Source organism: Argopecten irradians, chromosome 6 (assembly GCF_041381155.1).
Source record: "Argopecten irradians isolate NY chromosome 6, Ai_NY, whole genome shotgun sequence".
In the NCBI taxonomy this organism is placed as follows: Eukaryota; Metazoa; Mollusca; class Bivalvia; order Pectinida; family Pectinidae; genus Argopecten; species Argopecten irradians.
This window is the reverse complement of record NC_091139.1, coordinates 11,817,622-11,889,710: the sequence shown is the minus strand read 5'-3', so window position 1 is coordinate 11,889,710 and position 72,089 is coordinate 11,817,622. Positions and strand designations below refer to the sequence as shown.

At 34.1% G+C, this 72,089-nt stretch overlaps 4 protein-coding genes across 7 annotated transcripts in view; all 4 read right to left on the bottom strand.

Annotated features, from left to right (window-relative positions):
- LOC138326216 (collagen alpha-1(II) chain-like) overlaps positions 1–7,347 on the bottom strand; it is a 9,490-nt gene extending 2,143 nt beyond the window's left edge. Inside the window, exons 1-4 of the mRNA XM_069272343.1 lie at positions 7,156–7,347; positions 6,206–6,304; positions 4,205–4,840; positions 3,224–3,322 (exon numbers count right to left, since the gene is read on the bottom strand). Coding sequence (XP_069128444.1) covers positions 3,224–3,322; positions 4,205–4,840; positions 6,206–6,304; positions 7,156–7,300 — 979 coding nt within the window. The 5' untranslated portion in view covers positions 7,301–7,347. The remainder of the gene's footprint in view (positions 1–3,223; positions 3,323–4,204; positions 4,841–6,205; positions 6,305–7,155) is intronic.
- An 8,960-nt stretch (positions 7,348–16,307) lies between these two features.
- On the bottom strand, positions 16,308–20,460 carry LOC138325002 (hippocalcin-like protein 1). Of its 2 annotated transcripts, none has more exons than XM_069270317.1 (3): positions 20,352–20,460; positions 17,643–18,048; positions 16,308–17,063 (listed from the first exon to the last, which is right to left on the bottom strand). In XM_069270317.1, exons 2-3 carry the CDS (start codon positions 18,021–18,023, stop codon positions 16,872–16,874), a joined length of 573 nt encoding a protein of 190 aa, XP_069126418.1. In that variant the 5' UTR covers positions 18,024–18,048; positions 20,352–20,460; the 3' UTR covers positions 16,308–16,871. The 2 variants fall into 2 exon arrangements, with proteins under 2 accessions (XP_069126418.1, XP_069126420.1); XM_069270319.1 differs by lacking the exon at positions 20,352–20,460 and adding an exon at positions 19,126–19,206.
- Positions 20,461–24,317: 3,857 nt separating this feature from the next.
- Positions 24,318–29,642, bottom strand: LOC138325001 (neurocalcin-like). 2 transcript variants are annotated; one of them, XM_069270316.1, is made up of 3 exons: positions 29,469–29,642; positions 28,034–28,412; positions 24,318–25,863 (listed from the first exon to the last, which is right to left on the bottom strand). In XM_069270316.1, exons 2-3 carry the CDS (start codon positions 28,391–28,393, stop codon positions 25,690–25,692), a joined length of 534 nt encoding a protein of 177 aa, XP_069126417.1. In that variant the 5' UTR covers positions 28,394–28,412; positions 29,469–29,642; the 3' UTR covers positions 24,318–25,689. The 2 variants fall into 2 exon arrangements, with proteins under 2 accessions (XP_069126417.1, XP_069126416.1); XM_069270315.1 differs by having other exon boundaries at positions 29,417–29,638.
- Positions 29,643–32,335: 2,693 nt separating this feature from the next.
- LOC138324999 (putative ferric-chelate reductase 1 homolog) lies at positions 32,336–59,558 on the bottom strand. 2 transcript variants are annotated; one of them, XM_069270313.1, is made up of 13 exons: positions 59,269–59,558; positions 48,233–48,320; positions 47,568–47,753; positions 45,478–45,582; positions 45,206–45,356; positions 43,788–43,904; positions 43,007–43,122; positions 42,426–42,512; positions 41,432–41,506; positions 40,873–40,972; positions 40,256–40,402; positions 35,069–35,139; positions 32,336–34,641 (listed from the first exon to the last, which is right to left on the bottom strand). In XM_069270313.1, the coding sequence occupies exons 2-13, from the start codon at positions 48,287–48,289 to the stop codon at positions 34,549–34,551; spliced, it is 1,305 nt and encodes a 434-aa protein (XP_069126414.1). In that variant the 5' UTR covers positions 48,290–48,320; positions 59,269–59,558; the 3' UTR covers positions 32,336–34,548. The 2 variants fall into 2 exon arrangements, with proteins under 2 accessions (XP_069126414.1, XP_069126415.1); XM_069270314.1 differs by lacking the exon at positions 59,269–59,558 and adding an exon at positions 53,202–53,301.
- Positions 59,559–72,089: the final 12,531 nt, after the last annotated feature.

The window sequence follows — 72,089 nt, the reverse complement described above, 5'->3', positions numbered from 1 at the left end:
GTACATGTACGTTGACAACGTGTATAAACTACAAAGGTAGCCGTGTGTTTAGAAGTTGAAGGTGTTCTGACGTCCATCCAATAAATTTCTACATTTGATACACGACGAAACCAATATTGCCAGATATATATATATATATATGGCAGTAAATTGTTGTTTATTTATTTTATAACCTTGCACTTCTTTATATGACCATACTATGGTCACCAGACAGTGAATACAATAAGTCAATCTAATAAATAAAGCAAACCTAAGGTTTAGAAGTATACCATATCTATGAAGATTTACTAATATTGTTGTAATTATCCGCATCGTGTTTATATATATATCTCAGTCTGATGTCAAGCTTTAGGGCCATTACTATATACTAGTACCTTCACTTCTATACTGATTATAAAGTCGAGAAAAATATTTAATTGTATCACTGCTAAATGTCTGTAGTTTAGTCCAACGGCAAATTAACAACCTCAAACATGTATTATATATGTAGGATATAAAAATCTCAAACATCTATTGTGTATATAGGAGAGTAAAACCTCTATACATTTATTATGTATGTAGGAGATTAAAACCTCGATACATTTATTATATATGTAGGAGAGTAAAACCTCAAACATTTATTATGTATGTAGGAGATTAAAACCTCGATACATTTATTATATATGTAGGAGAGTAAAATCTCAAACATTTATTATGTATGTAGGAGAGTAAAACCTCAAACATTTATTATGTATGTAGGAGAGTAAAACCTCAAACATTTATTATGTATGTAGGAGAGTAAAACCTCAATAGTAGGAGAGTAAAACCTCAAATATTTATCATGTATGTAGGAGAGTAAAACCTCAATTACATTTATTATGTATGTAGGAGAGTAAAACCTCAAATATTTATTATGTATGTAGGAGAGTAAAACCTCTATACATTTATTATGTATGTAGGAGAGTAAAACCTCCAAACATTTATTATGTATGTAAGAGAGTAAAACATCAAACATTTATTATGTATGTAGGAGATTAAAACCTCGATACATTTATTATATATGTAGGAGAGTAAAACCCCCAAACATTTATTATGTATGTAGGAGAGTAAAACATCAAACATTTATTATGTATGTAGGAGATTAAAACCTCGATACATTTATTATATATGTAGGAGAGTAAAACCTCCAAACATTTATTATGTATGTAGGAGAGTAAAACATCAAACATTTATTATGTATGTAGGAGAGTAAAACCTCAAACATTTATTATGTATGTAGGAGAGTAAAACCTCAAACATTTATTATGTATGTAGGAGAGTAAAACCTCTAAACATTTATTATGTATGTAGGAGAGTAAAACCTCAAACATTTATTATGTATGTAGGAGAGTAAAACCTCGAAACATTTATTATGTATGTAGGAGAGTAAAACCTCAAACATTTATTATGTATGTAGGAGATTAAAACCTCGATACATTTATTATATATGTAGGAGAGTAAAACCTCAAACATTTATTATGTATGTAGGAGAGTAAAACCTCAAACATTTATTATGTATGTAGGAGAGTAAAACCTCAAACATTTATTATGTATGTAGGAGAGTAAAACCTCGATACATTTATTATATATGTAGGAGAGTAAAATCTCAAATATTTATTATGTATGTAGGAGAGTAAAACCTCTATACATTTATTATGTATGTAGGAGAGTAAAACCTCCAAACATTTATTATGTATGTAGGAGAGTAAAACCTCAAACATTTATTATGTATGTAGGAGAGTAAAACCTCAAACATTTATTATGTATGTAGGAGAGTAAAACATCAATCATTTATTATGTATGTAGGAGATTAAAACCTCGATACATTTATTATATATGTAGGAGAGTAAAACCTCCAAACATTTATTATGTATGTAGGAGAGTAAAACATCAATCATTTATTATGTATGTAGGAGATTAAAACCTCGATACATTTATTATATATGTAGGAGAGTAAAACCCCCAAACATTTATTATGTATGTAGGAGAGTAAAACATCAAACATTTATTATGTATGTAGGAGAGTAAAACCTCAAACATTTATTATGTATGTAGGAGAGTAAAACCTCAAACATTTATTATGTATGTAGGAGAGTAAAACCTCAAACATTTATTATGTATGTAGGAGAGTAAAACCTCAAACATTTATTATGTATGTAGGAGAGTAAAACCTCAAACATTTATTATGTATGTAGGAGAGTAAAACCTCAAACATTTATTATGTATGTAGGAGAGTAAAACCTTAAACATTTATTTTAAGACCTATTGTTCACAATTACAGATCATGTTGTAACTTCCTGTCAACAATTCCCTATTACATTCACCAAAACATTACCTAACGAATAACTAACACATCCACAAACTGTCAGTCAAGGACAACATATGGTAATGTAGTCGTGCAGACATTTCCAAACGTTTACGTCGAAAAATAAATGAGTTTCAGAAAAGTTAATATTGTAGGGTGCTTCTAAGTCACATTATCAAATTATTGAATTATGAATAATGAAATTGAAACGTTACGTTGACATATGATGATTTATTTATGGTAAGAGTTTCTGTTCACCAACCTCTTTCCAAATGCGATTAATTTCTGGGTATTTCATCGGCAATTATCTAAAACTCGAAAATCAACTGCATATATAACTCTGAAACGCAAAACTAAATTACACTGCATAACAACGCATTTGGCATGCGAAATGAATTCGCTCTAGAAATGATTTGGTCTACTGTATTCAGTGCCTTAAAGATGCTCCACCGCTGACGAATGGTATTTTTTCTTTATCAAAAACAGGAGCAGGAGCAGTTACTTACTTTACATCATTACCACAATTGAAAAGTTTGAGGTCCTAATATTAATTAAAAATTAAAATATTCAAAATAATTATTTGCGTCACGAAAAATATCCATTGCACTATGCCCTATATGAAATTAAGTACTGATTGTGCATGTACCAAACGCAAAATAAATTATTTTATATGCATTCTTTGTTACTTAGACACATATAAACACGATTTAAACACCAATTATTGTTCAAATGATGGGTATCATTTATGCTCTGTCGGCGGTGGAGCATCTACAATATATCCATTGTCACCACCAGGTATTTGTTTGGTAATTTGACTTGACCGAAACCTACAAGTGTATGATGGATGTGTTCGATGAAGACCTACTCTCCAGGAACCAATGAATTCTGTTCAAGACTTACCAACAAATCCGCATTTTGTTCTTTTTGAATTTGAATCAATCATTTCTCTCTGTCGAAATGTTCTATTGTGGACAGCGTCCCCGATAGCCGATGCAATCCCTTAAGGTATTGACAAAGACATTGCAAGTGTCTATAACGAAACGAACTTTTTTGTTTGAATATGTACTGTATGTGAACGCGGACATTTACCGAAGGGTGAATTTACGCTAATTACGCGAAGGTCGCTTGGTCGCGGAAATTCCCCCCGAACGTAATATTTCTAGATGTAAGGACTTTATTTTTGAAGTCAGAAAGTGTATCTATCACGAAAATAACAACACCGCGAAAGTTTTATGCATGGAAGTCGCGAAAATGAGCACTCGCGAACATATCTACGTTTACAGTAATGTTCACCCTCCAGTCGTTAGAATTAAAGTGGATAAAGTTCATTTCGTATATTTGCAAATTTAAATAGGCAAAGAAAAACGATTACGTTGATTTCGAGATACCAAAAGGAAGTTGGTAAAGCACTATAAATATCAATTAGTTCTACTTTACCGTGGTTGTGATGTCATATATATGGACATGATATGTTGACGTCACAATCACCGGAAGTTGATACTAATTGTATTCGGCCCACGTTGTTTTAGTATCTCTATATTCCCGTATTGAAAACATTTTGGACGCAGCTGAGATGGAGAGAAATGTGAAGACGTGCCATGGCTATGTCAATACTTTAATTCACACCAAGCGTGGTGTAATTACAGGTACTTAAAATACAAAGATAACGAAAAGGCTACAATTATTTTGTGTTTATAATTTAATTTGTCATTCATAATCACATGTAGATTTGACACAATGTATTCTTCTTACAGAGCTTTACTGAGAATTGAAGAGAGAAGTAGGACTATTGTCGTTATACAAAACTCCTTGTGATGGAATAAAACACATAATGAAACGATGAAATTGGAATTATTATTTTTTATTATTTTTATTCAATTTAATTGCCTTTATAAGGAGCAGGTGCTGGTGCTGATTTGTAGACTTGTGCTGGTGCAGCATAATATTTATTAGGGGCTGGTGCCCTGTATGCGTATACTGCTCTGCCAACAGCGCCAGTGTGGCCCCGTGGGCCGGGTACTCCTGCTGCCCCTGGGGCACCACGTTGTCCTGGGTATCCCTGACGTCCTTGTGGCCCTGGTGGACCGTCCTGTCCCTGTGGACCTTGTGGACCTTGTGGGCCAGTTGGTCCCATTTGTCCAGTTGCACCAGTCTCGCCAACCGCTCCCGGTGCGCCCTGGTCTCCCTTCTCTCCTTGAGCGCCTGGAGCTCCTGGTGGACCAGCTGGGCCGTCGTATCCCTGGTGACCCTGTGGGCCTGGTGGTCCATCATCACCTGGCATTCCTGGGAATCCCTGCTCGCCAGTGGCTCCTTGAAGTCCCTGGTCTCCCCGTGGGCCGGCTGGTCCAACAGGTCCTGGTGCGCCTACATCACCTGTGAATCCCTGAGGTCCATGTGGTCCGTCAACGCCGGGAGCTCCGGCTACACCTTGTTCGCCTTTGTCTCCCTGTTCTCCAGGGGCACCAGTCGCTCCTTGTGGACCAGCTGGGCCGGGGGCGCCGGGTGATCCGGGTGCACCTAGAAACAAATGGAAAGATTTTTTTATACTAAAACCATGTTCGTCTGGTAAAAAACACTCATAATTCATCCAAATACATTTTCTTTAAAAACCTAGTGTTCAACATGTAAATATTGCAGCAATACAATTTCTCGATAATGGAATATAATTTCAAAGGTAACCTGCAGTTTCAATCATATCTAGTCTGTGTTTTAACTTGACAGGTTTAGTGTATAACATTTTGATTTCCCTCTCCTAAAGACAAATACATTAAATACATGAAATTTATAATTTGGAAAACATCGATTACAAATAGATTGATCTCAAATATAATAATTCGGTTAAATTATCTGAACAAAACGTGCAACAAAAGGAAAGACCTAAAAAGTATTTATATTTTTTATGTTTGAGTCATTTTTGCGTTATGTTAATGGTCCGGGAGAAGGAAAAAAAACGTATGAATTATTGCGAGAAAATAGAATTGATCATTCTGCCTTCTAAGATCTATTCATATAATATAACTAAAATATTCTTTCAAACTTTTAATCAAAACTGTTCAGATGAACTTTTACTTTTCATGTTAATGTGGTTCCTATATCAATATTTTATATGGTGATGACGTAACATCCGTAATTTAATAGTATTATTAACTTGTATGTAAACTAAACACTGTACATATCTTAAACAATCAAAATTTTAATTGTAAAACAAATCCTTACGAAGGAAATATATATTAAAATGTCACAGATGTAGATAGAAATACGGAAATATTAGAAAAACTAAATATGGATACGTATTGTGAAAATACAGAGGGTGGTAGTAGAGAGATTAGCAATGGTCATGGATGAGTGACAGACATAAATTCATCACCGTAGTATTCATAATGACAGACCTAATATCAAAGTCTAATTTTGAAACCATAACATATATATAGCTCATGAAATAGAAACACATTAACAGTATTTAATTAATTGAAAACAATATTGATAGATTAGAAAATAAGCACTGCCGCAATTTATAATTGTACACCATTAACTTTGGAGAGTGGTTTAGAAATGATTCATTCATATGAAAAAAAATATAAACTTTGTATGAATAATTAGAAGCAGATAACCTTTATTTAGAATTAATGAAACTGAGATTAAAAACGTTTTATATTACATGAATCGAAAAATGAATTGAAAGATATAAAACGACTTATACTAAAATGTCCATACATTAAACAAAAATAATAATTTGACAATAGATTATAGATATGAATCACTCTTTAAAATTGAACAATTCATTACAATTAATAATTTCAATAGCTCATTAAAAACCTTCATTTTTTAAATTCTAACTTCGATACTAATAAGTAGAAAATTTCTGTTTGTTGTAAGACTTACCGGGTGCTCCCATTGGTCCTGCTGGGCCTCTGGCCGCGGCGTAATAGTAATTACCGCTCCTCTTCCTTCGGTGAGGCGACTCCATAACTTCATCGTCGTCTACAGCAAAGAAAAGTGAAGCATTGGTGGACGAGCCGAAAATCACGCACAGGTAGGCAAAACTCTTGTCTTGGATACCTGCTCTTTTAATTAAAACATCGCACACTTAATTTAAACACCGGTTCCCTCCCTCTATTTGCCTCAATGATACCGTACTTATTATACCGCAGTATTTTGGCAGAGAACCGGTTTGCGACTAGTATTTCTGTAGAATACCATTCTATGTTTTCAGATGATCCAGATAGATGGTGTTCTGTTTTGTATGGGAATACATCATACACACAGAGAGATAACTTCATCGCACAATTTATTAGGAAATATCATTGCGCCTTTTTGCCACGATGGAAAATGAACTACATGTCAAAGTTTCTTCCTTAATTAGATCCTATTAACAAAATCTGTTTCAGCTACCCCTTAGTATGACTCTGAGTATATCAGCAAACGATACATTGGTAGAAATAGTTTAATTTGCGCAAAATCATAAGTATTTCGGAAATATTTAGATACAATAACTGGAAGACATTAAAAAAACATCCACATCAACTTTTAAAATGGTCTTGTCTTTTATAAAATTTACTTTCATTTGAAATCGGTGATATCTTTAAACATGTCGATATGGGGAATATCGACCATCAATCATTGCTCTCTAGTCTTCGCATTGTGTTCCAGTATTCGCAAAGTAATTCACAATACTACATCAACAGGTGATTTTCTTTCTTACTTGTATCATATTGTTTAGTTAATAGGATTTAATTATTGTGCGAAATTATATTTATATGAAGCTAAAAAGAGCTTAATTCAAACAGTACAAGTTTATAAACAAATCAAATAAACAAATAGGAAAAACTCACCCCCAGGGATAATGCCCGCCACTAGGTTCTGTATCCTTGTTTCTAATTCCTGAATCTTGCTCTCCAATTCAGCATAGTCCGCTGCACTTGGCGCCACATACGTGGCAGCTAGGCCCAGAGCGAAAAGGAGAAAACAAGCGTTCATGGTTACGGTTTGACTAGTGACTGAGTGCCGAGTGTCCAGCCTCACACCTTTTATACCCCTTGGTAATTAACAGACGGGACGTTCTCCTATCAGACTGGTCTAGATACTTATAAGAAACGCTGTTGTGGCATTCTTTTAGGTCCGTTTCCAAATTTACCCTTACCTTTGAAAGTCTGTTTAGCTTCAGTGATATCCATAGCTACCATTAAAGTGTATGTGGTTATTTTGTTGATTAAAAAGAAAAAAGTTATTCTCCTGTCTCAAAGCAATATATATTTTAGATAAATACAATTTTATTTGCTGTGCATTGTAAGGACATTATTTCGCTGGCTTTATGTAGGAATTTTAGCAGGGTAAACTAACTAAGTAGATATATCAACTAATCATTGTATTTGAAGCTGAACTCCATCAGAAGTTGACCTATGACCCATTGTAACACTATCATGTGTAACTGTATACGATTCATGTTTTAAATTTGCACTATATGTTCCACATCTGTATGTCTTATTAAATTAAAAACGTTTTTGTTCAGTGTATCTTTTCTTCATATCAAAGACCGTTTGGAAACGTTCCTAATGTTGGTTTTGATGTATCTTACTGACATAGTTTAAAGGAGAGTTGAGTGTCACAATATCTTGCTATAATTTATTATCTTTAGGATAGTGTAATTGCTTTCATCAGATCCAGTTTATAATACACGTTTGAATTCTGTTTATTTCTGCGTCAATGCCGCTATATAGATGTATCATTAAGTTGAATAAGTTTATTACCTGCCATGTTGATGCTTGTACAAAGTTGCCTCACACTACTAAATTACACCTGATGTTATTATATTTGTGGGCGGTTATCAAGTTACTGGTTTATACGGCAGTAATCATCAACATGAGGGTCTATGTTATGTTCAATATTGTTTCCTACGCTATGTAGTAATATTTTATTTTCATGTAAAATAGTTCTTTCATCACAGAACTTCTTCATGCAATTGTCTTATAATTTTATGGTTGAACTCGGTGGGAAGTATGGAACATTATTTTTCAGTTTTAAAATATGTACCCTTAAAATATTCCCTGTTTGATGATTATGAACACATCTGACCACTATCCGCTGTTTATTCGTTAGACATAACAGCATAAAAGAAAGGCGTATCTACATGTATTATTACTGTAATTACTATACTTATATATCTGACGAAATATGGTTTTCGCTGTTACTATTATTATAGCAAGATAAGAAATAAAATCATTATCAAAAAGAACATCTAAGTTCGATAAAAAGCATGTGCATATCTCACAACAACAAAAAAAACCACCCGAAAACAGAAATTTAATGCAACAGTGCCATATGATACTGAAAGTACGGAGTACATTAGGGGAATATGACCGAGGTAGTCGAAATTGATGTTAATTGTAGATAGTTATCTAAGACATTCATATATATATTACTGCCACAGAGGAAGTCGTTAATGTAAATACAAAAATGTTATCTGATTGTTTAAATCATGATTATATACAATTACAAAGTGTTTAATACGTAAAGCCACTTTCTTGTTTAGAGAAAGTTTACATTTGATGACATTTTGATATTTCTAATTGGTTGAGGCTAATGTATATTTCAGACTGAGTACAATCTATATGTATGTATCTACAAAGTGGTTCTGCTCGTTGCGATTTTGCCTGTTACCACAGTTGGATTCGGGGTGGGGGTGGGGGTGATGGCCATTTCATCGTGGGCATGTTATTGTAAACCCCTCCTCAACTCCTATAAACTAAAGTCCTCATATTCAGTATAAAATACTATCAATGCTATCTAAACCCTGAATCATTTTAGTGTCATTTAGATGTCTGTTTGAAACGGTGTTGTTTTATTAGTTCAACGTGCCAATATTGTTGGTGAAGGAAAGCCCGAGTACCGGAGAAAAACTACCGGCAAGCGGTAAGTACCTGGCAACTACAGCATTTTCATTTTATTCTTTTCAGATATTGTATTTGATTAATTAAATAAATAAAACAAACATGTTCAATGTACATAGCAAAACATGCATCTAAACTCATCTTGTTATCGCAAATCGTGAACTTTATGTTTTGAATACATTTATATATATATATTACGTATTGATTTTAGTATAGATTAGTGTTCACAGGAAAAAAATCACAGGTGTTTTATAACAACAGAATATATTAAAGCACCTCTTTATCTTGATTTTTTTTCACCTTTAAACATGGCCCATTTGGAACTTGTTCTTCAACATTTTGAATAAAAACCTATTTTCTCGTTACAAATTCATTTAACAGATGAACATACGAAAAATAATACAACTGTATATTTGTTCACAAATACGATACTATCATACAAAAACATTATACATAATATGAAATAGTAATATTTATAAGATATATTTATTCCGAATTTTGTTGTCGACTGTTGTAAACGAAATTACATTAAATGTTCTGACTGTATGCACCATTAACATCTAATGCTGCAGGACTGGCAGTTATCTGTTATGACGTAAGGAAACAGACTGATAGAGACCTAACCACAGAGTAAGGTAAACTCATCACGTGGCCTTGCTGACCGCTATTGACCCTCGACGGAGGAAATTGCTGCCAGGCCAGAAGCGCTGAATACACAAATTCACTTGCCTCAGATGTCTAATGCCCTTGTTCAGCAGTGTCTACCTAACATATTATATGAAGTACCGTTTAAACCACATATAAAATGGATGCTTGATTTTCCAAATATTCAAAATATGCTGAACCACAGTGATAAATACGTGTAAAGACAAAATGAACCGGAATATAAAAAAGTAATTTACTCATTTGATAACTTATGGTCAAAATATTGGCCATATGTGTACAAAATGCTAATTGCATCGAAATTTCAGTTTAAAAAATATAAAGACAATTATAAAGAAAATTTTCCAATAAAATGTGCTGATTACTACGTGTCCATGCTTTGTGCACAACAAAGACAAACATAAAGTATCGGCGAATCTCTTAAGAAGTATCAAACATAGGTCATAAAGGAACGTTTTCGTGTTTGGCTCATTTCGACTTTCCCAGTAGTGGGCGTTCCCAATACGCACAAATGCTTACAATTTGGCAGTAGGGAATTTAATGATTTAATTTACCTACCACACGGTAGTCTAACTATTCTATAAAGCTTTGTAGTTTTGTGTTATGTAACTACTATGAATGATGACGTCAATAAAAGACGTCTAAAACAAAAAGAATTGAATAGTAAAAACATGTATTTGGGAGATTGGCAACTCCGCTTTATTACGATAGGAAGGGTTCCTTGTATCCACAAAGGTTTTTATATGCTACTAATTAAAACTTATAATCATATGATTATACTCTGCTATGTAATTAACGATCAGAATTTCAGATGGTGTAGTCACAATTTTTGAAAAAAAAAATCTCGGTTGATATGTTATAAAAGAAAATGAATTAAGGGATTTGAATGTATGATTCTCAAAAATAAAACCCATGTGAATTATTTGTGTTCCTGTCATGTTACGTCATAGTGGATAACCTCGAAGACTAGTTTTGGTCGTAGCACGCTGTAGCATATATGTCTGGGTGATAAAAATTCAATAGACAGATATTTGTTAATGATTTTCTAGCTTAATTTACATAGTAATATATTTGCCAGCTTGGATACACTGTCAGAAGTGGCTAGGTCTGGAATTCTTTGACTAATCAGGCGATTAATCCGATAGACAAGGTATCTGGAGTGGTAAAAACCGGAAGCCTACTTCGTCACGGGAGAGTGACTGCACGTGTAGCATCCCTGACATATAGGGCCCGCATATCTCTTCCGAATACACAACAAAGGAACAGCGAGAGGTTGGCAAACGAATTTATACGCATGACTTAATTTGATGTGATAAAGATTTGAGATAGCCTGTTGTACTTAGCAATGGTACCAGAACCATTAATGAAACCTAACAAGCTTTGTTAGCTTATTTGCAATGAACAGAACCAAGAATGTTGACAATACTTTATTGTTTTGTGTGTGTTTTATAAAATATATGTCACCCATATTAAATGCTTTTTTAATATGATAAACATGATCTATTTCTATTTGTGAATAGATTTGCAATAAGCTGAAAAATCCAAGACAGCTGTACAAGTGGTAAAAATTGCTGTGGACAATCTACACAATCCCTTAGGAGTACCAGTAAGATGACCAATAAAAACACTATACTGCTATCATCAAATAATTGGGAATTTGCCCACGAACCAATTTTATTAAAATTAAATGTTATATGTAGCAACATACATGTAAATGCAAACCCTCTATATACATTTAAAACAATTCAAAAAGTCCCAGGGGCCTATGCTATAGCCAAATTAAAGTTGCCCAGTAGAGGAGAATGACAGGGTTCCCTTTTTGATCCAAAAACGTATCAAAATAATGTTTTATGTCATCAAACTGTATTATTTTCCGAAGAGTATAAATAATTACATATTATGATCACAAATATGTAGGCAAAATATAACAAATAAAAATTTGGCTACGTTTTCAAGACAGTAATGTTGAAATTTATGGTGTTATTTTCGGCCATGTCATTTATTAACAATGGTGATTCATCCACTTCCAGTATGAGTGCACCAAATTTTTTTTCTAAAAAGTTGGCTCATTACCTGAAGTAAACGTAGTGAAAATTTCAGAAAAATTGTAGACCGGTAAATTTGTCGTATAAAGGTCAATATTACACCATGGTTGCACCATGGCCATTTTCAATCATAAAATTGAGAAAACAAAGAAAGAAATTTCTTAATTTTATCTAATACTCATTAGTTACATTAAATGTCAAGTAATATATGATAACCTATATATTGTTATTGTTATTAATATATAATGTTGTTGTTTCTAAAAATATTGTGCTTTCAAAGTGTTGGCAATGGCATTAAATTACACCATTTCAAGTTTTTGTGTTAAACAAAAAACAAAAACAAAACAAGAAAGAATGATTTGTGATTTTTTCGTTCAAAGTTGTATTAATTTAACTACATTTATTACTTCCTAGCAGTTTACGATTTTGATTGTTCAGAACATTTTGTGATCAATTAACTGAAGTTTGATTATGAGTTTTTTAATTTTATTAGAATTTTCATTAATTCCATAAAGGTTAACTAAGATTTTTTTTCAGTTTAAAAACTAACAGCATATTTTATGCTTAATGAAACAATCAAAAGTGTTTGTGGTCCGCAGTTTTGTTTATCATAATTAGCTTTGTGTATCGTAAACACATCATACTTGCAATCAAAATGGCTTAAGATTTATCATTTAAGGTATTAAATTTTGATTTTTATAAGAAATTTGGTTATCACCATATGAATTATACCTGTCAGGGGGGGGGGGCAAATTTTATATGTGAGACAAACTTAGTAACATAAAGTATATGCAATATACTGCATCTAAATGATTTCCAGTTTGATCAGACACTCTCATTTTCTGTTTGACGGTTGCTCCATTATTTAATATCATATCCGCCAATTAACATTTTTAGAGATGCCTTTGTTCATAAGGATTACTTCAGAATTACTTATAAAATTCATACAATTTTAAGACCAAATTCGGTTTATATAGTATGGAATAAAACGGTTTCATCGCCACACGCTCTTTACCATGTACAATTATTCTATGATCGAAGCCTTTCTTTTGTGTCTAATATTCAGTTAAGCTTTTTCATTTTCTTATCATCAAATGATACTAACATGGAATTCAAATATGATTATTGACAATAAAGATATAATCAAGTTTTGATGATATACTTATAGATAACGTGCTTTTTTATTATTAAAACTGCTACATTCAGTTAGTTATTTTGCATGATTAAAGAAATCTTTGACATGAATGTCTCTAAATCTGAATTGATACCTGAATGAGTTTCCCGACCAAATTAAACTTAAAATCTAAATCATCATAAAATGTAAAAGTGATGAGATTTAGATTTTTGTTAGCATGAATCAACAGAAATGTTAATCTATGAGAAGTGATAGCCCTGCAAATGATTTAACTACTGTAGGTTTGTAACATGACCCATGTAACCTGGTAACTCTTCCCTCTCAAACCACACCGTTACAGAATCGCATTTTAATCACTCTCTTCACTATAAATATGCTCTATAATTACAAAATAAATCATTAGAACAGGACATATTAGTGAAGTTACTTCAAATGCCAAACCGCTTATATATCATTATGGTCTTAAAACACCCAAATGTTTTGAAATATGTGAAACTTAATTTTTTCTACAAAGTATCACTAAATAAATCAATTTGAAATCATATCAAGCGTTACAGATGAGTATTTGATTACATATTAATGTTGACACCGTTAGATTAGTGATTAATGATCCAAAATAAGTATATTCATACCATCATGTATCGTTACTGAAAATAGACCTTGCAATATTATAGCCTTTCAACGACAAATTTACCGTTTACACCCAAAATTTAACATTTTTGTCTGAACTCTTTAGAAAATAATACAGTTTGACGACCTTAAACATTATTTTGATACCTTTTTGGATCAAAAAGGGAACCCTGTCACACACCTCTACTGGGCAACTTTAATTTTACCATAGCACAGGCCCCTGGGACCTTTTAAGTTTTTTTAACGTATTTCGAGGGTTTGTATTTATGTTGCTCCATATGACATTTAATTTTAATAAAATTGGTTCGTGGGCAAATTTCCATTGTTCGTGAAAGAGGTCCTTTGCTACAAAATATCAAATACACATCAAAAATGGCCGGATAAAATTTGAATCCGTTAGGTGATCTCTCTTACTATGTCAGGCATTCTATAGAAATGTCTCACTTTGCGTCATAGGATGTGTATAGGTATGTTGCCTGCTGCCCTATTCCGATTGTCATTTAACATGATGTTGAACAACTATATCTTAAAAATCAAATCACAGACGCAGATTGGATAAAGTTACCACCTTAATGTAGAAATTTAATAATAAATTTTTTTTTCTTAAATGTTTGTCCCACTTTATTTGCCACTCCTGTTACTGTTGTATTTGCATGGACTTCACATTCTGGATTGATGGACTATATAACTTTACTATTATCCGGCCAATTTCAAACAATGCACTAAATTCAGTTATTAATTGAGGTTGAATCAAACAAAAGCTTTAATGAAAGTCTTAAATGCGACAAGAAAATAAAAACGGTACGTAAAAATGGATATAACATTTTGCTATGCCTCAATTTGACATAAACTTTAAGACAACGCGTTTTGTAATGAGAATAGAAAGTCACTGGTATTTGTTTTTGAGAGAGAACTTTATCTTGTTACAGACATTTGATATTTATTTAAGACAATGAGACCACTTTTTTAGTGGGGACGAAACATTTGATGTACGTGTAAAATGTCTGACATTTAAAATAAAAATACTTAATTTGATTACCATGCAGTGGTTCGATTTAGTCAATAAAATTGTCGATATTTTGAACACGAGCCCTAACTAGTTTTAGTTAAGATCAAAGAAAGTAGCCTTAAAGTTAGGATTATTCCTACTCACGCGTGGAGTCCCAGCAAAGCTTACATGTAATGTTTTTGTCTAGAAATAATTTATTATGCTAAAAATACTAATTAGGTCACAAGTCGTTCTGGTAGTTCTAGAATAAATTAAGTTAAGCAGTCGCATTTATGCTACATGGAAGACAGATAATGTTCATGCAGACGAGAAGATGACGATAGGAACATGGGTGTTTACCAAACGTTGTTATTGTCTAATGTTTGTGTTTTAGGTTGTACTAGGTTGTACGTAACATGAGGCCAAAAAATACATCTGTTTAAGGTTACATTGTAAAAAATTAGGGTCTGTAGGTAGGGATTTTTTCTATATATATATATTTATTGTCAAGTTCAGATGCAATAGCGAGCTGTTTACTAAACAGATTTATGGCTCCTACTTATCAATAAAGGATGAAGAATTAGTGTCTTTAACTCTTGACTCTCTATTTAGCAATGAATAAATGGAAATTTGACTAAGTCCTAGAGTAAAACTATAAATAGAGTAAAACTATTAGTATGAGTATCCTTTTAGGTACAGAAAAAAATGATAGACGGGGTAAAAAATTAGGGTCGGTCGGGTACCTTGATAGACTTTTTTTTATTTATTTGGCCAAAGCACATTAAACTGAACAATGATAGACAATTGTAACAGTAAAAGTAATATACTTATAAAGAGAGATGCTAACCTTCAAGGATTTAAAACTTTTTTGAAAAATATTGCACACATTTTGTACCTATTGTAAAGTATTTCAGAAGAAAAAAGTTTGTGTCTCTCTTGCTTGCTGCTTGGTATTTGTCTTCAGTCTGATGTTGGGTCTTGCTTGTTATTAGGTTCTGGCTATTGGCTTTTGTACGTTGTTACCTTTTGTCTGTCTGTTGATTATATCTTTGTTTTTCTGCTCTTGGCTTTAGACTGATACTTATTTATTGACAACTTTTCACTTTCTCTACCTATTCCTCTGGCCGTCATTAAATCTGCCTCCTCGTTCCATTTACTGTCGCATTATCTGTCTGTTTTTCCATTTTGTCAGTTGTTTCTGTATGTGATTGACCTTTTCTTCTGGTCCTTATATCAACTATCGTCTTGTAGATGTAAATCATCATATCACCAATATCTATACATGACGAGTGTTCAACCATGCTATGGATACATCATTTTAGTATACTATATAACGCGTAGTATCTATTTTCAAATCATCTTGTTATATCGATATCCTAAAAGTTGGACGTAAGTATTATTCAAAGGCAGCGTTAATATGCATAGCTTCTGTTTTGTTAAAATACATGTACATTACAGAACTCCTCGTTATGATAAAAGCCAAGATATTAGCTACTATAAGTCAACCTGTCTTCAAGACTACGCACACTTGTAATATATTCCTCCGCACAATAAACTCGTGCGATCCGACACTTCAGATCAACACATATGAGTGGTATTGTTTATATATTGTTTCTCTTGGAGCACGACACCCTGATAACGCTTCGATGTTGTTTATTTATTTATTAAACAACAAATATCTGTTCTCCATCAAAACAAAACAAAAAGCATCACAGTAGCACACATCCTTAGACAAGAAGTATGCAATTGGTGGAAATCATTAAAGCATATCTGATTGTGAAGGCATAAAACAAAACTTAAAAATCAATTAGATAAGAAATGTCCACAGACGGTAAAATGGCTATATCGCATCTAGCTGACACAATACACAACTAATTTTAGGGTTGTTAATCCATTTCAATCCGGCGTTTTGAAATTCCGAAGCATAGATAATCGCAATAAAGTTTTTATTTTATTTTCTTCTGTTGCAGCACAAGAATAACCATTTCACTTATATTTCGTTATTTAAAAATAGTGGTCTAGGTAGGGCCTCATCAGGGAAACAATAAAAAGATGCATGCATGTAATCTCAGTCAATTATTTCAATACTATGCAAAAATATGAAACTTAATGAAAGTGATGATAGATACTTCAGAAAGGGTCTGAGCTTAATTGTAACATATTAAGGATATGTTAATCTGCCTTCGCTTCCGTTCGGAACTCACAGAGGGTCAGGGTTTAACTGTAACATATTAAGGACAAGTGGATCTGCCTTCGCTCCCGTTCGGAACTCCTCCCAGGTTATTGAGCCGTCGCCGTTTTCGTCTATTTCGCCGAAAAGCTTGGTTGTCATCATTTCCGGTGTAGCGACATCTGGCGGCTTTACAATTGTTGGTGTCATTCGGTAAACTGACTGAAAATAATCATATGTGAAATTTATTAAAATATAGACAATACTAGAAAAACTCAGTCAATATATTGAATAGGGTCAGAATGAACATTATATAAATCAAGTATATATACAGTATTCACAACATTTCTTTCAGAATGTTGATTATTAACATTATGTAATTATCTAATTAAACGTACGCTTCAGAATGTTGTACAATTCAGGATAAATCAATGAACGTCGAGAATGTATCAGCATTTCAATGTTTTTAATGAAAACATCTTTTATAGTAAGGACTCTATTATGCCGCCTTTTTTCGGCGCTGCTATCGTAAATAATATAATGAAAATGTGATAAGATTTATACACCATCCACACTATGGATTCCAATTTGATCTGTATGTCACTATCCATAGGAAAGTATTTGTGTGACTATCTGTTTATCATCCATATGCATTGCATCGATATAATATCACTTGTAGGCAATGCTTCATTACAATTCTTAATGGTCACAATATTTCATTGTCATATAATACATTGCTTAATGTAAATTAATACATTACATACCGTAATACGTTATTGTCATACAATACATACAACATACCGTCATCATATCTAGCATTTCTTCCCTTGAAATAGTCCCATCACCATCCATGTCGTACATGGTGAATGCCCACTTCAATTTTTGGTCAATATCATCGGCAGATGTCACACTAAGACCGATCAAAAACTCTCTGAAGTCTACTTTTCCATCCCCATTGGTGTCAAACGTTCTAAAGACGTGCCCAGCAAATTGCCCCGCGTCTGCGCCGTACATCCTAGAGTAGACATCTTTGAATTCCTGAACAGTTAGATGGCTACCTTTTTTACTTTGCTGATATTCTTTATGCCAGTCTCTGATTTCATCTTTAGAAAAATTAGAGAGTTTTTCCAGTTGTCGAATTTCGGCTTTGGACAACCCTTTGTGAGACGAATTATTACCCATCGGTCAAGTGTGGTATTGATGACGTCTGTGGAAGAAAAGTCATCTTAAGTTAGTTTTCCTAAAACTTGATCTAAACCTCTATATTCAGTGAGACAAACAGTCAGTTTGTGATGGCGTAAACCATGGTACATCATTAGCTGTCAGAAGTATAAACTAGTCCGTTTTCGACAGCGCAAAAGAGAGAATTTTAATTAGAAGCCATTGTGTGTTGGTACGATACAATCCTTAATAAGGAGAATAAAATACAGATATGTGTGTGGAATCAATCACCAATGTTAGTTAACTTAGGGCTTATGTTTGTCAGTCATCAACTGATATGGTATTGTTCCGATAGGATAATAAGAGTCGTGCACGAGTTAAGCATATTGTGTTCTACATTATTGTAATAGCGTATGTGTATAATTCAAAGAAGAGATGTTACACACAATCGATGATTTCGATTAATGTTTTATTATTTGTATTAAGATAAACAAACCTGTTATGTTTGATATGTGTTTTTTTTCAATTTGAGAACACATGTAATCTGTCGACATGGAGAAACCCAGAGTGTGAAGAATATTCCGTATGGCGACATAACTAAACTAGCTCATCTAAACGTTTACATCTAAAGGGTGATTAGCTTTATCACATGATCAATACAATTTTCATTTTTTGTTTGCTACATCTTCTCTAAAGTTGGTGAGTGGGCAAAGAATTGAATAAAATAGTATAGTTGTGTTAGACTAGCTTCAACAGATATAATTTTATTTTGATTTTTACCCTATTTACCCTCTGATAAAATGGACCCAGAAATGCAATGTAAACAGTTTGAATGCAATTCTCATGACAAGTCGCCGGCATTACGAGTTATAAACATCCAATGAGTCTGTGGTGCCTCTAGGTCAAATGTTGAATGACAAAATTACAAGTCAGATATCTTTGATTTCATTACCAATAAAATGAACGGGCGACACTAACTTGTGTTGAAGAAATTATTATTGAGTTTCGCTGACACACATTCGGTTCCGTAAATAGTTTCTTAGAGTAAACAAAATGTTGATTTTACAAAATCAAATATCCATTTAAACATTATTAGTTATAGAATTGCCAGGACCATGCTTACCTGCTTTAATATCGATGATGTCAAAACGTTAATTCCTTCCGTATGATCTCTGCTAACCTTGGAGTGATATTTACTATATACATATATGTACTATTATATATGCTACACCTGGTAGGTACTAGACAAAACGTATAGCATTCACCATCAATAATTCATTATAAGCAAAGCTGTACAACTCATTGTCAGAAAACGAGGACATTTGGTAGCTTCGTACCCATATTACAATATCATTTCTTAATTTTACTACCGTTGGAAATGAATATTTGTGCTTTGTTAGGGAAGAATGTTCCGGTAAAAGGAAGACAAACTAGAAATTGGAAAATATTTATCTCACAATTATCTAAAATCGTTGTGTGCAGTTCAAGCTAAGCTAAAACTTGTTCCATCTCACCTAGTTCTCTATCCTCGCCCGGATAAATTATCAAACAGTTATTGATCACTCTAACTAGATATACACATTTGTATGGTTTTACCTGTGTCATCATTTAGCAGTATGGCATATTTACAGCGCTTCATTGTTTCCAGGAATAGGATGATGTTTTTCCAAAGTATCTATATACATGTAACACTATCTCAGTACAATGACGTGACAATATTTTAGTCATGGACGATAAAGTCTCACGTATTTCAATACTAACGCAGGCGCTTAAAGATGCTCCACCGCTGTCAAGTGGTATTTTTTCACTATTAAAAACAGGAGCAGACGATTTAGTATTTTTCTTCAGTTACAAAAGTTACTTACTTGAGACCATTTCCACCATTGAAAAGTTTGAGCTTCTAATTTTACTTCACGTTAAAAATATAAAAAATAATTAATTGCATCCCGAAAAAATTCCGTGCCACTATATCCTATATGGAATGAAGTACTGATTGCGCATGCACCAAAGACGAAGTAAATTATTTTATATCATTTTTTGTGTTAATTATATATATATATATATATACGATTAAACACCAATTATAGACGATTAAACACCAATTATTGTTCAAATGATGAATATCATTTATGCTCTGTCGGCGGTGGAGCATCTTTAATATATAATATCTATACGTTTATAGACATGTTAAAAGTAAATCATTTCATATATACTAAGATGTACCATTTAATTTTGATTTAGAATGATACAAATAAGTTCAAACCATCTGCAATTAGTTATTTCATTGATGCATGATTTATACTGAATATTTTCTGCATTTTGTGTAAGGATAAAAAATGGTATACCTACCTCTGACGCAAAAACGTTCTTCTGATAAAAATATCAACCGCATGTATGTCTTCTGTATTATTTTAGCTGGCGATCAGTACAAGGTTTATATAGACATATTGTCGGTGAACGTTCGCCTGGACAAAGGTCAATTTACTGGTAAACAAAAAATCACGAGGTCAAACGGACTTAAACCAGTTTGGTGAGGTGAATCCTTAATGTTAAATATTTGTCTTTGGTATTTCAACACTAAGCCTGTTTTATGTTAAACTGTAAACATCCTATATTTATCATAGTAGTAGTGAGCTGATTAGTGTAATATTGTAATATGGTGTATTAGGCTGAAAATACAGAACGGGATTTAATTGTGAAATACATTATTTTATGACATATAATTTTGGGATATGTTTGTGAATGTGTGGTTTTTATGACACAAAAGCTTAATTGAGGGATTTTAAGAAACTTACCATAATCATTTATGAATCCATTATAACGCTATTTTCAATAGATATTATAATAAGATATTTGCGCTCAATTTTCAAACCGCTAATCACTTTTCATTGTTAAAGGATGAAGAAGATAATAATGAGCTTTACGTTGCCTGAAATCAACCAACTCGAAACATGAGTTTTCAAAAGATATATCGCCCTCTTAAATAAGTGGTACGATATGGTTAATAAATGTATTACTGGTATTAATATTGCGAGTTACCTTTGCACAATACATATTTGTAATAAACGCAAAGATCATAATTTATACAATAAATGAAACATTACTCAAAATATAAATATATTAAGAGAGCGTGCGGCGATGAGTACATGTGCACGCAGTTCGAATGTTAATGTTGTATAAGCCGCAGGTATGTTTTGTGGCTTTGCGATGGTTCGAGGTCTGAATTTGACACGAGTCATCAAAGTGTCATCGTTGTTCACATGCGTTTCTAAAATTACTTCATTATCAAAAAAATATCGGATACACTATGTAAAGGTAAGATTTGAATGTTTGTACTTCGTTGGTATATTATCAGTAATATGTACCCGATCGTAAGAGGAATAGCATTTTTAGTAAGATTTGTAGACGGGTACGATATGTCATAACGGCATCTGAAAGCGACCGTATACGTACTATAGTAGCGTTGAGTAGAGTAAATTCCCTTTACCAGTGTAATGTTCATTATGGTAAATTTACGATTGTTTTTAACTACATAAAAAAACTAGAATCCACAACAAATCAATCTGCTTTATTCAAAATATATAGGGATTACCATCACCGAACTTCTGACACTTCATTTACACAAAGTAGGGCGTCTGAGTCTTAGTATTATTGTACAAGCCATTTAAATGATAAAACCATGCGATTAAGGAATCGATCAAAGATTATACGTCACCAGCGGGTGATTTAATTGCTTCACCATCAGTGCCCAGTTTCATGAACACTCCTTAAATTTAAGGAATCCTTTAACTTAAAATTCTCCATAGGAAAGCATTACGGATTTTAAGGAAGGCTCCTTAACTTAAAATTTTCCCTTAACTTCTGTAATGCATTCCTATGGAAAATTTTAGTTAAGGAATTCTTTAAAAAGTTAAGGAATGTTCATGAAACTGTGTCAAGTTAGAGTACATAATACCGCGAGTGAAACTTAGTTAACAGAATATAAGTTATATTATTGGTTAGTTAACAGTATTCTAATTTACATTGACGCTATTAACGGCCTTTCTGAAACCAAAGACTTCAATGTTTCTTAAAACCAAAATAATATAAGAAAAATGATGTCGATGGTCTAAAAGTAGTTATAACACTAAACAAATGCATTTTTCTGCGTAATCTGTGCTAACCGTCTCTATAAAATAATCAATCTGGTTTTACAATGCATTTTAAAAATCAAAAGCCGTTTGGGAAAGGTAGTGGGCTTTTCAATACCAGTTATATCTGTCAGATTATGAAATATACATTTAAGTACACTGTATGCATTAATGTACAAATTATAAATATACTGTATGCATTATTGTAAAAATATAAGTATGAATGGAATGCTACATGATTGCGAGATGGAAAACGTGATGATTAGTGCTAACAGTTTTAGTAATGTGACAATTAAGACATATCAATATTACAGTGACTGGTAAAACTTTAATGTTCTGACAGAAAAAATTTTCACGAGCGCTGACTTAATTTAGAACAATTTTCAGTTGAACGAAAACAACAGACGATATAAGGCGACATGCTTCCCCAAACAAAACTTCTCTCAAAGTTAAAGTCTAGACGGTAACCTTTATGTCTGAATATACCACAAACAGCGGATAATATTCAGGTCAGGTATGATGATAATTTGATGCTAATCAGAGAAATGGTTCCTCGTTTATTACATGCGGTTAACGTTTATAGCCAAACACTAATTCATTTCATCAACAGCTTCCAGTACCCAAATCAAATAATTTTCAATATTTATGGTAGCAGTTAATCTGAAAACAATAAGAAATATTGCATGATTGTCTCACGTGACAAACTAACCAAGAACAATTAATCCTACCTGACATTACCAATTACACTATCTACATATAGTCGATAGATCTAAAATAGCAACAATATCACGCATATCTTTACGCTCATTGTATCAAAGAAACGCTTTGTTTTGTCATACACGTTAAGATATACAAAACTGATCAATACAAAAAACCCAAAAAAACAGCAATCATTACAATGAAAGCATTGTAAAACGCCACACAAAATGATAAAACAAAGACAGATTGTTATAATCGCTAGCTGATATGCAATTGCACCTCATTAAGGAATTCTACTTCCGTGTTATTTATATTGAAATAAATTGTCACTAGTGCAAAGAATGAACACTTGTCTGACTTAGAGGCCCACTACCTTTCCGAAACGGTTTTTGATTTTTAAAATGGGAATGTAAAACGAGATTGACAATTTTGTAGAGTTGCAAAACGTTAATACTGCGCTTATTATTACCTCCTAAACAATTTAATTAAACTACATAAAATGTTAATTTCCATAACGCGGGTCGTCTTATGTTCCCCCCGTCGTTCTAAATACCGCGCGGTAGTTGGCTCTCACTGCGGCAGACGGTAAAACAGCGAAATGACTCTCAATTGTTATCATATATCACGCAGGAAATCTTGCATATGTTTGGTGTTGTAACCTCATCTTAGGCCATCGGTATATATTTTCTGAGGTTATTAATGTTTTTTAAGAAATCTTTATATTTTGTTCCGGAAAGGTAGTGGGCCTTTAATAGGAATACACTAGTATTCAAACCGGCCTATGCCACATTTGATAGTTTCTGGTACATTGTATATTAATTTCGATTGCCTTCCTAGAGTAAACAAGTTTTGGACAATCTATGTTACTATCTAATGTTTTATATAGTTCTTTACATTCCTATTAAAATTGAAATAAGATATTGACAGAAATCGATTGAACAAAATATGTTTGTAAAAAATGACTAAATCTCAATATTAGATACATGTGTATTATTCAATTATTCATGAAAACAAAATCTTTGAAAGCTAATGTAAAGATCCGTGACAATTTGTGTACCTGATGAAATGGTACCTGAAAACATGGTATCTTCTGTTTTCAAAAACTTTCCTGTGGTTATTCCCCTTTTATCAACAAAATAATTGTACAAGAAAAAAATTATATGTGGATAGAAATAATTACAAATTTTTACCTTCCTGGGCGTACAAATCTTACTATAAAAAGGAAAAAAACAATCGCAGCATATTCGTCATGATGACTAGAACAATATAATCTTAATGACTGAGTATTTAATTAACACTCATACGAGTTAAGGTCGATGGTGTTATCTCAACTGACCTGTTTTAATATCAGATCTGCTTCGTATTTATCACAAGTGACCGTTTGTCTATCTAAGTCAAATTAACATATGGAAACACAAATAAATAATGATCCGATAAAATTACGGCATTGCGGACACTATAACATACACACATACAAAACACAAACGGGAATATAAATCCGATAAAATTACGGCATTGCGGACACTATAACATACACACATACAAAACACAAACGGGGAATGACACTGGGAATTATTGTAGATAATTTTCCATCAGTAAATTCTGCAAAACGTCACCTAAGACTCAAATTATGTATACCATTCCAGCAATACACACAGTTTGCGATTTGTTTATCAATCTGACAATCTAACACACATACATATATAGACTTATAGGTAATTTTAGTTTGTGATAACATCGATACATATTAAACCTGTTAGTTAAAGTAGTGGGTGTCATATGATATCCAGAAGTTAACTGGTTAGTAATGAGGAAAATCAAACATAACATGGCAAATTTCAAGTGTATGATAGTGTTGTGATATATTATGACATATATACCGCCAAACTAGATATATCGCCAAAATCTAGGGAAACAGACGGTGGCGATATAGTAATAACAAATTGCCAATTCCATTACTATTGTTAATGACATACACCATGTCTGGTAATGTATATCAAATTGTCAATCTCATCACAATTGTTAATGGTATACACCATATCAGGTAATGTATAACCAATTGTCAATCTTTTCTTAATGTACTATCACAAAGAATTTTGTGATAAATTTTAAAGTGCTTTGAACTTGCGTTAATAGTTGCTAAATTTTAACATCAATTATCAGTTAATACTATTGTGTGTAATTTGACATTCCTAAGGTTATATTCTTGATCATATTTACGTTTGTGACATTTGAGATAAAACCCCATATGTGTGATAACTGTGTATATCCTCTGGCAATTTACTTTGATACCTTTTCTGAAAGATTTTAAGTTCCATTCTATTACGTAACCGGATTAATGTCACGGCCATCCTAATTGCCTAAAGGACACTGACCACGGTTGATTAATCTGCCAATGAGCGATATCTGTCAATCATAATTCTGTAATTTTATTGTATGTACATTATTTAAGCATGAAATATTTTATTTGTAAAGCAGTTAGGTCTCCGACTTTGTACGGAACACAACGGCTATATTCTGGACATTCCAGAATAGCCATCCGTCAAGTTATCATCATTAAATTCCAAAGTTCAACTTCAACATTTTCTTACGTCATCTTTACTTCTTGACAAAACGTGCGGAACTTTCCGTATGTTAGTACTCTCACACTGTTCTAAAACATAAAGGGAAAATGAAACGTCCCATGATAAGCCCATAAGAGTGTTGCAACGTGTATATTTCGGCGACAAACTTCCTTTTGCACTATCACTGCTATCAACTCGTCTTACGATTTCGCATTTGCTGTTTTCTCTTTGCTGCTTTTTCTTTCACCGGTATGCTGATGCACACACATATGTTTAATATGTCATTGCATCATACTATGTACTCCCTGGAGGTTTGGGGAAAAGAAGATTTAGAATTTCCGAATTAGATCGTGCAGCTTCACTGAATTCCTCAAACGAGATCTCCTCGTCTCTGTTTTTGTCCATATATTCAAACAAGCGATCAGCGACCATAGTACCTTCATCCGTGTTATACATCCGCGAGTAAGCCTGCGTAGGAAAATAATGAAATCGGTTAACATTTACTAATGTTGTCTGTAAAGTCTTTAAAAAAAAACATTAAGGAAAATTAGTCAAAATACCATATATAATTAATCCAATGGGAAGAGATTCAAAATATCAAATGCAAGTAACACATTAGGAAAAGAGTCAAAATATCAAATATAATTGCTTCATTTCCATCTCTTCACCATGACATATTGTAGACGGAAATGGTGATGTTATATTAAATTCCCTGTAACTTTGATAGATCTCGTCACTGGGACCAACATCATGTGGTACCTTAACAGTTAAATAAAAACACAAATATGGACATACCGTACAACCTCATCCCTAGACACTGTACACGACGCAACCGAGATATTTTCATGACCTCATCCCTAGACAATGTAGCAGACTTACATGAGATATATGTATGACCTCATCCCTAGACATTGTACCAGACTCACCTGTGATATCTGTATGACCTCACTCCTGATATCTGTATGACCTCATCCTATTGTATGACCTCATCCTAGACATGTACAGACGCAACGAGATATTGTATGACCTCATCCCTAGACATTGTACAGACAGTGACTCCCACCCTGACATGTATATTATTGTACTACCTCATCCCTAGACAATGTACCAGACTCCCCTGTGATATCTGTATGACCTCATCCCTAGACATTGTATCACGACGCACCTGTGATATTTGTATGACCTCATCCCTAGACATTGTACCAGACTTACCCGAGATATTTGTATGACCTCATCCCTAGACATTGTACCAGACTCCTGTGATATCTGTATGACCCATCCCTAGACATTGTATCACGGATATTTGACACCCATCCCTAGACATTGTACCAGACTCACCTGTGATATTTGTATGACCTCATCCCTAGACATTGACCAGACTCACCGAGATATTTGTACCCTCATCCCTAGACATGTACCAGACTCACTGTGATATCTGTATGACCCCATCCCTAGACATTGTACCAGACTCACCTGTGATATCTGTATGACACCCATCCCTAGACATTGTACCAGACTCACCTGTGATATTTGTATGACCCCATCCCTAGACATTGTACCAGACCACAATATTGAGATATTGTACAGACTTCACCCTACATGAGATATTTGTATGACCTCATCCCTAGACATTGTACCAGACTCACCTGTGATATCTGTATGACACCCATCCCTAGACATTGTACCAGACTCACCTGAGATATTTGTATGACCTCATCCCTAGACATTGTACCAGACTCACCCGAGATATTTGTATGACCTCATCCCTAGACATTGTACCAGACTCACCTGTGATATCTGTATGACACCCATCCCTAGACATTGTACCAGACTCACCTGTGATATTTGTATGACACCCATCCCTAGACATTGTACCAGACTCACCTGAGATATTTGTATGACCTCATCCCTAGACATTGTACCAGACTCACCTGTGATATCTTAGACACCATCCTAACACTCACCTGTGATATCTGTACACCCCATCCCTAGACATTGTACAGACCACCTGTGATATCTGTATGACCCCCATCCTAGACAATGTACCAGACTCCCTGAATATTTGTATGACCCCCATCCCTAGACATTGTACCAGACACCCCTGACATATATGTATGTCCTCATCCCTAGACATTGTACCAGACTTACATGAGATATCTGTATGACCTCATCCCTGGACATTGTACCAGACTCACCTGAGATATGTGTATGACCTCATCCCTAGACATTGTACCAGACGCACCTGTGATATCTGTATGACCCCCATCCCTAGACTATGTACCAGACTCCCTGAGATATTGTATGACCCATCCACATTGAGACAGATTGTATGCCTCATCCTAGACATTGTACTTACATGAGATATATGTATGACCTCATCCCTGGACATTGTACCAGACTCACCCGAGATATATGTATGACCTCATCCCTGGACATTGTACCAGACTCACCTGAGATATGTGTATGACCTCATCCCTGGACATTGTACCAGACTCACCTGAGATATCTGTATGACCTCATCCCTAGACATTGTACAAGACTCACCTGAGGTATCTGTATGACCTCATCCATAGACATTGTATAAAACTTACATGAGATATATGTATGACCTCATATCTAGACATTGTACTAGACTCACCTGAGATATCTGTATGACCTCATCCCTAGAGATCGTACCCGACTTGTCAATATCGTACATTTCGAAGGCGAACTCTATTTTCTTGTTGACATCCTTGGCGTCACTCATTAGAAGGCCGATGATAAATTCTCTCATGTCCACCCTCCCGTTGTTGTCTGTATCAAATTTATTAAACATTATGTCAGCAAACTGAGAGGCGTCTCCCGGAAACACTTTGTTGTATACTTTCCTAAATTTCTCTCTTGATAAGAAACGACTTCGTCCACAGTTTTCCTTATATATCTTCTTTAGTTCTATAATTTCAGATTGTGACACTTGGAACTCTTTGGCTAGTCCTTCTGTACTGACGCTGTTTCCCATTACTTTGTGTCGTCTTTTGCTAAAATGACAGGTAAAACAAACATCAAACTTATTTACGTGAAATTTATTTTGATATGTTAAGCATTCTATAGTGTACCTACTGCTTTCTCATCGTAAGCCTTAGTAGCATCTGTCTATGTTTTTTAAATAACCTTTAAACACAGAAATTGGGTGATATAGACTGAAAATGATTAATTCTCCTTAAGGTTTCAAATGTATAATGTAAAAATATGACTATAACATTGAATGAATTATATAGATCTACACTCAAGATTTAAGATGCTCCACCGCCGACAGGGTATATATGATATTCATCATTTGAACAATTATTGGCGTTAAATCGTGAAAAATATGTCTAATTAACACAAAAAATTATATAAACTAATTTGTCTTGACTTTGGTGCATGAGCAGTCAGTACTTCATTCCATATAGCATATAGTGCCATCGAATTTTTTCGGGATGCAATTAATCATTTTTCATATTTTTAACTTAAGCAAAATCAGAAGCTCAAACTTTTCAATGGTGGTAATGGTGTAAAGTAAGTAACTTGTGTAACTGAAGAAAAATACTAAATGGTCTTTTGTTGTTTATGATAGTGACAAAATACCATTTGTCAGCGGTGGAGCATATTTAGATATATGAATGGGGTTAAATACGGAAAATGTAAGAATACGGTTACGATAATGAAGTAGGTAATAAGGTTGTCTGTTGTCATGAGGTAAATACGTTACATTGAAATAGCATTAATTATTCAACAGTAAGCATGCATTCTGTTTTGGTACGAAATTGACAATCGATACAGTATCTACCTATTGATATTATCAGTGTTCAGCAAATAAAACAAACTGTGGTATAATCATAGTGTGAAGGATGGCATTTCCTATCGAATATGATTTTTTCAATAAAGTAAAAAACTATAAACAGTTACAACATACAAATGTTTACGGGTTAATACTACTTCCTGGATGGCTTAACGACCACATAAAAATAACACGCTGACACAAAGTGGTCAATATTCTTACCGTAATACATAAGAATCGTTCACTTTAGAAACACACTGGAGATTGAACTCACACTGTTTGGATTCCTCCAGCCTCTTATTAACGTAATCCTGGTTATAACTACCTACAATCACCCTTCCTTTAATATTCCATGTAAATAACGGGCAACGTCACGTGATCAGAACAAAAGACAACAATTCGAGCGTCGATCGGCCTGTCTTTCTGTTCAATATCTATGGCATACAGAAATGGTATTCTGTAATGAAGCGAGTGCAATCAAGCCGAACTCGCAGCGTACATGTACTATTGCACATGGTAGGACACACAGCTCGTATTACAAAGATGTTTTGATACAAATTAAATCGTATAGTGACGGCTCGTGAAAAGGACTGATATTCTGACACGTTATTCGACTTAATAAAGCAAACAAAGTGTGTCTTAGATCAATAAATAATGTCAGATTTAGGTGATTTGAATATCAACTTCGATTGATATACATTGCACATCATCTATGGTTATTTCCGTGAGAGGTTCGAACTTATGTCCGATCCCATTTGTACTTTTATTTTGTAATTAGTTCAACCACAAATCTGTATTAGACACGTATCATCCTTTATCGCGTCTTTGAGACATTATTTTTAAACACGAGAAAAATATGCAGTCCGTCTTCAGAATTAGTGTTCAAAATTAATAATCTCGAAATGTAATTATCGTTGTATTCTTTTGTCATATGTAACTATAAATGAATTGTACAATTACTATTCCTTTTATTACATGACGAGATAATAGATTCTTTACACCAAAGTCTTGTCAAAATTACTCATTATCAATGTACATGTATTTTAAAGTAGTTTTGGCGCAGGTAATAGAGCTCTAGCTATTCCGAATAGAAAATATGTTGTTTTATTATTCCCCGTGGCTTTTATAATAATGTAACATATTGTAAAGTAGTTTTAGTTCTAGTCCGCACGAAGTACACGTACATGTATATGTTTTATAATCACAAATCGGGGCAGGTGACATTGAAGATGAAACCCACATTATTTCCAAGTGTACCGTTAACTCTACAGAGAGAACAATTTGCTTTCATAGACATAATGATGTAATTAACATCATATAAAAGATTTTGAAAATTTGATACGACTCTTGTCTTGTTATGATCTAAGACTTCTACAGGATTTAGGCCTCTTTGTTAAAAAGTCATTTGAACTGAGGAAAGCTAGTTTGATAAATGTTTAAGTTGTTGTTTTAATCTACTGTTTGTTATATATGTTTTACTATCGAACCTTTTTGTATGGATGTAAGAAAGCAATAAAGTTGAATATAATGAATATTTCCCCGTGGTGTACAAATAAAATGTATATGAATTACACTATAAAGTTTTAGCTTTAGTCCGTACGGTGTATGTTTTATCATTCCCCATAGAATATACGAGGGATGTTCGAAAAAATTGCTTTTTCTATCTTAGGACTTCACATTTGAATTAGCCCAAAATTGTTCATTTCGTGCCATTGAAGTACTCCCGTGGCTAGAAATGTTAAGTTTCAGCCGATGTATTCAATTCTTGATGTCGTCACGGTACGCTGATTTGGACACAGTAATAAGGTACTGATGAATGGCAGATCCAAGCGTCTGCCGGGACTGGTATTTCCGCCCAGCAAGGAATGCTTCCAATTTCGGAAACAAATAGAAATCACACAGGTCAAGGTCTGGTGAATACGGGAGTGAGGTAAAACAGTTGTGGAAGGTACAGTATGAGCGGGAGCATTGTCATGTAGAAGGGGGGGGGGTTTCAGATATCTTCAATGTTACATCTTTGTTGTACTTCCCGTTGATGCTTTTGTCCTTTTTCGTACTCAAAGAACATTTTGCAATCATTGGGCGTTTCATGGCCTAGATATCATTGCTAACCGTTCTGACGGCTAAAACTAATTTCCTGTGACGACATTGCCTAACTGTTTTTGTCAAACATTTGAAGCAGCTTTTTGGCCACTTTAACCCGTTGCCTCTTTTGCTCAACTCTTCCACAGTGTAGCAGAAATTTTCCGGACTTTCACATGCTTCTTTAATATAAGGTGAATCGTTGATAATGCTGTCCCCCTTCCCCCCAAGGATGTTTCTAGCCAAATTTGGTTACAATCCATGTAGAACTCTATGACTAGTAGCGATATAAAGGAAATGTTAGAAGGCGGACTGACAAAGAACGGACGACGGGCCATGACATAAGCTCACCGCCCTATTGGCCAGGTGTGCTAAAAATATGAAACTGTTGATTTTTAGTGCATTTCCACAAATCCGCATATTTTGCGTCAAATACAACAGTTTGGTCATTTTTTTCTCAAAACTATTCTTCGTTTCATGTTCAGTGTTCCTTAACATATATAATAGGAACATTTTGATAAACGCCATGTTTGATTTAATTTAGAACACACATTTGTATGGCAATTGCAATGTCAAAAAGGACTCGATGTTTATGCCTTTGTAAAGTCGAATTCAGTCAAGCAAACGTTCCTTGTACCAGTACCTACTACATTTGTATAAACATCAGTAAACATAATGACTTGGTTATTTGGTGACAGAAATATGTAGTAAACCCATTGGACTTATTTTTCCTGAAGTGAACATTTTATTTTTAGATATTTTGTCAAAATTTGCAAACTTTACACTATGGCAATAACTTATAAGTCAACAGCAACACCTAATGTTAGCCCTATTTTAATGCACTTTTTATCTTTTTTTATCACAATACACTTTTTCTCAACTCAGTTATGTAGACATTAAGATCATCACGAGTTTAAACAGGGGCTATGCTAACACCTTAACGTTCTAATTTAATAGTCTACAAGATTTAATGCTCATTTTCTGAGAAAGATACACTTGTCAGGCAGTTCCAACTGATGTGGGAATTACCATCTAATGATAAACAAAAGAAACTCCAAATAATTTTAAGACAAAAATGTATTTACTCACTACATAAAAGCATTACACTTAAAGAACTCCAATTACAATGCAAGGGGATGTATCCACATACAGTATACAATATTCTTGTTTCGTGGTCTATATTGCATGATCTTGACTGAGATCTACCGGAATACAATGAGTATTCAACATAAAACCTAGCAAACATATCAGGCAGTACTTATTACTCTCCAAATTATAAAATATCTTAAGACATTTCCCCCGTAAATAAATATACAGTACAGGTATGAAATTGAAAATAGATTGGAATCATCAAGACATGATCCATAATCATGATTACTCATGATCCTTTGAACAGACTTGGTAGATCGTCAACCCATCGTATAGCTCTGTGACTTTAATTCAGGTCATCCTCAAGGTTACTTTCTATTCAGTCTGGTAAGGTTAAAATACTGACCAAATACACTGAATTGTGTAAATACATAATAAACACAGATAAAATGGTAAGACATATTTGTAGATTATAACTTTACCCTAATATATAGACAGAAAACAGATATCAAAATAAGCCGATAGAAGGCTCACAAACAAATAAATAAAGAATGAAAAATAAATTTTTTAATAATATCATGTTGTCTCAGATCTTATTTTATATTTTAAAAAATATATAAATGCGTAGTTTTCACACATTAAAGAATACAGCTGTATTATACAAAGTAATTATTGTATCTTAAATTGATGTTGATACACTACAAAATTCTATACTGTAAATAGGCCTACATCATTCATAAATTCATGTGGTCTACCTTGTACAAAGATGATTAAAAACAAACTAACCTATCTTTTGTTCACCTATGGAAATTATATTCCAATAAACATTAAGCTAATAATAAAACAATTTTACATTTAATTTAGAACTTAAATTATAACTAGAAATAAATCACTGAACAATTTGACAGGCTTTTCAACTAAAAGGTATTCCAGTCAATTAGTTCATCGTATTAACAAACTTGGTAGCAATTTGCCTCAACATGCTAGGAGTCCAATTTCAGGTCTTATAGCGGCAATATTGTAGTTCAAGTAGGTCAAGGTCATTCATACAATAAATTTACTTTTAAGACTTCTATAATACTTTTTGAGTTATAGCCGTTTTTGTATTTTAGGTTGTACGTCATAGCGGCCATATTGGATTTTTTGACCTACTTTATTTTGTTCATGGAACAACATTAAGAATTACATATTACGTCAATGTGAAGCAAAATGTTTGGAAAAAAAGGAATAATGAAAAAAAATTTAAAAACAGTAACATTTTTACCATTTGGTGAAAAGCCCTAATAATTTTTCAATTTAAACTTAAGACAAATAAACTATTATATATATATCTAGGACTAATATATCTATATTGTATATCGAAAAATATCTTCAATGTGAACAGCATGATCTAGTGTGACGTACATAATACATCTAAATAAATGATTCACATTTAAAAAACATACTAAAAGAATCACATGCATAACTTATATGAGTAAGCAAACACTTATAACAAATCTTAATCAACAAATATATATTCTTGATTAATTTATTCTACTTATTATATAATAAATGAAATCAAATGGTGACCATATAGAAAAATAGAAAATGTATATAAACACTGAATCCATCAGTCAGTAGTAAGTCATAACCTTAATTTGAAGACTTCCGGTATAAATTCTCTTCAGAAAAGCCTTCATATATATATGTAAAAAAAACAATAATGTCTAGCTGAAATTTTGATATTTTATACGGTTCAGTTTTATTGTCTAGTAGGTAAGCGATATATAACAAATAAGATAAAATGCATGCAAACATTTTAATGGTTTGCATAACCATTACTTTGCTCCATTAGCAGTTATAGGCACCAATTGTAGCTCTAAAGACGACATCATTATCTGTCTAAAAGTCTTTTGAGCTACAATATTGCAGCTATCCAAAACCCTGCCTTCTTACACATTTTTGTTTTACCTTTAAGGTTAACTCATATTGACAAGACTAAAAGCTTTGTAAAAAAAAGAATAAAGCAATTTGTCTCCTTTCAGTCCAGCCAGTCAAGAGCTCTCCTGTTTGTAAAATTACGATCAGAAGATATGACATCATTTGAAGAACTTGTTGTCAACCCATTGTATTGATGACAAATATAATGGACATGAGTTGCCATGGAAGTGTACTGCACTGGTAAACGACACACTTGTAACATCCTAGGAAATCACCACAACCACGATGAGAGTAGCCGCGAAGCCCAGGAGCAACAGAACATGAACTGCGAGGATATATTTCTTCATACTGCCGTTCTACAGAGGAAAAATAATCACTATCAACATTTCATCATAATATCAGTCAAAAGTTATTCTACTGAGAAACAATAATCATTATTAACATTTCATCATAACATCAGTCTTAAGTTATTCTACTGAGAAACAATAATCATTATTAACATTTCATCATAACATCAGTCAACAGTTATTCTACTGAGAAACAATAATCACTATTAACATTTCATCATAATATCAGTCTTAAGTTATTCTACTGAGAAAGAATAATTGCATTAATACCATTCCATCATAACATCATTTTTAAGGGCTTTGTATAGAATTCTGTCACTTAGCAGAAAAGATGAAATTTCTCTTATTGATTTCCAGTAATAATCACTAGATATAATTAAAGCACATATCTGATTAAAAATAGAAAGACATAAAAAAAACATTAAATAACACTAACGTTTGATGAATCGGCAGGCTGCTGTTGGCCCGTATTAGACTTATCTTGAAGTTCATACATCTCTGATTTTTCTGAAAAAAAATACAAATAGATTTTACAAATGTATAAAGTCCAAGTGGAAATGTGGCTTGATGAAAAAAGATAATTTTATTTAAATCATATTCCAGAGATACAACAACATTCTGTACCTCAAAAATCAATTTCAGGATTAAATAACCTATTTATAATTCAATTGTGTAGTGTAGTTCTAATTAAAACATCTTGGTATTGCAGTTCAAATGGAATATTAAAATGATTCTAGATACCAATCAATATGATAAGAATTGATCTACCTGTAATACATTTAGATTAACAGTGTACAATGTATCAGATGCAAAACCATGCATTCCCCCATCATTTATTATGATTGTATCAATTATAAGTATTGATCTCGGCTATGACATAAGTGAATCCACATTATGCTAATTATTTTTATCAGACTACTGGAAAAATCAAATACAATCTAATGTAAGATTTCATTGATTTTCAAATAGCATTCTTTAGGTGCTATTCTCAAACTTGTTTTTCAGAGAGACCAATCATAAAGTTGGATTTAGTATGAATTAAACAAATTATTAAAGATGCTCCACCGCTGACAAATGGTAGTTTTTCACTATCAAAAACAGGATCAGACTATTTAGTATTTTTCTTCAGTTACAAAAGTTACTTACTTTACACCATTACCACCAATGGAAAGTTTGAGCTTCTAATTATACTTCAATATGAAAATATTAGAAATGATTAATTGCATCCCGAAAAAATTCTGTGGCACTATGTTCTATATAGAATGAAGTTCTGACTGCGCATGCACCAACAGCAAAATAAATTATTTTATATTATTTTTTGTGTTAATTAGACATAAATATGCACGATTAAACACCAATTGTTGTTAAAATTATGATTGTCATTTATGGTCTGTCGGCGGTGGAGCATCTTTAAGCATTAATCTATCTTTTTATCTATGGTCTATATATAGATACCAGAGCTAATTCATAAGGCATGTACACATGTGTTAACATTATAGTGATGTCATAATGGTCAGTCTTTCCATGGGTGTCCATACAGTCATATTGGCATATACAGTAAATGTTGGCGGACAATAATATCATAATAGTCACGCTCAGTGTACATCTGGATAACCATGCAGATCTCCAACAACATACATCCACCTCATGCACATGTACTCATCCGGACAACAAAAACTATTTGATTATCAATTATCTTCTTTAAGTTTGTGTAAAATAACAGAAACTGATAAGGAAAAAATCAAGAGTTGTTTCCCCTTAACCAAAAAATATGATGCATAACATTTGAGGATTACACAATAATGTAGATCAAGGATATTTCTATTAAAACTCTATAAAAAAGAGAGTTTTATTATTCTTTCATCATTACTACTACTAATCTTATATTATAAAGATAGTGGTTCATTAATTAACAGCATTCCAATTGCAAACTTCAACTGTCAAAACCCAAGACTGGCGACAGGATTCTGCCATGTTTTTATCCAATGAGTCCAAATCAATGATCCAGTAGCTAGTGTAGAATGACAACATAAAAACTGATGATAACCCTGTCTAAGACACAATCGTATTGTTTATAGATGAAAGGAGGAAACAATGACAGACTACAGGTAACTGATAATTAGCCAAAAATGATGAAGGTGAGCTCAAAAATATCAGTTGTCTTCTCTCAAACTATAATCTTTTACATATTCAGAAACATTATAATGATTGAAGTAATATGAAGATTATAAGGTCCAACAATCATATGACAGCCCATCACCCGAGTATTTAGTGCGATGACTAACAGCATGCTTTTATCATCCAAGCTATGACACATTTTATAGCTGAACTCATTGTGAAACCAACAATAACCAGCAATGAGGTTCTATATTAAAATTAACTCTCATTTAATATATAATGGTCATTTTTTGTAACTGACGAAATGTTTATGCTGAAAACAATTTTTATCAACTTTAGCATATTTAGCACAGTCATCAATGCCAAAATGACAGCACCCCAGGTAATTTATTCATCAAACTTAATATTATATCAGCATACATGTATGTATACTTAACATCGAGAGTCAAGTGATTATCAGAGTCTTACGTAATTTTTCTGACCATTGTCAGACAAGGCGTAATGTTTCAAAAGTGTCTCATTGTACTATTCCACTAACATTGTTGGATTAACCATGCATTGGTTTGATATGAGGACCTATGATTGACCTTTGAGTGACCTTTCATTGACGTTATCCATAGTTTTGCTTAAAGCTGACAATGCAAGTTAAAATTATTAACATGATTTTTTTTTAAATAAGTATACTCGTTTTTCCAAGAATCGTTTATGAGGCATTCCCCGGTTGAGGACAGCCATTTTTGTTTTACATTCCGACGACTCACCAACCCCTATATAAAGCGCGTGAATCGACACACGTGCGCTCATTCATGTACCTATACACCTAGCAGTCCACAGGTTATATCACCTACAAATAGGTAAACAAAACCCTCACCTGTAAAACTATATGGGACTTGTTTTAGCAAGAAAACATGTCAACTCCTCTAAGTTGTCATTTAGATGTTTCTCAAAATAAAATTCCAACGCAAGTGAATAGAAATCCAAAAATAATCCGTCCACATATCTTCACGTATATCATCGTACCGACGCACTCAACTGACCATATACACGTGACTATGTACCTGACCCGAACGAGCGACAACTATCAAGGACACACACGTGTCGTTGTACATGTACGTGTAAAACTAAATGTATATTGAAGTGTTTTAATAGTTCGTATTGGACATATGTTGGGATATAGCTGACAACACATTCATCTATTACTTCAATGAAATTATTGTCAGGTGAGTGCAGTGTTTATTTTCAATTTGACATTGTTATTTGCAATATCAGGGCATGTGTATCTGAGACAAGATATGCTTAGAATGATACACGTGTGTCAAGTGTCCCGTGCTTTATATAGGGGGTTGGCCAGTGAAGGTTACTAAGCAGAGCAAAAGAAAAATGGCTGCCACTTCCTTAGATACCACACTGTCATAACTAGGGGATGTCTCAGAAACAATTTTTGAAAAAAAAATATTTCGTTAATATTTTTTTTTAATTTCAACTGCATGTTTTTAACTTGCATTGTCAGCTTTAAGATGGACAACAAAAGGTAAGCTTTAATTCCCTCATAGAATATTTTTATAAACTGCTATTAAAAGTACAACATATAATATGTTTACCAGGGTACTACACATGTGACACTGAATGTAGGTCAATTTAACAAATGACATTCAGATCGTACACGATCTACTTACTACCCCTAGAATGAAGTCCAGCTCCTGAAAACAAAAACGTGCAAAACGAACTGATATGGTGTTGGTTTTTTGCTTAGTTTTTTATTTTATATATTACCAGATGAGCAAGTGACACATTCTGGCACAATTGCGTTTAATCTAGAAGCTGGATCATTAGATAGACATTAGATATTGGGGTCACCCTAGGATTTGCAGATTACTCTAGTCTCTACCAACTGCCATTAATTATATATAATACTACTTTAATCCAGGTCATGGAACTCCAATAAATTGACATGAGGTGTTGTACAATGACAAAAAAAATGTATTTACTTCCAACAGTAGACCACTCCTCTAGATTCATCTTATTTCACAAAGAAAGATCTTCACTAAAGTCTTATCGAAGAAAATAACTGTTTAATATTAGATAGAGAGTCTATACAAGTACATGTGAAATTTTAAAAAAAATCCATGCAGCACTTTCTGAGATATTGAGGTAATAAATGTCAACTATCAATATCAAAGATGACTGCCTGCCAGCCATTTTTATTGACAAATCAGTCCCAAAATGCAATACGCACAACCAGGTTCATAGGGAAACCTACACATGAAATGTGAGAGCGGCCCCTTCAGTACTTTCTGAGAAATAGCGGTAGCAAGACAGAACAGACAGATGAATGGCCGGACAGACAGAAGGATAGAATGATGACAGACCATAGATAAAAGACAATGGTGGGCTAAAAATGTGTGTGTAGTATTGATATGGTGGTGATGGTGTGGCGGGCTGGGGTATATGAAACATATGTGTTCCAACAGCATGACAATCCATGATCTCAAAGAAGATCACAGCATATATAAACTGAAGACAGTTGTCTTCCCCTGATACCATATAGAGTTAATGAACTAAATGCCAGTTTTCTCAAGGTCACCTTGCTATAAATCAGAAAATTAATTCTCCCACTGTGCTGGATCTTACCCAACGCTGCTCCCTTTGACATTTTCATGTACATGGTCCGAAATTTTGAGACTGTAAACATAATGTTCTCTTTATATTCTGGAATGGACTTGGAAATAGTGGTGACCATTTCAGTGAGGGACAGAGATCGATGTTCCCGACCAGCTGTCATTGACACATACTTCTCTCATTCAATGAGATCACATTATGTTAAGTTAAATCTGTGCTGGTTTAGATTGTAATTAGACAAGGTATGTGATTGCTTATTCAATCTGTACTCTATTCCATAAGTGCATTCACTGTAATTAGCACACACACACCCCTATCATCGCCTCTACGCTTTTCTGAAGAAGAGTTGAAATTGTATAAACGCAATCATATGGTGAATTTAACAATGTTTAACAACAAATGATGCATCTGATATCATCATTGTATCCTATATTACGTGAACTTGCAAGTCTTTTACATGTGAATTATGACTCACGACAAAATAATTCATCTCACAGGATGATAGGCATATATATGCATATATGAGTACTTTAAAAAAATTAAACTATGGCTGACATTTTTGTGCATTAACAAGCGCACCCCCAGGGTACTTATTACAGCATATATGGTAATTATAAAGATCTGACCTCTCTTCAATCTTGCTAGCAAACAAACTTGAGTGATGTCCATTGAATAAAATATATTAACTTGAATTGTTTCACAATTTTGTTAAATATTAAATAAATAATATCAAGTATTTATAAACAGCAGCAGAGCAAGAGCAGACTGCTATTTACGAATAAACACAGTATAATGTATAGTTCATTAGGATAATAATCAGGCTATTTTAATGTATACATGTATATGCATAGTTTAATGATATATTTATAGAAACATTACAACTTACTATTAGTTCCTCCCGAGCAGCAGTTATCGTAGATTTCCAGGAAGATCTCAAACAGGACCTGATATCCAGCGTATACAGCCAGTACAATTATCAGCCATGAAGGTGCTTTTGTGGCGGGTAACTCCACACCAATAAAAATGTTCATAACTGTAAAGAGTTCAAACAAAATAACATTGAGATAGTACAGAAAATATTAATCTTCTATCAGTGATAGCAATGATTAAAAAATACTTAATTCACCTGAAACCTAAAGACCATTACATTACAAGGAAATAATGAGAAACTATCAATTTAAAATTTGTTATATGTGCCATAACTGGGCAAAATTTTGACATGTTAGTTTTTCTTCTGTGATCTATTGAAAACGGTAAGGTTTGATGTATTAAGCTGCAAAAACCATTTAAATGGACAGACAAAAATTCTACCTGTAATCAGGTGTCCAATAGTTCCTACTCTCCTAGAGCTTCCTGTATATATAAAGCTTACCTGCAATCAGGTATCAAATAATTCCCACTGCCCTTGATCTAGAGCTTCCTGTGTATAGTATATAAAGCCTACCTGCAATCAGGTGTTCAATTGTTCCCACTGCCTTAGAGATTCCTGTATATAAAACTTACCTGCAATCAGGTGTCCAATAGTTCCCACTGCCCAATGAGCCCAGTTAAAAATGAATCTGTACTTGTCTCCTGGGTGTGGCCTAAACAGGGCCATAAGGGGCTGAAACAATTAGGTTAATTCAGGAGAGGTCAAAATGTGCTCTAACACAACAAACAAGTCCCAAACATAACAAACTGAACCAATAAAATCAAGCAAGTTTTAATGATTGAAACACTGTCTGATCTATGTGAACCCATATATCAAGCAGAAAAGTCCATAGAGCCCAGACAAGCTTTCACTTATACTGCATAGAGCCAAGACAAGCTTTTATTTAAACTGAGGTCTTCCAGTGAGATCCTTCTCTTTACATAATGTCTTCTTTCTATATATACCTTACTGCATCATTCACTCTACTTACATTCCTCACTTGGACACAATTGATAATTCATTTGTGATTTCAGTGATAAGTTAGCTAGTGAGTGGCCCTAGAAACAGGGTATACATTAGAAGGGGGAAGAAAGTCTAACTTAGAAGAAGATGTTAGATGAATAATTCATATTTGAGGAATCATTTACTCACATTTAGTATGACCACAGCTCCTACAACAATTCCAATGTACGGATGGGCTCTCTTCCAGTCTGATTGACCCACCAACTAAAATGGACCAATTACAAAAATCAAATACATTTCAAATTCAGAATCTAAGGTATTCAAATTATTATCCTAAAATCAACATTTACCGTGCAATGTACTGTTATATTTATTTGTTTTGACAATTAGAAATAACAGAAAAAGCCTTTAACTTCAAAATACAATTTAGGATAGTATTGAAATAACAATTTTGTTTTTGCTTTTGGTGTTTTCAAATAATTCTAATTCACTTATAATTATATTAGTGTATACAATAATTATAAAGCTTCTCTGTACCAATTGATTTACTAGGAACATCATCCTCGATACTCCAGGGGTTCCGATCACTTACGATCTCTACACCCCTGGAGTATCTCGTAGTAAAACTGGAGGCAACAGAACAGAACAGGTAATTTAGTCCTTTGATGTACATCAAAAGAGCCGTATAACGGTACACTGTGGTTGACTGTGTGGCTTTGAAGTTGGGCGTCGCTCTCTCTGTAGTCTTCAAAGGAAATCTTTGCAGGTCTGTGATTGGTTCAGATCTGTTCACCTGAGCTGCCTTCATTTTTACCATGACATAGTCCAGGGGTGTAGAGATCTTAAGTGATCGGAACCCCTGGAGTATCGAGGATGTAGGACCATGTGCTTTATGACAACTCTGATTGGTCTAAACAGGTGCAAATCACACCTTTCATTTATTCTACTTGCTAATACTTTTCACAGTTGTTGTACTCCATTAAAAAACATTCTAACCTACATAAACGTCATCTTTAACAGTCAAACATAGATGTAACCAAACCTCTGAAGACCAACAAAATCGTGTTGAACACAGTTCATTACACACACATCTTATATGAACCTTGACGAGGAATATGTCAATTACTATGTTATGACCATAATTGTTTGTTAGAAAGAAGTTTTACTGTATTTATCAACTTACATGACTCCATTGGCCTACATCAACAAAGATGACCACAATTCCGGCTATCACAGCTAAGGTAGCAAGGACCATCAGACTCCTATGTATCTGTAAAAATGTTTTCATGCTTCAGAAATGTTTTCTTTCACAAATTGAAAAGCTATTTTCTATTACATATAACAATTTTAACGTGAAATAAATACAACTACAAGCAAAAAACTACCTATAGTGTAATTTTTATATTTTATATTATATATTTTTGCAATTTTAAAAAAAAAATTAATATTTTTATAATTTTTTAAGTTAAGCATTTAGTAAAATCATTACACCGTTTAGCATAAAATATGTTTTAAATAATGCAGTTTAAAACTACCATATGTAAAGGTTTCCAAAGCATGCATCAGTAAGCATACTCACAACAAATATATCTTGTTATATATAGGTTGGCTTGTATTTTGACCACATTTAGTGTAAAGTTGAAAAGTTGATAATTGTGTTTGTAGACTGCTGTGTATATTACTGGCCATCCTTCCATTACATATCATTTGTTAAAAGTGTATTACATGTCAGGCATGTATTATCTACCTAATGAGTAACGTTACCTGGAACCAGTAAGCTTCTCCTAACATCTTCTTCTCAGACCAAACAGGCTTGTAAAATCGAGCCATTACTATCCCAATACTGGCCAGGAAGACCCAGGCAAAGATCATCAAAGACCCTGAAAAAAGTCATTGATAACCATCAATATACCATCATCTCGTAAATATATTAATGAAAAGAAAAACATAAAATTTAAAATAACTCTTAAATAATGATCTACATGGCCAAATATCATATATTAATAGAAGAACTTTTAGTATAGCCAATTATTCCCAAACAATTTACTTACCAAACAATTGTAACTGGGGGGGGGGGGGGGGGGGGGGGAGCACTTATTAATGAAACAAAATGTAAGTTGTCGACAAAAAAAGTCAGCAATATGTTAAATTTTATGTACTCATGGTACATTAATCTGTTACAGTTAACATGCATATGGCTTTTATCTTTTGAGATGTATTATTATGTCGTGAATGACATGTAAAAGACTCGCAAGTTCATGTAATATGGGATAGAATGCTGATGTCAGAGACTGTCTCAATGCTGATGTTAGAGACCGTCTCAAATACATGTACTATAATTTGTATATTGTATCTCATATGAAAAAGATTATCATATAATAGTAGGCTATTAACGACTTTCAAGCCTCGTAACCAAGGTAACATCAATGTGAAATGATCAAAGAAATATTCAGTATTTCATACCAAGAAGTTAAAGTCAGTGTACATGTAACATATCAAAACATTTATAATAGAAGATATCAATATGAGAGCAGTATTTTATTACCATGAAGTTTAAGCAGGACATTCACAGCCGACCCTGTCAGATCAATTGTTGACTGGAAATCAGCCTTCTGGGCTGACACCACTGGCAAGTTCGTCAAATCATGACGACCGAGGTTAACTTAAAAGTAAAATCATTAAAACATTTAATTCATGATCATAAACTCATAAACTTATCATAAAGCAATGCATAAAATATTTCATTTGGATCACACTTTTTCTGTTCTCTGGGTATAATTTAAAATAGTCCATTCATATAGTTAGTATTAATATTAACGTGGATTGATCCAAGTTATGTAATACTTATACGTCTGAAGTGGATCGATCCAAGTTGTGTGATACTTAAACTGTCTGAAGTGGATTGATCCAAGTTGTGTAATACTTATATGTCTGAAGTGGTTGATCAAAGTTGTGTAATACTTATATGTCTGAAGTGGTTGATCAAAGTTGTGTAATACTTATATGTCTGAAGTGGTTGATCGAAGTTGTGTAATACTTATATGTCTGAAGTGGTTGATCAAAGTTGTGTAATACTTATATGTCTGAAGTGGTTGATCAAAGTTGTGTAATACTTATATGTCTGAAGTGGATTGATCAAAGTTGTGTAATAATTATATGTCTGAAGTGGATTGATCAAAGTTGTGTAATACTTATATGTCTAAAGTGGTTGATCAAAGTTGTGTAATATTTATATGTCTAAAGTGGTTGATCAAAGTTGTCTAATACTTATATGCCTAAAGTGGTTGATCAAAGTTGTGTAATACTTATATGCCTAAAGTGGTTGATCAAAGTTGTGTAATACTTATATGTCTAAAGTGGTTGATCAAAGTTGTGTAATACTTATATGTCTAAAGTGGTTGATCAAAGTTGTCTAATACTTATATGCCTAAAGTGGTTGATCAAAGTTGTGTAATACTTATATGCCTAAAGTGGTTGATCAAAGTTGTGTAATACTTATATGTCTAAAGTGGTTGATCAAAGTTGTGTAATACTTATATGTCTAAAGTGGTTGATCAAAGTTGTGTAATACTTATATGTCTGAAGTGGTTGATCAAAGTTGTGTGATACTTATATGTGTGAAGTGGATTGATCAAAGTTGTGTAATACTTATATGTCTGAAGTGGTTGATCAAAGTTGTGTAATACTTATATGTCTGAAGTGGATTGATCAAAGTTGTGTAATACTTATATGTCTGAAGTGGATTGATCAAAGTTGTGTAATACTTATATGTCTGAAGTGGATTGATCAAAGTTGTGTAATACTTATATGTCTGAAGTGGTTGATCAAAGTTGTGTAATACTTATATGTCTGAAGTGGATTGATCAAAGTTGTGTAATACTTATATGTCTGAAGTGGATTGATCAAAGTTGTGTGATACTTAAACTGTCTGAAGTGGATTGATCAAAGTTGTGTAATACTTACTGCCTGAAGCAGGTCCTTTTGCCACTAGTATGTTATAGTCTGTATTCAGATCGAAGATTTGGGGATCAGATGACACAGTCTTTCGTGTAAAACTACAGGTAAACAAACCATTGGATACTGATCCTGATTCAGCACTCAGTCCAAGTTTATTCTACAAAATCACAAAGACTTCAATGAATCACCTAGACATGAATCATATAATTATTCCAGTTTACAAAAAATCCCTAAACATCAATCTTTATTTCAGTTTATTCTACAAACTTAATACTTACGTTAGTAATTGGCTGGTTAAATTTGCCTGATGCAGAGTTGAAGGAATTGAAGACTTGTACAGTTCCACCAGTGTTTCTGATACACCCCACAACACTGTCGTCTCCCTGTAACAAAACACCCAATACTACATTGTAGACTTGTACAGTTCCACCAGTGTTACTGATACACCCCACAACACTATCATCTCCCTGTAACAAAACACCCAATACTACATTGTAGACTTGTACAGTTCCACCAGTGTTACTGATACACCCCACCACACTGTCGTCTCCCTGTATCAAAACACCCAATACTACATTGTAGACTTGTACAGTTCCACCAGTGTTAGTGATACACCCCACAACACGTTTGTCTCCCTGTAACAAAACACCCAATACTACATTGTAGACTTGTACAGTTCCACCAGTGTTACTGATACACCCCACAACACTGTCGTCTCCCTGTAACAAAACACCCAATACTACATTGTAGACTTGTACAGTTCCACCAGTGTTACTGATACACCCCACAACACGTTTGTCTCCCTGTAACAAAACACCCAATACTACATTGTAGACTTGTACAGTTCCACCAGTGTTAGTGATACACCCCACAACACGTTTGTCTCCCTGTAACAAAACACCCAATACTACATTGTAGACTTGTACAGTTCCACCAGTGTTACTGATACACCCCACAACACTGTCGTCTCCCTGTAACAAAACACCCAATACTACATTGTAGACTTGTACAGTTCCACCAGTGTTACTGATACACCCCACAACACGTTTGTCTCCCTGTAACAAAACACCCAATACTACATTGTAGACTTGTACAGTTCCACCAGTGTTACTGATACACCCCACAACACGTTTGTCTCCCTGTAACAAAACACCCAATACTACATTGTAGACTTGTACAGTTCCACCAGTGTTACTGATACACCCCACAACACGTTTGTCTCCCTGTAACAAAACACCCAATACTACATTGTAGACTTGTACAGTTCCACCAGTGTTACTGATACACCCCACAACACGTTTGTCTCCCTGTAACAAAACACCCAATACTACATTGTAGACTTGTACAGTTCCACCAGTGTTACTGATACACCGACAACACTATCGTCTCCGTGTAACAACGCACCCAATACTATTGTAGACTTGTACAGTTCCACCAGTGTTACTGATACACCCCACAACACGTTTGTCTCCCTGTAACAAAACACCCAATACTACATTGTAGACTTGTACAGTTCCACCAGTATTACTGATACACCCCACAACACTATCATCTCCCTGTAACAACGCACCCAATACTACATTGTAGACTTGTACAGTTCCACCAGTATTACTGATACACCCCACAACACTATCATCTCCCTGTAACAACGCACCCAATACTATTGTAGACTTGTACAGTTCCACCAGTGTTACTGATACACCCCACAACACTGTTGTATCCCTGTAACAACACATCCAATACTACATTGTAGACTTGTACAGTTCCTCCAGTGTTACTGATACACCCCACAACACTGTCGTCACACTGTAACAACACACCCAATACTACATTGTAGACTTGTACAGTTCCATCAGTGTTACTGATACACCCCACAACACTATCGTATCCCTGTAACAAAACACCCAATACTACATTGTAGACTTGTACAGTTCCACCAGAAGGTCTACTGTCATATAATTATAATTTAAATATGATTATTTAATATGAAATTCAAACCAAGTTTTAATTAATATTAAATTAAACATATTTGTTTTATTAGTTTAACGTCCAGGACGTGCCAGGCTGTTGGTGGAGGAAAGTTGAAGTACCAACAGAAAAACCACGACCAGCAGTCAGCACCAGTCAACTGTCCCACATGGGATTCGAACTTGCAATCCAGAGGTGGAGGGCCTCTGGTACTCTGTCAAGACTTCTTAACCACTCGGCCACCACGGCCCCTTATTAGACATATATTGTCTTCATGTGCAATTGATGATTTAATAGTATAGTCATGCACATTTACTTTAGTTTTTGAGGTTTTTTTCTTAATCTCAAAACATTTTAATCAATCATGTAATTTTGTTTTGAGACAATACAAATAGCCCACCATTTTATTATCACTGGAGAACCCTACTGCCAAGTAAGTTTCTGTAGTGACTTCTGCCTTCAGAGTAAACTCTATGGCGTCTCCAACTTCTTTCCACGCTACCTCGTAACAGCTGTCACTAGCATCACACTGGCTGTAACACCCTTTGGTGTCCCCACACTCGACATCTTTAGGGATCGCAGCATCCTATAAAATAAACATTTGGTAAGTCAAAGCAAAGACGGACATTTTTCAGCTATTAAATGTATAGATAGTGTCTAGAGGGAACATGTCAATGATGTTATTAATATTTAGAAAGATTATTTAATATTCTAATTCATTCCGTTCACAATTATATCCACAACTAGGGTCTAAGGGGAACTTGTCAATGATGTTGGAGAAAAAATACTTATTCAATCCTTTCTGCGCATTACAGGTAACAAACCAAATTACATATGGCCATTTTTTAATTATCTAATCAGTCAAAAATGCAATATGCACAATTAGAGTTCAATGGGGGGAATCTGCACAAAGATCCTTTTGTTTTTTATGATAAATGACTGGGTCCATGAAGTGACTTATACATTGGAAATTTAATTATATTTAGCAATAGTAAGAGACTAGTTGATAAAATAGCTGGCCAACTATCTGCCATGCTGTTTTCCAACATTTTGAATAAAACTTACCCCATGAGTGTGGATCATTGATTGACAGGCACACAGCAGTATGATATATTTCAACATCTTTTTCACAGCTTCTACCTGAGGGCTTTTTCTGAAATATAAATAATATCATCATATATAACACTATACAATATATATAACTCAATACAACATATATAACCCAATACAGCATATATACCCGATACAGCATATATACCCGATACAACATATATGCATGTAACCCAATATAATATAATTATAACCCTACACAATATACATAACCCAATACAATTTATATAACCCGAATACAATATATATGTTTAACCCTATACAACACATATAACCCTATACAATATATAACCCTTTACAACATATCAAACCCTATAAAATATGTATAACCCTATACAACATATATAACCTTATAAAATTTATATAACCCTATACAATATATATATAACTCAATACAACATATAAAATCTTATAAAACTTATATAACCCTATACAACATATATAACCCAATACAATATATATAACCATATACAATATATATAACCCTATACAACATATATAATCCTATACAACATACATATAACCTTTACAATATATATAACCCAATACAAATATATATAACCCTATACAACATATATAACCCTATACAAAATATATAACCCTATACAACATATATAACCCTATACAACATAATACATATAACCCTTTACAACATATATAACCCTATGCAACATATATAACCCTATTCAAAATATATAACCCTATTCAAAATATATAACCCTATACAACATATATAACCCTATACAACATATATAACCCTATACAACATATATAACCATATATAATATATATAACTCAATACAACATATATAACCCTTATAAAATTTATATAACCCTATACAACATATAAAACCCAATACAATATATATAACCCTATAAACATAATATAACCCTATACAACATATATAACCCTATACAACATATATAACCCTATACAACATACATATAACCCTTTACAACATATATAACCCTATACAACATATATAACCCTATACAACATATATAACCCTATACAACATACATATAACCCTTTACAACATATATAACCCTATACAACATATATAACCCTTTACAACATATATAACCCTATACAACATATACAACCATATATAATATATATAACTCAATACAACATATATAACCTTATAAAATGTATATAACCCTATACAACATATATAACCTTATAAAATTTATATAACCCTATACAATATATAAAACCCAATACAATATATATAACCCTATAAACATATATAACCCTATAATACACCTGTAATACACACCAGTATACATACAGCACCACATTACCATTACATTACTGCTGCTGGCTCCACCTGTTACATATATATTATAATTCACTTAATAATGAACCTTATCTCTCTTCATTTCAATGTCCATCAGATTTTAAAATATCACAGCCATCTATTTTTTAATAAATATTTTTATTATGGAACACTTAAATATGTATTTTCAATCTATCAAAACAACATTGCAGCCTGCTGTTAGACACCTGTCTAATATGAATATGATAAAATGTAGAGCTATGCATTATCTGAATTTCAAAGGATACTTTTAAATACTGTTTATTATCATACACACAGTATATTGTCGTTGATACATATCAACGTTATTCTAAATGAAAGGGAATTAATTTACAAGCCTTACAATCAGAATGAAATCAAAACTTTGGCTTTATTATAGGTTAAATCCCTATATATATGTATCCATATTGAGAGCCATTTGGGTCTTTTTACTGGTATAGCATAAAGTTTATTTTTAAAAAAAGTAAACTACAACTGAAAGCCAATATAGCTAACTACATTGTATGTACCACTGTACTCCTTATTTGAGACCACCCCAAATGTAATATTGTATTATCATCAGACCCCGTATCCAAAAACATGCTTAGCATGATCACAACATTGTTCAATTTATTTTCATAATGTTCTTTCATTTAATTTAGTAACCACTGTATATATAATTCATCCTTCAAAACATTCAAGTTACAATGTTTAGTCATATTAGCACATATCTAATTTTTGACCAAACAGAAGCCTTCCTTTTACTTCTACATCACACGACTACAGGGACACCAACTAACATCACAGGACTACAGGGACACCAACTAACATTACAGGACTACAGGGACACCAACTACCATCACGCGACTACAGGGACACCAACTAACATCACACGACTACAGGGACACCAACTAACATCACAGGACTACAGGGACACCAACTAACATCACAGGACTACAGGGACACCAACTAACATCACACGACTACAGGGATACCACCTAACACCACAGGACTACAGGGACACCAACTAACATCACAGGACTACAGGGACACCAACTAACATCACATGACTACAGGGACACCAACTAACATCACAGGACTACAGGGATACCATCTAACATCACAGAACTACAGGGACACCAACTAACATCACATGACTACAGGGACACCAACTAACATCACAGGACTACAGGGATACCAACTAACATCACACGACTACAGGGACACCAACTAACATCACACGGCTACAGGGACACCAACTAACATCACACGACTACAGTGGTACCAACTAACATCACACGCCTACAGGGACACCAACTACCATCACACGGCTACAGGGACACCAACTAACATCACAGGACTACAGGGACACCAACTAACATCACAGGATTACAGGGACACCAACTAACATCACAGGACTACAGGGACACCAACTAACATCACAGGACTACAGGGACACCAACTAACATCACACGACTACAGGGGTACCAACTAACATCACACGACTACAGGGACACCAACTAACATCACACGACTACAGGGACACCAACTAACATCACAGGACTACAGGGACACCAACTAACATCACAGGACTACAGGGACACCAACAAACATCACACAACTACAGGGACACCAACTAACATTACACAACTACAGAGACACCAACTAACATCACACAACTACAGGGACACCAACTAACATCACACAACTACAGGGACACCAACTAACATCACACGACTACAGGGACACCAACTAACATCACACAACTACAGAGACACCAACTAACATCATAGACTACAGGGACACCAACTAACATCATAGGACTACAGGGACACCAACTAACATCACACAACTACAGGGACACCAACTAACATCACACAACTACAGGGACACCAACTAACATCACACAACTACAGAGACACCAACTAACATCACACGACTACAGGGACACCAACTAACATCACACGACTACAGGGACACCAACTAACATCACAGGACTACAGGGACACCAACTAACATCACATGACTACAGGGACACCAACTAACATCACATAACTACAGGGACACCAACTAACATCATATAACTACAAAGACACCAACTAACATCAAAGGACTACAGGGGTACCAACTTACATCACAGGACTACAGGAACACCAACTAACATCACATGACTACAGGGACACCAACTAACACCACAGGACTACAAGGACACCAACTAACATCATATAACTACAAAGACACCAACTAACACCACAGGACTACAAGGACACCAACTAACATCACAGGACTACAGGGACACCAACTAACATCACAGGACTACAGGGATACCAACTAACATCACACGACTACAGGGACACCAACTAACATCACAGGACTACAGGGACACCAACTAACATCACAGGACTACAGGGACACCAACTAACATCACAGTACTACAGGGACACCAACTAACATCACACGACTACAGGGACACCAACTAACATCACAGGACTACAGGGACACCAACTAACATCACACGACTACAGGAACAACAACTAACATCACAGGACTACAGGGGCACCAACTAACATCACACTACACGACTACAGGGACACCAACTAACATCACACGACTACAGGGACACCAACTAACATCACACAACTACAGGGACATCAACTAACATCACACAACTACAGGGACACCAACTAACATCACACGACTACAGGGACACCAACTAACATCACACGACTACAGGGACACCAACTAACATCACACGACTACAGGGACACCAACTAACATCACACAACTACAGGGACACCAACTAACATCACATGACTACAGGGACACCAACTAACATCACACGACTACAGGGACACCAACTAACATCACACGACTACAGGGACACCAACTAAAATCACACGACTACAGGGACACCAACTAACATCACAGGACTACAGGGACACCATCTAACATCACAGGACTACAGGGACACCAACTAAAATCACACGACTACAGGGACACCAACTAACATCACACGACTACAGGGACACCAACTAACATCAGATGACTACAGGGACACCAACTAACATCACAGGACTACAGGGACACCAACTAACATCACAGGATTACAGGGACACTAACTAACATCACAGTACTACAGGGACACCAACTAACATCACACGACTACAGGAACAACAACTAACATCACACGACTACAGGGACACCAACTAACATCACACGACTACAGGGACACCAACTAACATCACAGGATTACAGGGACACTAACTAACATCACAGTACTACAGGGACACCAACTAACATCACACGACTACAGGAACAACAACTAACATCACAGGACTACAGGGGCACCAACTAACATCACACGACTACAGGGGTACCAACTAACATCACACGACTACAGGGACACCAACTAACATCACAGGACTACAGGGACACCAACTAACATCACAGGACTACAGGGACACCAACTAACATCACAGGACTACAGGGATACCAACTTACATCACAGGACTACAGGGACACTAACTAACATCACAGAGAGAAGGGAAATATAAACATTTTTACCTGTTTATCGTTTTATTAAGTAGGCTTTTAGAAAATTTATTAGTAATCAAATTAGGCCTTACCTCAGATGCCAAGAAAATATCACCAGAAGCTGTGAATAAAGGTGACTAAATACACAAGCCTTGGTGGTAATTTACCTACAGCGATCTCTCTACTACAACCTGACACTTTAGATAGCTGTCTACAGGTAAACAAGTTTATATGCTGAATGTACAGGTGATCAAGTATTCCATTTGAATCTGTTCACCGGACCAGTAAATCCAATAGAAGGTATTGATACTCGCAGGTACAGTAGAGCACTTGTACATGATTCACCTCATCACTGTATATATCATTACAGGAATAAAGTCAAATACCGAAAATTTGAAATTCAGTTTCTTTGATATCACGTACAGTAGATCTATATGTATATATTTATTGATTAAATTGAATTTCTCCAATAGAGACTTTATTACATTATTCAATTTTAGCTGTGCTCCCCTAAATTAGTATATAGATACATTAATGCATCTATCGTTTAGAAATTCTAATTCAGATAATGTTCCCTTTTCTCTATACTTATAGGGGATCTTTCAATTTTAGCTAGCTGTCCGTGCATGAGTACAGTGAGTGTGGTGCTCTGGGGGTTGGTGTCCTGCTGATCCCCCCACCTTGAAAACAAATTATAATATAAGGAGGTATAAAAAATCAGCTACCAGAAATACTCCTTTGATAACTACAGGGGATCACAAATCTTTTATCTCTGGAAAATTTGGTTATATCAATAGAGCTGAGAAATATTAGTAGAACTTGGAAATATCAGTATAGCTGGAAAATATCAGTGGAACTTGGAAATATCAGTATAGCTGGGAAATATCAGTATAGCTGGGGAATATCAGTTTCTGAATATCATTATAACTGGGGAATGTCAGCAGAGCTGGGAAATATCAGTATAGCTTCTGATTATTATTATTGCTGGGGAATATCAGTAGAACTAGAAAATATCATTATAGCTGGGGAATATCAGTAGAACTAGAAAATATAATTATAGCTTGGGAATACCATTGTAGCTGGGGAATATCAGTAGGGCTGGGAAATACATGTATCAGTAGAGCTGGGAAATATCAGTAGAGCTGGAAAATATCAGTAGCTGGGAATATCATAGAGGGAATATCAATAGAGCTGAGAAATATCAGTATAGCTGGGAAATATCAGTATAGCTGGGGAATATCAGTAGAACTTGGAAATATCAGTATAGCTGGGAAATATCAGTATAGCTGGGGAATATCAGTATAGCTAGGGAATATTAGTATAGCTTGGGAATATCAGTTTCTGAATATCATTATAACTGGGGAATGTCAGCAGAGCTGGGAAATATCAGTATACATGTAGCTTCTGAATATCATTATAGCTGGGGAATATCAGTAGAACTGGAAAATATCATTATAGCTGGGGAATATCAGTAGAGCTGGAAAATATCAGTATAGCTGGGGAATATTAGTAGAGCTGGAAAATATCAGTATAGCTGGGGAATATCAGTAGAGCTGGAAAATATCAGTATAGCTGGGGAATATCAGTAGAGCTGGAAAATATCAGTATAGCTGGGGAATATCAGTAGAGCGAGCTGGGTTAGCTGGGGAAATATCAGTAAATAGCTGGGGAATATCAGTAGAGCTGGAAAATATCAGTATAGCTGGGGAATATCAGTAGAGCTGGAAAATATCAGTAGAGCTGGGAATGAATTGGCTTGGAAATGAAAGTGTAGAAATTCAAGAAATGGAGAGTAGGCATAAATCTGGTATGTACTGACAAGTAGTTTTTGTTGTGATTTTGTGACATATGTCTCTACCATCCCCCCAGTATACCGGAGAGGAGAAAATGTCGTGGCCAGACCGGGATTCAAACCCGGGACCTTCCGAAAACTAGCTGAGTGCTCTATCGACTGAGCTACCTAGTCACCGATGATCGACCTAGTCCTATCCCTCTACAAATGTTTATCTCAGAATACATACCACAGTAAAAAGAGTAAGCTCCTGATTAACACAGTTTTACATAAGAGGATACATTCTGTATCACCAGACGATATGTTTCCAATTATCACCAGCTTGAAATATTCCAGTGAAATGTACGGTATGGGATATCAATCTAAAGTACATTTTGTGTATAATTCGTTTGACACTTCATGGACCAATGAACAAGAAAATTCAAAATATATGTGACTTCCTGTCACGATTTATTGATGAGGTCCTACAACCAATGTAACTATAAACAGATGGGATTTTTTAACTATAAATCATAATTATATACCTACATATATGTACACCAGATCAATCTAAAGCATGACACCTTATTTACATTTATACTCAGAATGTTTACATTCCTAATCGATGTCCATAAGTCTCTATCTCTTTATTTTAAAATGCTTTAGATATATACACACATGTAGTACAGTACTTAGATTGGTTACGGTATATTGCCAACATGTAAATGAAATGGAATACCGGGTAGTAATAATAAGTTACATATCTGGTTACAGAATTTGAATCTTAAATACACGTATCTAAATAACATCCACAGTTTCTTATTGTCCATTTATAAGATATATCTTATACTTCTTACCTCAGCCTGATATCATATTAATAATTCCAACCTGCTTGTCCACTGGGCGTGCAAGATGCTGCCAGAATACAATGGTACGGTGCTAAAATTTTCTGGACGTCGTACATGTATATAATTTTTAGGGGGAAAACAATTGATCAGATTTTGTTACATGTATCTCCTAAGAATATAGAAAAAACCTTCAACACCAGATAACAAAATAATGAATCAGGATATATTAAGTTTACCTTCAGTCCCTGATTCATATAATGAAGGGCCATTACTGACATTCAGGTTCTAGACAATACACCTTAATGAAATTATAATAAAGGGCCATTACTGACATTCAGGTTCTAACATGATAAATATCAGTATAGCTGGGAATATCATTACTGATATCATTAAAACTGGGAAATGTCAGCAGAGCTGGGAAATATCAGTATAGCTTCTTATATACATTATAGATACAAATATCAATAGAGCCTGGGAAATATCAGTAGAGCTGGAAAATATCAGTAAATAGTAGAGCTGGGAAGATATCGCGTATAGCTGGGAAATATCAGTATAGCTGGCTGGAAAATCAGTATAGCTGGAATTTTAGTATAGCTGGGAATATCAGTATAATTCTGAATATCAATTAATAACTGGGGAATGTCAGCAGAAGCTGGGAAATAACATATACATGTGCTTCCTGAAATATCAGTATATTATAGCTGGGGAATATCAGTAGTATCATTTTAGCTGGGGTAATATCAGTAGAGCTGGAAAACTATCATATAGCTTGGGGAATATTAGTAGAGCTTGGAACATATCATATAGCTTGGGGAAGTATCATGTAGAGCTGGAAAATAATCAGTATCAGCTGGGGGAATATCAGTAGAGCTGGAAAATATCAGTATAGCTTGGAATGTAATGTAGAGCTGGAAAATTCAATTAACTAGCTGTGATGAATTGGCTTGAAATATGTCGTAATTACAAACTAACTATATATGGGATAAATGTACGGTATGGGATATCAATCTAAAGTACATTTCGTGTATAATTGGTTTGATACTTCATTGAACCAATGAACAAGAAAATTCAAAATATATGTGACTTCCTGTCACGATTTATTGATGAGGTCGTACAACCAATGTAAATATAAACAGATGGGATTTTTTAACTATAAATCATAATTATATACCTACATATATGTACACCAGATCAATCTAAAGCATGACACCTTATTTACATTTATACTCAGAATGTTCACATTCCTAATCGTGTCCATAAGCCTCTATCTCTTTATTTTAAAATGCTTTAGATATATACACACATGTAGTAACAGTACTTAGATTGGTTACGGTATATTGCCAACATGTAAATGAAATGGAATACCGGGTAGTAATAATAAGTTACATATCTGGTTACAGAATTTGAATCTTAAATACACGTATCTAAATAACATCCACAGTTTCTTATTGTCCATTTATAAGATATATCTTATACTTCTTACCTCAGCCTGAATCATATTAATAATTCCAACCTGCTTGTCCACTGGGCGTGCAAGATGCTGCCAGAATACAATGGTACAATGCTAAAATTTTCTGGACGTCATACATGTATATATTTTTAGGGGGAAAACAATTGATCAGATTTTGTTACATGTATCTCCTAAGAATATAGAAAAACCTTCAACACCAGATAACAAAATAATGAATCAGGATATATTAAGTTTACCTTCAGTCCCTGATTCATATAACGGCCATTACTGACATTCAGGTTCTAACAATAAACCTTATGATACACCCTTAACTTCAATACTTGCTATACTGGTTCAGGTTGGATTAGGGAAATTTCACTGATCAACCTCATGTTCTAAATTATGACCAATAATACAAACGCCCATAACTTTGGTACTTGCTACACTGGTTCAGGTTGGATACAAAGGGAAATTTCAATGATCAACCTCATGTTCTAAATTATGACCAATAATACAAACGCCCATAACTTTGGTACTTGCTATACTGGCCATGGTTCAGGTGGGATACAAAGGGAAATTTCAATGATCAACTTCATGTTCTAAATTACGACCAATAATACAAACGCCCATAACTTTGGTACTTGCTATACTGGTTCAGGTTGGATACAAAGGGAAATTTCACTGATCAACCTCATGTTCTAAATTATGACCAATAATACAAACGCCCATAACTTTGGTACTTGCTTTACTGGTTCAGGTTGGATACAAAGGGAAATTTCACTGATCAACCTTGTGTTCTAATTATGACCAATAATACAAACGCCCATAACTTTGGTACTTGCTTTACTGGTTCAGGTTGGATACAAAGGGAAATTTCAATGATCAACCTCATGTTCTAAATTATAACCGATAACAGAAACGCCCATAACTTTGGTACTTGCTATACTGGTTCAGGTTTTATAGAAAGGGATATTTTACTGGTCAACTTCATGTTCTAAATTATGACCAATTCATTACATACACCCTTAACTTTGGTACTTGCTATACTGGTTCAAGTTTTATACAAAGGGATATTTTACTGGTCAACCTCATGTTCTAAATTATAACCTATATACAGACTGCACAAACTTTGGTACTTGCTATACTGGTTCAAGTTTTATACAAAGGGATATTTTACTGGTCAACCTCATGTTCTAAATTATAACCTATATACAGACTGCACAAACACCAATTCTAGACTACATTATACCTTACTGAGTTTGTGTAAAAGAAAACTTTGTCAAACAAACCAGACAACTAACAGATAATCTATTTATAGACACATACAATATATGAGTGAAAGGTCTAATAAAATGGATCAGACATCATATAAGTGTATGATATAGTTACTGATTGCCTTCTTCTCTACTCAAAAATGTTCCCATTGTTCTGTCAGTGGTCAGTTTTACCTGTGTATAGTGGTCAGTTTTACCTGTTTACAGTACATGCGAGCTAACTGTCAGTGGCCAGTTTTACCTGTATACAATGGTCAGTTTGATTTGTGTATAGTGGAAATTTGTATCTATGTACAGTGGTCAGTTTTACCTTTATAGTACAGTGGTCAGTTTTACCTGTGTACAGTGGTCAGTTTTACCCGGTACTAGTACTAGTCTTACCTGTATTGTACATTGGGAAGTTTTACCTTTATAGTACCGTGGTCAGTTTTACCTTTATAGTACAGTGGTCAGTCTTTCCTATACAGTACACTGGAAAGTTTTACTTTCATAGTCAGTTTCTTGAAACCAACTTAAGTCAAAAACTGACTTAAGTCATAAATTTTCATATAAGTTACATAAAGAAATCGGGGCCAGTTTTACTCGTGTACATTGGTTACTTGTATAGTACAGTGGTCAGTCTTACCTGTATAGCTAATATAAGTTCCAACTTCCACGTGTGTACATGTAAACTAGTCTTGGAGAATCAGTTAATTAATTATGCATTATTTTTGTACAAGTTGGGTCTATATGTTATTACACAGAGAAATATGTCTATAAACTAATATTACCCAGGCAATAGTAAACAATATATATATAAAGTAGCAGAAGACTTACCAAGACATCGGATCAAGCCAAAGAGATAGATTTCCACTAAGCCCTGATGTCAGATTACTGAACCAGGCAAGTTAAATAGAGCGCCACTTGGAAGGGTGTGTCCGCCGACTTACGAAGTAATATAATGTACGTGTGTCTCTCCGGGTCAAAGTTGTGGTGTATATTTACACAAGTATGCCACCACCCGTTGTACCTCAGATATTTACATTAGGTTTATGTATGACTCTCGCTTCGGTGATTGCGTGCAGGCTTGCTTGCCCTAAATATAAACCGTGTTTTTATTTTTTGTTTACTGTAGGAGAGGTGACCAAAGGGCAGTAACTCGAACCAAACTACGTTGATTTTTAGGCCCGCTGCGTTTTCCGAAACATTAAATTTTGTGAAAGTCATCACTAGACTGGCCACCAGACCCTAAGTAGCTGATAAGACTTTCTCAGCAGAGTTCTTTACTAGATTTACTCCCCCTAGTTTAAAACTTAGAATCAGGCATGTAGTAGAGACAAAATAATCAGCCAAATTGTGATGATTTTTTTAAATATTCTAGAGACTGGTGGCCAGTCTATGTCATCACCTCTAGACAATTTTAAAAGGCTCACTAGATTCTTCCTTTCCGAAACAGCTTTTAATTTCTAAAACGGTACATCTAATCACGTAAAACAAGACTAACGGGTTTTGTAGACTTAAAATATAATTAGACAGCATGGGTGGGCATATTAAGGATTTCCTTGCTAATATTCCCTGAAGATTGGTCAACAGCAGTTATGGTTCCTGTTGATAAAAAGGGCGACAAATTGCAAAGGTGACCCCTATAATTAGCGGGAATGTTATTTAGGCCTATACTTCAATCTTGAATATAGATGACATAGAGTGGTCAGAGGCTAATGGTATTATAACTGATGTCCAATTTTGTTTTTGTCCTGGGTAGTACATCATGATCAGTGGCTGCGATATTTGCCCTCCAAGCATATTATCACAAAATCTTTTGAGTTTGAGTAAACGCTGATTGTTGACTACAGAAAAGCAATCGATTCTGTTGATCGTTGCAAGCTACAATATTCAAACTTTGAATTTGTTGTAAATTGTTATAGTTTATTTATAAACGTTACATGTAAGTATAATAAGGTGAGCACACGGGTTTCCTCAAAAGGAAAATGTTCAATTTATTTTGAAAAAATAATCTTGGGCTCGCCAAAGGAAAAATTTATTCCCCAGACTTTAACCCATTATATAAAACACAACTTTCAACATTTGTATACATACATTTTAGTAAAGTCCACATTTTTGAATTAAGACCCAATTCATAAAGTTTGTATAGTAATTCAGCATGCCACACGGTGTCAAATGCTTTATTACTATCTAAAAATGCAACATGAACATTTGAACTATATTCGATATTGTGATTAATGCACTCTTGTAAAGTAAATGACGTACATAAACTACACAAGTTCTTTTGATAAGCAGACTGCTGTTGATTCGGAAACAAGTTAGAATTAAGAACTGTTTTAATTCTTTCCGATAGAATACTTTCAAACAATTTGAAAAATACAGGTAGCAAAGTGATTCCTCTGTAACTATTTGGGTCATCTTTCTTTTTACCTTGACCTTTGTACAATGTTATAATAATACCTTTTTTCCAATCTTTTGGAATACAGTGTATATTCGTTTTTTATAACACAATTGAACAATCTAGCTATATAATCAAAAAGTAACGTACCACCATATTTGATGTGCTCATATACCAAGCCATCCCATCCTCCTGCTTTCTTAGATTTCAATTTTTTACACAATAAAACAATCTCCGAAGTGCTAACACATTCATTCAGATATATATCCTCCTCGTTACGGACTAGTGCTTCAATTTCAGCCACACGATTGGTGATTTCTGCATGAAAATTACTATTAAATTCTTTATTCGGTGCATCTCGGAATAGATTTTCGAAATGAGATGCCCATGCTTTAACAATGCTATTGGGGTCACGTAAAACAATATTATTGTATTTCATTTCAGTCTTAAGTACTTGACTTTTAAAAGATATCCCTCTGTATAACTGCCAAAGCAAATTTTGATCGATTTCACTAGATTTGTCTATTTCATTAAATTGATCGGACATATACTTATTGAATGCCTCACGGAGGTTTCTTCTGAAGGAGGTTTTACTTTCTTTATTATTCAAGAAAACTTTTAGATAAATTTCTAGGTTTTCCATCTTTTATCCAAAGTTGTCTTTTTGATTGGACATTTTTATGCAATTCTGATAATGCAGTAGACCAGTATGGTTTTAGATAACTTTTGTACTTAATTGTTGGTAAGGTTGAGTTAGAAGAATGTAAAATGGCAGAAACAATGTCTCTGTTCAACTGATCTATAGCTTCATTAGATATTTGATCATTTGGCAATTTTATCAATCTTGATTCATTTTCAAGCTCCAATCTATATTTATTAATATCACCGTTTACGATGGATTTTTTCCAGTTATATTTTACAAACTTAGATGAATTGCACCGCTTTAACAGTGGCGAGACCTTCATGGAACATACAATAGGTCGGTGCTCAGACATATTTATAGCCTCTTCATCTAGAACTTCACACGATTCAACAAGGTCAAACTTATTAGACTGAACAATAATATGGTCAATACAAGTACAATTACCAGTCTGGGGCCAAAAGGTATGAACAGGTCCCTTACAATCTGATTGTACATTTACAGATATTAGGTTCATTCTATCTAAAAATAACTGGAATGCAGTGGATCTCTGGTCAACTTTAAAGTTATAACGAGGACCCTTTATTTTTACATTTAAGTCACCTAAAATCACTACTGGTCCCCTTTCGGAGTATACACAAATAAGCGATTCCAGTTGATCAATATGGTCAAAAAATAGTTCAATTGGCCTCGAGGAGGCTGACATATACGCCAAAAAACAATATATGTGGTTCCCATTTTGGGTTTGAATTTCACATCCAATAATTCTAGGGCTATCCACAGGGATCTCTTGAACAATCAATGATTTTTGTCTGAACAAGATACCAACCCCACCTCTGATACTACATTTATAACGGAGTGGGTCAATTTCGTAGACTGGTTTTGCTATATGTGAGTAACCACTACCTTCAAAAGTATCAAAGAAAGACATACTATACTCTCTCAACCAGTGTTCAGAAATACCACATATATCAATGTCATGTGTATTTAGGCAATTAAGAAGATATGGCGTACCGGCCATTATCCCCTCAATATTCCAGCACATAATGTTCAGATTTTCAGTTATGTCCATTTTCAGTTAAAAACACACCTCGCGGGGTAACCACGGACGCACGTATATACCGTCTGGCCAGAAGGAACGGTTACCTACCAGACAGTCGCCGTCGTCAATCACGTTAAGTTGGGTAGATGCTGTTCGTTTGTAGTCTCTTTCAAAATATCGAAGGCAGGTAACTTTTACATTTTTCCGTTCGAGATACTGTCTCATCAGTTTCTCAGACGAAGTGACTTTGTTGATTCCATGCACATAAAATCTTTGAACCTTCCGCCGATTTACAGGCTTAAAACCACAGGGACCTGGCACGATTTTTTTAAACTAACAGTATACATATATATATTATAGTATCAAGGGTATGAACTCGGCGGTCGAGAAAAACGGACCTATTTTTTTAAAACCATGATTATTTTAATAAATGGGTTATATACAACATTGACGGATATCTTACCTTAAAGAGAAATAATTTATCTTTCCATTGAGTGCTTGATGAACAAAATTGGCCAAGTATTGACGAAGTTATGGCTTGATGAATCGGGAAATTTACGAAAAATATGCTAGGTAGACATTTCCCTGTCCGGTCGAAATGTCGTCTCGGCTCTAATGGGTACCTCAAAAACCAAGCCAAAATCACAAAATCTACGCTTGTGGTGGTAAACAGTACCCATAACTGTGTTCATCCACAATCTCCTTTGGAGGTGTCATGACCCGTACTTTGTAGAAACTCCATTTAAACATCGTGTAGCTCACTTACTTTAACCGTCACCGCCATGTTCATTTTTTCTCTCGGAACGCTTCTCGACTTTACATATCGTGACTACATTATGCAAATTATGTAATGTTGTGGTTGTAGGTAAACTCGAGAAGCGTTCCGAAAAAACAAATGAACATGGCGGTGACGGTTAAAGTAAGTGAGCTACACGATGTTAAAATGGAGTTTCTACAAAGTACGGGTCATGACACCTCCAAAGGAGGTTGTGGATGAACACAGTTATGGGTACTGTTTACCACCACAAGCGTAGATTTTGTGGTTTTGGCTTGGTTTTTGAGGTGCCCATTAGAGCCGAGACGACATTTCGACCGGACAGGGAAATGTCTACCTAGCATATTTTTCGTAAATTTCTCGATTCATCAAGCCATAACTTCGTCAATACTTGGCCAATTTTGTTCATCAAGCACTCAATGGAAAGATAAATTATTTCTCTTTAAGGTAAGATATCCGTCAATGTTGTATATAACCCATTTATTAAAATAATCATGGTTTTAAAAAAATAGGTCCGTTTTTCTCGACCGCCGAGTTCATACCCTTGATCCTATAATATATATATGTATACTATTGGTTAAAAAAATTTCGTGCCAGGTCCCTGTGCTTAAAACCACAAAATTCTCCATACTGCATGTTACACACCGACGAAGGACAGTGGACTTGAATAGGTTTAGGTTTTTCGTCTGGGATCACTTTGGTCTTGGAAGCTGTAGATTTTCCTTGAGACTGGCCTTGTAGGCATGAAGAATAGTGAGATTGAATGGGTTTTGGCTCCTCGTTTGTCCGCTTGTTTGTCGTTTCTTCAGTCTCGCTTTCCGTCTCGTCGTTATTTGTGTTGTGTAACACCTGGAATCTATTTGATAGGTTTAATGTCGGTTTAGTAGATACAGTGCACTATTATTACGATTTTGAATAATAGCATACTGTAATTCAGAAACATATATCAGCAATGTGTTTGATGTACATCTGTAGTTCTGCTAAATCAGGTGTACATGGACGCTTTTGCAAAGTACATTATACTTGTATGGATAAAGTTTCAAAGACAACAAAAATGGATATATTATTGTTCGATTAACGAGAACTGACCACCGTCCACATTTTTTAGCCCACCATGATCAGATGGTGGGCTATATATACAAATTGCTTTTCGTCCGTGGTCCGTCCGTTAATAATTCTTGTTACCGCTATTTCTCAATAACGTGCTGAAGGGACATTTCTCAAATTTCAAATGTAGCTTTCCGAGGGGCCCTAGTTGTGCACATTGCATTTTGGGACTAATCGGTCTGGAAGATGGCCGCCAGGCAGCCATCTTGGATTTTGATAGTTGAAGTTTGTTACCGTAATTATTTCTCAGAAAGCACTAAAGGGAGTGTACTCAAATTTCATATGTAGGTCCCCCTAGGACTATAGTTGCGCATATTGCATTTTGGGACTGATTGGTCAACAAGACGGCCACCATCTGGGATTTTGATTGTTAAAGTTTGTTACCGCTATATCTCATAAGTACTAAAGCAATCTTTTTTTTTAATTTTTATATGTAGCATGTAATAAAAGTTTGAAAAGCAGAGAAAAGATCCCTCGTTCTATTGTCAGTCATAGATCATTCTTTGGGATGATCCCTCTGGGATCTCTTTTGACAATTGAAGTTTTGTTACCGCTATTTCTCTGAAAGTAATAAAGGGATCTGTCTCAAATTTCATGTGTAGATTCTCCTAAGTCCCTAGGTATGTATTTTTCATTTTGGTATCGATCGGTGAACAAGATGGCCGACAGGACGCATTCTTTGATTTTGACAATTGACGTTTGTTACCGCTATTTCTCAGAAAGTACTGAAGCAATCGATCTCGAATTGCATATATACATTGTAGGTTCCCCTATGGGTTTAGTTGTACATATTACATTTTTGGACCGATCGGTCAACAACATGGCTGACAGGTAGCCATCTTGAATTTTGATAATTGAAGGTTGTTACTGTTTTTATCTCAGAAAGTACTGAAAGGATCTTTCTCGAATTTCATATGAAGTGATATGTAGTAAAATTTTGAAAAGCAGAGGAAAGATCCCTCCTTCCATTGTCAGACGTAGATCATTCTTTGGTGGGCACCAACATCTCTCTGGGATCTCTTGTATTTTTTACTCGAACAATGTCCCGTGTTTGCATAGGCTATTGTAGGGAGCTTCAAGCTTGAAATATTATCACACTTTCTCTATATAGCGATGTTTATTTTTGTGATTTTACTCGTAATGAGATGGTTTTACATTGTATTAATTATAAATAACAAGAAATTTAGATAGGCTATCTAAATCTCCGAAATAACCAAGGATTTTATAAGTGCATCTTGTTCAGACCAGATAATTAGATACATGTAGAATATATCAAGTAAATGTGTTTAATTATATTTAGATCAGCGACCGGGAAAGAAAGTCATAAGTTAATGGTGAAAACTATCATAAAACGTATGTAACGTTTAACTAACTGGAAGAAGGGAAGTAACTCCTACTGCCATACCCATATATTCACAAAGCTTTATATCAAGACTTATAGTTGAGTGGAAGCTAACCTGTACACCCTAGTGCAGTAAGAGTGCATTAAAATGTATGAAAATTAAAATAAGACAAGTTTGATATAATAAGAATAAAAGATGTCTTCCCACTCAGCTAGGACATCCTATATTTTAACGCTGGGGAGAAACAATAGAGAACAATAGGGGCTAATTACAGTCTGTTTTAGAAAATGACTCTAATACCTGTATTTACTTAATTGTTCTTATATCATTTTTATAAAATATAAATATTTTTTAAAATCACATTATACACATGTATAGATATATTATTGTACACAAAACATACACCTAGTTTTCACTCTTGATGGCAATCTAAGAAGCATTTGATAGATCTATATATTTTTCTGAGCATAAATTTAGATATAAAATTAAAATCAAATTAATAAATGTAACCTTTCCCCCCTTTAATTAGATGATAGACACTGTTTTATAATACTGCTGTAATATAGATTTTTTTGTTTTGTTTATCTGTTCTTATATGTATGATTTAATGTAAGTGAAGATATACCGAGAAATTGTATGTTAAATACTGGTAAAACTACTACACTGTATTATCTTAGAAATATGTATATTTAGGCTAGAATATGACAGAAGTTAATGCTTGAATGGATTGTAAAACTTAAGGAGAACATAAATACATTACATGTACACACACACACACACATATATATATATATATAATACTTTACACGTACATATATATATAATGCCTTGATTACACGTGGGAAGCAATCAAGTACATAATTTGAAAATTGTAAAATATTATTTTCTGAATCGCTTTTATTTGATCACCTGAAATCACAGACAACCCTCTTAGATGTCTTATTTACTATTTAATCATATTTATATATTTCATTACTTTGCATATCATGTTTGTATTCGTTCTGTATTTTGGAAAGGGTGGCAATATAAGTTGCATAAAACTTGTACCCAATCCTTTTGTATATATTTGCAATGAAATATGTTAAATCAAATCATGTCATAATACCATGGATACAATAAATGTCTTTTTATTGGAGTGAAGGATATGAAATATTAAAAACAAATTCTGTTGGATGTGTATGATTTCCCTTACAATTACCTTTTGACTTATTCTTCAGTCAGTGTAGATTCCTTAAATCTGCGTTTATATAAAAATATTGCTACAACATTATTTATTTGAGCTAATAAATTTTCAATATCTGAAACAAATATCAAAAAATAAATAAATTATCATTATGCAATGCCCATTAATCTATTTTGAGACATGGATTTAAAACAAAAGATTGTTTAACAAAACCTATAATTTGACCATTTAATCACTTCATTTGTTTGTTTGTTTGTTTGATTAATTAACGTCCTATTAACAGCTATGGTCATGTAAGGACGGCCTCCCGTGTATGCGGTGTGTTGCGTGTATGTTGTGCGAGGTGCGTGTTTTGGGAGACTGCGGTATATTCATGTTGTGTCTTCTTGTATAGTGGAACTGTTGCCCTTTTTAGAGTGCTATATCACTGAAGCATGCCGACGAAGACACCAAGCAACACACCCCACCCGGTCACATTATACTGACAACGGGCGAACCAGTCGTCCCACTCCCTGTATGATGAGCGCTAAGCAGGAGCAGAATAAAAAAAATTATATTTAAAAAGTGGCTAAATTCACCTTCCACATTTACCTTTATAACTGATCTTTAATTTATAGTGGACATAGCTGATACAGACTATAGCCAACTTTTCCAAGGTTAAACTCAGGTAATGTTTATAAATCAAAAGCAACATGTTGGCTGAGTGGGAATGAACCGGTACAATATGTGCATGCCCAATCAAAAACATTTTTTTATATACAAGATGTAAGAATTAGCTTAGAAAACTCTTGTAAATGTATGTTGTACAAGTGTATATTGTTGACCATAACGATACGCCATTTTATCTCACTAATTCCTTGCCACATAAATGCAAGAATATTATAACTAAGAATAGGCTACAATGCCATACATTAAGTATAGAAACTGTTGGTATAATGGTATTTCTACGGAGCTCAACGGCGTTTTCCGCTTGGCAATGGAAACGATATCAAAGATGAAACTCATTTTATTCTGTTGTGTCCAGTTTATTCTGAAATTAGAATTAAATATATTAAACCTTATTATTTCCGTCGTCCATCCGTAGAAATCTTGGTAATTATTTAACCCAGGCTACTGCTAAAAGAAAGTCTTTATTAAATATGTGATTAGTTGCAAGTATAATATAATAAAGAAGAAATTTTGAATTGGCTGTATGTCATCCATTCATTTCTTTATTCCTCCAAATTGAAGAGTTACATTAATTGAACAATAATGAACAGGATAAAGAAGAAGAAAAAAAAGTAAATGCGAAAAATCAATATACAAGAAAAACGAACAAAAATTACAAATAAACCTATTTACATGTATAAACATTGTTCACATTCACAAGAAAGTTGAATGGACATAACCCTGTAAGCGTAACAATAGATCGAATTAACGTTTTAACAGCTAAATTTAGAGATACTTGTGACAAGCTCCAAAGAATTTTGACTGAAAATTGTCTGTGAATAGCTTACGAATGTAAATCTCCACAGGTCACTAGTTAGACGCAGACGCTGTTCCCATTGTTCAGTTTCTTTTGCAAACAAACATATTTTACAATTCAATTCAATTCAATTGTTCTATTAAAGTGTCAAACATCTTACAACCTACATGTAAAAACATTTAAAGGCCCATTACCTTTCCGGAGCAAAATATAAAGGTTTCTTAAAAAACATTAATAACACCAGAAAATGCATACCGATCAAGGATTTATAAGTCTCATATACGTCCTTGATACCGATGATCTAAAATAAGGTTACGACACCAAACATATGCAAGATTGCCTGCGTAATATATGAAAACAGTGGAGAGTCAACTCGCTGTTTTGCCGTCTGACGCAGTGATAATCAACTACCGCGCGGTATTTAGGACAACGGCGGGAAACATAATACGACCCGCGTTATGAAAATAAACGTTTTATTTATTTTAATCAAATCGTTCAGAAGGTGATGATAAATGTAGTATTAACGGTAAGTTACTAATTTTTAGGACTCTACAAAATTATCGATCTTGTTTTACATTCCCATTTTAAAAATTAAAAGCCGTTTCGGAAAGGTAGTGGGCCTTTAATAAAAGTAATACTACATAAAATGTAAGACATGTCCAGCCAATGATGGCTTACTTAGACACTATATATATACACGTAATTACATAAAACGGAATAGTCTAAAATGTTACATACTAAAAGATAACAAGGTAAGGCTGTAAGGCTGTCACATGCTATTAAAAATGGTTAGTATGTAGCCACGTTATGTTACAGGATTTAAAATTTACAAAAAGTTACTTCTCCTTCACATTGCATAAAGTTGATTAAAAGTTTTACATGTATTTATGGAATATATACCATATATCGGGTATATACCCTCTTTTGGACTTGTAAATACTGAAATACGTTGGTGCGATATTAAACAATAATTGTAACCGTATGGAACGCACAGTGCGTGCTTGTAATAAGCTTAAAAGTGGTGTCATGAGTTTGATCAGAAGCGGTGCTCATCCGTGTGCCTTAAATCCCTTAACTGTGTGTAAAGTAATTAAATCAAAAGTATATGCTTCTGCCCTTTTACGGCTGTGAATTGTGGTGCTTTCCAAAATGTGAACTTGTAATGCTAGAAAGAGCTCAGAGGTTTATTTTAAAATCAATTCAAGGGTTTCATTCAAGAACTTGTACGGATACATGTATGTGTACGGGACTTCTTGGATGGTTCAGTATAGAGGCATATATAGACATGAGGAAATTAATGTTTTTGGTAGATTATGTAACCTCGATAAAAACTGTATGTCATATCACATACTTTTTAACTCGTATTTTTATGTCAGACATGGGATCAGATATGTACAGTTATGGTTTTACATGTGATATATTAATTATTCTTAAGAAATACAATTTATACAAGTTCTTACAAGATTATTTATCAAATGGTGTGTTTCCAGTGAAGAGTTCATGGAAAGCGAAAGTAAAGTATAATGTACATTTATATGAAGAAAGAGCATGGAGAGAAAGGATGCGTAGTGATTGTAATTTTAATAGATTTATTTTGGTCTATGATAATTTGTTTACTCATACATTTTGGAGATTATTGATAAAACATCCGCAATTTAGAACATCGGTATACAATATAATGTCATTTGTTGTTGATTTAAGAAGTCCAGAGACGGATAAATTAGATTTATGTCATAGGTGTGGGAAAATGTATAATGACATATATATGCATATTGTTTTACAGTGTGGATTTACGGAAGAGGTGCGAGATCGGTTATGGTGTGAGCTTTTAAGTATTGATGGCATCGGTTTTAGCGTATACTTACATTCCCATTCAGACTTCAATTATTTCATATACTTATAGGTGGTAAAATTATGTATGATTTGAACAGTATAGATATAATAGAATTTCGCCACGTTTCTGTCAGATATGTTTCAAAAATGTTAAATGATATTTTCAAATAGTTATCACGTCTAATTATGACTATTCTTACTACTTGTATGTGTAGTAAATTGATTGGGTTCATTGTGTATATATACATACTGAAGTGTTAATCTTTTTCCCTGATTTTTATTTTTTTATTATTAAAATTATTATTTTTCTCTTTTTTTATTTATTCACTATTATTATTAGCATTATATAATTGTCTATTAATTATTTTGCACCACTATAATGCACTATAGATAGTACTAAATAGTTGTATGTACATCTACTCAACTAGTTGTCACATCACTTACATTATTCTTTGTATAGATTAAGCCATGTTGAATATTGTATTACATGCATGTTATTCTATTTATGTAATCTTCAAATTGGAGGAAATAAAGAGAATAATAATAAACGTATTAAAAACAACTGCTTTACAGTACATTTAGACTTTACGTTACATAGGACAGCAAGGGCAGCAAAAAGCGTAATTTGCATTGTTCAACATAGGTTGAAATAGAAGACAGACCTAACATACCCAAAACAATTTCAGATCTAGTACTAATTAGGAACTTTCGCATAAGTTTAAGATCTTGGGTAGTCTCTAAGCGACGTAAAACGTTAGAGAACAACGAGAACCAGAGCTCATAGCCAAATAGCGCTCTTGGAAGAACTATCGATTTGTAGAGTTTCAGACTTGTAACTGGATTAATTCCCAGACCAAGTATAAATCGTATTGCATCAAAGCAAAGCTTTGCCCCCGTAACTTATGCACAACTTCATTTATGTCTTGGCGACCAGGACTGAACTTATCTACAAAAAAATACAGACATGTGTTGTACTAGCTAGTGGACTCTTCTACTTTGTTTTGCCCGAAATACCGATCCCTCTTTGAATTGAAAAATGCACGTTTTCTTTCGTTAAAGACAATAACAATGGATTTTCAGGCATTATACTTAAACTTCCGTTTACAACAGTATAAATAACAAAATCGCATTAACTGACCCAAGTCATTTTTGCATAGTGAGAGTAAGACAATGTCATCTGCTTGTGTTAATATCCGTTCAGTAGGTCATTTATATATACAGAATAAAGCCAAGGTGAGAGAATACTTCTATGACGGGTTCCTTAGCATACTGGAAACCACCTTGGTACATAACTGCACTGTACATATTTTTGTATAAGCAAACTATTAAATTGACAAAATCACGATTAAAACCCAGACGGACAAGCTTATAAAACAGGCCTGCATGCCATACACAATCGAAGACTTTTGCCACATCAAAAAACATGAGTATAGTTTACTATTGTTTTCAGACATATGACGTCATCGTACTGCTGACGTTCTTTTGGAAACCGTTTTGTAAGGGATTGAAATGAAATAATTCTTCAGATATAAGTCTTTCAAGCAGTACTTTCTCGAAGACTTTAACAATAACAGGCAAAAGAGAGATAGCTCGATAGCTATTTGGATCAGATTTGGATTTGTTTTGGCCTTTATATAATGCATATTAATAATATCAAGTTTTCATATACAATTAATTAGCACCTATGGCTTTGCCACGTTAAATACTACGCCATACAAATTTAACCTCAATTTTGCCACGAGCCTTTTAGCCAGTAGCATATGATATTATTTAACGAGTTTGATACTTTGAAAAATTTCATATCACAGTCACGAGTGTAAGATTCTATTTATCACATAACTTTTAATAATAGAATATAAGTAAAACTTT

Bases quoted from the DNA above. Each gene is read 5' to 3' on its own strand.
- LOC138324999 (XM_069270313.1), bottom strand. From the start codon at position 48,289: ATGTTGAAATATATCATACTGCTGTGTGCCTGTCAATCAATGATCCAC. The intron at 42,513-43,006 runs GTAACGTTACTC...ACATTTTTACAG, and splicing joins GAGAAGCTTACTGGTTCCAG to ATACATAGGAGTCTGATGGT. The intron at 34,642-35,068 runs GTTAGTGTTATT...TTTCCTCTGTAG, and splicing joins AGCCTGCCGATTCATCAAAC to AACGGCAGTATGAAGAAATA.
- LOC138325001 (XM_069270316.1), bottom strand. From the start codon at position 28,393: ATGGGAAACAGCGTCAGTACAGAAGGACTAGCCAAAGAGTTCCAAGTG. The intron at 25,864-28,033 runs GTGAGTCTAGTA...TTTCCTACGCAG, and splicing joins AGGTCATACAGATATCTCAG to GCTTACTCGCGGATGTATAA.
- LOC138325002 (XM_069270317.1), bottom strand. From the start codon at position 18,023: ATGGGTAATAATTCGTCTCACAAAGGGTTGTCCAAAGCCGAAATTCGA. The intron at 17,064-17,642 runs GTATGTTGTATG...GATTATTTTCAG, and splicing joins AAATGCTAGATATGATGACG to TCAGTTTACCGAATGACACC.